The sequence below is a fragment of the Aethalodelphis obliquidens genome, unplaced genomic scaffold (genome assembly GCF_003676395.1).
Source record: "Aethalodelphis obliquidens isolate GAN/ISIS:26980383/991018 unplaced genomic scaffold, ASM367639v1 scaffold75, whole genome shotgun sequence".
NCBI lineage: Eukaryota > Metazoa > Chordata > Mammalia > Artiodactyla > Delphinidae > Aethalodelphis > Aethalodelphis obliquidens.
Genome location: NW_020838019.1, coordinates 911369 through 982994, shown reverse-complemented (window position 1 = coordinate 982994; position 71626 = coordinate 911369). Strand labels below are relative to the sequence as shown.

The 71626-nt window shown below is 47.6% G+C and overlaps 1 protein-coding gene across 2 annotated transcripts; it reads right to left on the bottom strand.

The window, feature by feature from the left end:
• Positions 1 to 15078: 15078 nt before the first annotated feature.
• On the bottom strand, positions 15079 to 50101 carry GPT2 (glutamic--pyruvic transaminase 2). 2 transcript variants are annotated; one of them, XR_003429841.1, is made up of 12 exons: positions 49995 to 50101; positions 49497 to 49760; positions 42046 to 42135; positions 39869 to 39977; positions 35428 to 35561; positions 33050 to 33293; positions 29063 to 29142; positions 26735 to 26871; positions 21997 to 22171; positions 20097 to 20266; positions 18814 to 18926; positions 15079 to 17545 (listed from the first exon to the last, which is right to left on the bottom strand). XR_003429841.1 is itself a non-coding variant. In XM_027092251.1 (12 exons), exons 2-12 carry the CDS (start codon positions 49737 to 49739, stop codon positions 17455 to 17457), a joined length of 1572 nt encoding a protein of 523 aa, XP_026948052.1. In that variant the 5' UTR covers positions 49740 to 49760; positions 49995 to 50101; the 3' UTR covers positions 15079 to 17454. The 2 variants fall into 2 exon arrangements, 1 of the variants encoding a protein (XP_026948052.1); XM_027092251.1 differs by having other exon boundaries at positions 20111 to 20266.
• Between the last annotated feature and the right edge of the window lie 21525 nt (positions 50102 to 71626).

Here is a 71626-nt window from a genome sequence, read left to right as displayed (position 1 = left end):
GCTTATAAAGGGCATTTAAAAAAATTTTAGCTACCTTCATTCAATCCCCTCCCTCTGGGTGCTTATACTCTGGTTTTCCTCTAAAGCCAGGGGTCTGCAAACTATAGCCCATGGGTCAAATCGCCTACCACCTATTTTTGTAAATAAAGTTGTATTGGAACACAGCCATGCTCATTCTTTTACATATTTTCTATGCTGCTCTTGTGCTACAATAGCAGGGTTGAGCACTTACAACAGGGACCATGTGGCCTGTAAAGTCTAAAATATTTACTGTCTTCCCCTTTATAGGTAAAATGTGCTTACTTCTGCTCTAAGGGACAAGTACCTTCCTCACTCTCAGTTCTTGTGAATTAGAGGCAGTTAAAGTTGGGTTTTCTGTCACTTGGCAACCAACTGAGTCCTTCCTGACACAAGGGTGGCCCAGCCCAAATCACTCTGTCTCCTAGAATGGCCTAAATCACATGCCCAGAGCAATGGCGCTGGTCCATCCCCATCATAGATGGACAGGAAGTATGTTCCTCTGACCAGAAGCTGCAATTTGTTTTCTGTCCACAGGATCAAATATTTGAAATTGGGAGTTCCCAGAAAATCCCAGGTGCATGGTCACCATATGATGATGCCTCATTTATATATATATATGTTGACAGTGGAAAAAGACGTATATATCTTTTTTTTTTTTTTTTGCGGTATGCAGGCCTCTCACTGTTGTGGCCTCTCCCGCTGCGGAGCACAGGCTCCGGACGCGCAGGCCCAGCGGCCATGGCTCACAGGCCCAGCCGCTCCGCGACATGTGGGATCTTCCCGGACTGGGGCACGAACCCGTGTCCCCTGCATTGGCAGGCGGACTCTCAACCACTGCGCCACCAGGGAAACCCAGATGTATATATCTTTGATGAGAGGGCAATAGTGTTGTGGACTAAGAGGCTTAGCAGGATGGAAGCTTGCTGTCTTCTTCTATATCTCAGGGTGCGGACAGTGTCATAACAGCCATCCAACAGCATGGAATGACTGACATGTGCCAGGCTCAGGGCTTAGTGTTTTACATATGTTACATCACACAACAACGCTGTAAGGTAGAAATTACTGTCGCTCCAGTTTATAGGTAAGGAAGCCAAATCTCAGAGATATGAAGAAATTTCAGAAAGGTCACGTGGCCAAAAAGTGATGAAGGGAGGAGTCCAATTCAAGTCCAAACTCCAAGGCCCAGCCTCTTTAATACAGTGCTAGACAACCAAGTCAGCAAGCCTGTAGAAGCAGCACCTCTTTTTCCACCCTCCTAGCACAAATCCTGTGTGGGGCGCCCATTGGCCTGGTGTTGGTCATGTGCCATCCTTGAACCAATCACTGGGGTCAGGGGCACCAGGCTGGGTCCCGTGTCCAACTGTGAGCCTGAGGTGAGGCCATTCTCACCTAAATGACATGACCTGGGCAGTGGCAGTGCCAGCATTTTCATATAGAAGTGTTCGGGACTGGAAGGTGAGAGCATTTTGTGTGTTTGAGAAACATCAATTGTCCACATTTGTCAGGGGGTGGGCAGGGAGAGGCCGGGAGTTGGTGTGTTACCTCCACTCCTGGCTGTTGTGCTCTGTCCTTTGTCATCTTTGACCAGCTGGAATGTTCAGAGGTCATCCCTAGAGGACCCTTTCTGACAAAGAGATGTGTATCTACCAGGGAATAGAGCCTGGGGGACAGCACCTGAATTAGTATCTTGACAACGTCTGAGGCAAGTCAGTTGTTAAATATCTTGGTTTCCTTCCCTGCAACCTGGTGAAAGAGTCTGATCTGGCTCTCAAAGCCAGTCAGAGGGTCTAAATAACTACAAGACGGCCTACAAAATGAGAATGTAGCAGAGAGAATCACCTGTAGGCTAAAACCTGCCCAGTGGATGTTCACACCTGACTAGAGTCTGGTGTGCACATCCACCCACCCACCCAGAACCCATCCTGCCTGCCACTGCACAGAATCTCTACATTGACACATGTCCATAATGTCTATATAATCCATTGTTTTCTGTCTTGGTAAGAGTGTTTCAAAGACTGGGGGCTCTGTTAAGTGTTCCTGAGTATCAGGCATTCTTTAGGGGCTGTGTGCCCAGGTGTTTTGCACTTTCATCTCACAAAGCTGAAATATGATACAAGAGATGGGCTCAGCTACTAAGTTCAAGGGCGAGGGTTTGCTTTTAAACACACACACACACACACACACACACACACACACACACACACACACAGAGCCTCTGGGTATCGGATAGGTGACCAGCTCCCCCTGGTGCTTAAACATTTTTTCATCTGGGAATTCCCTTTCTAGTCCTTTATCTTGGGAAAATTATGACTGTGCAACAAGATGCAATACAAGAATGTTTATTGAAAGATTATGATTGTAAGGAAAATTACCTGAACATCCTCCCATTAAACTTTGTTACATCCATTCAATGCATAGTATGTAGTTGTTAAAAAACAATGTTGTAAAGGATGTTTTATGGCATGATGTCAATTATATACTAGAAAATGCATTCAATATGTTGCTGTTTTTAAAATATATGCCTGCATAACTGTTCTGATAGGATGTACGTGAAGTTGAAAATAATGATTTTTCTCTGCATTTGAAGGTTACAGGTGTTTAAAAATGCTTTTTATTATGAAAATATACACAAAAGTCAAATAATAAAATGAACCTCTATAATCTATTGCCCCTATTCATTAATTATCATCAATATTTGGCCACACTTGCTTCACCTATTTTTTTCCAATAAAGAAATCCGTTTAATCTTAAAACTTACACTACTTTTTTGAACAGTAACATTTCACACCTATTTTTAAAAACAGACCTCTCTCTCCTGAAGTATTTTAAAGCAAATATCAGACATCATTGAATGTTATCCCTATATAATTCAACATGCATCTTTGAAAAGGACATTTCTTATGTGTTTACAATGCCATTATCACACCTAACATATTAACAATAAACCCTTCAGTTTCTGCACTACCCAGATTATATTTGCATTTCCATGAGTGATTTTCTCTTATTTTTTCTTATCTGTGTTTGCTAATTTTTTTTACAAATAAACATAACAACTATTATTAAAAAGCCACAGTTTAAACAATTAAAAATCCTTTGAGCAGAAGCAAGAAGAACTACAATCCTGCAGCCTGTGGAATGAAAACCACATTCACAGAAAGACAGCAAGATGAAAAGGCAGAGGAATGAACCAGATGAAGGAACAAGATAAAACCCTAGAAAAACAATTCAATGAAGTAGAGATAGGCAACCTTCCAGAAAAAGAATTCACAATAGTGAGAGTGAAGATGATCCAAGACCTCAGAAAAAGAATGGAGGCAAAGATCGAGAAGATGCAAGAAATGTTTAACAAAGACCTAGAAGAATTAAATAAAAAATGCCTAGAAGAATTAAAGAACAAACAAACAGAGATGAACAGTGCAATAACTGAAATGAAAACTACACTAGAAGGAATCCATAGCAGAATAACTGAGACAGAAGAATAACCTGGAAGACAGAATGGTGGAATTCACTGCCATGGAACAGAATAAAGAAAAAAGAATGAAAAGAAAGGAAAACACCCTAAGAGACCTCTAGGACAACATTAAATGCACCAACATTCACATTATAGGGGTCCCAGAAGGAGAAGAGAGGGAGAAAGGACCCGAGAACATATTTGAAGAGATTATAGTCGAAAACTTCCCTAACATGGGAAAGGAAAGAGCCACCCAAGTCCAGGAAGCACAGAGAGTCCCAGGTAGGATAAACCCAAGGAGAAACATGCCAAGATACATAGTAATCAAACTGACAAAAATTAAAAGCAAAGAAAAATTATTAAAAGCAACAAGGGAAAAATGACAAATAACATACAACGGAACTCCCATAAGGTTAACAGCTGATTTCTCAGCAGAAATCAAGTCAGAAGGGAGTGGCACAATATATTTAAAGTGATGAAATGGAAGAAACTGCAACCAAGATTACTATACCAAGCAAGGATCTCATTCAGATTCGACAGACAAATCAAAAGCTTTACAGACAAGCAAATCTAAGAGAAATCAGCATCACCAAACGAGCTCTACAACAAATGCTAAAGGAACTTTTCTCTACGTGGGAAACACAAGAGAAGAAAAGGACCTACAAAAACAACCTCACACCAGTTAGAATGGGCAGCATCAGGAAATCTACAAACAACAAATGCTAGAGAGGGTGTGGAGAAAAGGGAAGCCTCTTGCACTGTTGGTGGGAATGTAAATTGCTACAGCCACTATGGAGAACAGTATGGAGGTTCCTTAAAAAACCAAAAATAGAATTACCATATGATCCAGCAATCCCACTACTGGGCATATACCCAGAGAAAACCATAATTCAAAAAGACGCATGCACCCCAATGTTCATTGCAGCACTATTTACAATAGCCAGGTCATGGAAGCAACCTAAATGCACATCAACAGACAAACGGATAAAGAAGTTGTGGCACATATATACAATGGAATATTACTCAGCCATAAAAAGCCAATGAAATTGGGTCATTTGTTGAGACGTGGATGGATCTAGGGACTGTCATACAGAGTGAAGTAAATCAGAAAGAGAAAAACAAATATCATATATTAACGCATGTATGTGGAACCTAGAAAAATGGTACAGATGAACTGGTTTGCAGGGCAGAAGTTGAGACACAGATGTAGAGAACAAATGTATGAACACCAATGGAGGGAAAGTGGGGGGGGCAGTGGCAGTGGTGGGATGAATTGGGAGATTGGGATTGACATATATAACTCTAAAATGTATAAAATAGATAACTAATAAGAACTTGCTGTATAAAAAATAAAATAAATAAAATTCAAACAGAAATTTAAAATCCTTTGATAGGGGCTTCCCTGGTGGCGCTGTGGTTGAGAGTCCGCCTGCCGATGCAGGGGACACGGGTTTGTACCCCGATCCGGGAGGATCCCACATGCCGCGGAGCGGCTGGGCCCGTGAGCCATGGCCGCTGAGCCTGCGCGTCCGGAGCCTGTGCTCCGCAGCGGGAGAGGCCACAACAGTGAGAGGCCCGCGTACTGAAAAAAAAAAAAAAAAAAAAAAAATCCTTTGATTTACACATTTTTTTCCCCAGGAACACAGATTACATTAAGCGATTAAATACTAAATCTGATGAATCCAGCAAAGCTCTAAAGACAAGTAAGGGCTTGCAACTTTTTAGCTGCTTAATGTTTCTTAAGAATTCTTCTTAAGGATTTGTCAGCTTAAGTATTTTAAGGCAGAACAACATTATGAGGGAAAATCCTTTGTCTTTAAGAGACAGACAGAGACACAGAGAGTGAAAGAGACAGAGACAGAGCAAGTGAGAGAGACTGATTTCCGTAATCAAATACTAATCAGGAACAGAGCTATCTCAAGGTTACCCAGGAGACCCCCACTCCCCGCTCAAAATCCACATTTCTACCTTTAAACGAAACTAGCCCCAGCCTCACTTATTGCCCTGATAAACCCAGCAACAGCTGTGGATAGCTGTGGTCACACTATTTCCTCCTCCCAGTTCCCTTTATTAAAAATCAAGCTGAGCAGTTTGAGCATCTATAGACCAGATATATACATACATACATATATATATATATATAAAAAACTTTTTTTCCCCTCAATTTTCCTTATGCATATACTAACATACACTTTGTCTGCAGCAACAGGAACTTAACTCTGGCTAACATGGCCAAAAGGAGAATTTATTGGCACTTAGGATCCAATAAATCAGATAACCAAGCCACAGGAACGGCGAAGATGTGGCTGGGAACTTTGAAAACAACTGAAGAAATTCAAGGCAAAACCCGTGAAGGCCTTTGTGCCGTGGACTCTCATCTCTGATCTTCTCTGAATGTCAGTTCTGTTGTCTCATTGAAGACTGCTTTCCTCCATGAGACAAGATCCATGTTTTTCTCTGGGGCTTGAGTTTCATTTTTTAAAAATAATTTAGCCTTTCGAGAATTAGAGTATATTTCAAGTTAGACAATCGTGGGAATGGACTTACTGATCCATCTGCAGTCCAGGGGGTACAGACTCACCTTAGAGTGAGGCAGCTCCTGACGTGGGGGGAGAACATTCCCAGGAGAGGGTGAGTCTGATCAGACAATACTGAGATGTCCACCACTGTACTACGTACGGCAATTGCAATTGCAACTTCAATTTAATAGTGGATCTTGGATGACTTTTCATGTCAGTAGATACAGATGTACTAATCTGGATTAACAGTTGCATGGTATTCATTTGGAGGGATACACCAATCCCTCATTAGTGGATATGTAGGTTTTCCCCCTCTTTTGCTATGGCCAACAATGCTGCCAAGAACATCCTTGAATACTGTCAACGAAAATTCAATTAACTGTCAAGTTAAGAAGAAACAAAGGGCATTTTATTCAAGCCAAACTGAGGATTATAACTCGGGAAGCAGATTCTCAGAAAGCTCTGAGAATGCCTATTAGAAGTTGAAGGCACAGTCATATACATTTTTGAGACAAAAGATCGTACATGAAAATGACATACTGATACGTTACATAAAGTTCACCAAGGTTACATAGTCCAGGTAAGCACGTACAAAGTGAGAAGCAAGTCATCATGACCCCTACAGAGATGGGAAAGAACATTATTCTTCTAAAAATGTACACTGCTAGTGTCCGAAGAAAGAAAAAAAAAGAGATCTTTGTGGTTGAGCAGGCACTCCCATCTTTGAGGAGCTCTGGTTAATGTAATGTAGATGTGCGCTGCACATTAGGGAGGGGGTAAGGCGGCCCAAACAAACACAGAGAGAGAATTTTATCTTTAATTTTTTCTTGTCCTGCCTTAAAATATAAATTTTATTTCATATATATATATATATATATATATATATATATATACACAAACACATCTTTCACAAGTGGGAAAACATTCTAGGATAAATTCCTAGAGGTGAAATTTCTGGATCAAGGGACACATGTATTCCCTTCCCAACCCCAGTAAAGTCTGTTGAGTTATAATTTACTTACAGTGAAATACACAGATCCTAAGTGGACAGTTCTATAATTTTTGACAGATGAATGTAACAGTGTAGCACACAGCCCTATGAAGACATGGAACAGGAAAATTTTGCTCCAGGCTATGATGGAGTAACGGGCACTGGATTTACCCAACCACCTTAAAAAACTAAAAACTGAGTGGAAAAAACACAGGAAACAATATTTTTCAGACAATGGACAACAGGCAACACAAGACAGTGTTCCCTGAGAGATGGGGACCAAATGAAGGGAGCCCTAGGATGGCCCCAGCTTTCTGCCTCATGAGAGATTCCAGGCCACAGTGCAGGGAGGGGTTCCCAAACAGAGCCTTCGCAGACAAGGCCTCTGTGGACATGTGTGGACATTTATTTTTCTTAGGGAAACACCTAGCTAGAAGTGGAATTACTGGGTCACTAAGTAGATGTATGTTTGACTTTGTAAGAAGCCAGCAGTCTTCCAAAGTGATTGCATCACCCCCGAGATTTTGGTTATTCCATGCCTTCAGCATTTGGTATTGTCAATCTTCTTCAGTTTAGTCACTCTAGTGACATCTCAGTGCTTTTAATTCGCATTCCTTTCAGTCACTGATGATGTTGGGCATCTTCCCATGTGCTCATTGGCCATTTGTATATCTTCTTTTGTGAAGTGTCTGTTCAAGTCTTTCCCATTTAAAAACAAATTTTTTTTTTATTGGCGTATAGTTGCTTTACACTGCTGTGTCAGTTTCTGCTGCACAGCAAAGTGAATCAGCCATATGTATACATATATCCCCTCATTTTTGAATTTCCTTCCCATTTATGTCGCCACAGAGCACCAAGTAGAGTTCCCTGTGCTATACAATAGGTTCTCATTAGTTATCTATTTTATACATAATAGTGTATATATGTCAATCTCAATCTCCCAGTTCATCCCACCTCTGTTTTTTAATTGGGTTGTTTGTCTTATTGACTTTTGAAGTTCTTTATATACTCTTGTTACAAGACTTTTATGAGATTTATGTTCTGAAAATGTTTTCTCCCAGCATGTGGTTTGCCTTTTAATTTCCCAATCATGTCCTTTTAGAAGGCAGAAGCTCTTAATTTTTTTTTTTTTTTTTTTTGGCGGTACGCGGGCCTCTCACTGTTGTGGCCTCTCCCGTTGTGGTGCACAGGCTCCGGACGCGCAGGCTCAGCGGCCACGGCTCACAGGCCCAGCCGCTCCGCGGCATGTGGGACCCTCCCGGACCGGGGCACGGACCCGTGTCCCCTGCATCGGCAGGCGGACTCCCAACCACTGCGCCACCAGGGAAGCCCCTGAAGCTCTTAATTTTGATGTGGTTCAATTTATCAATTTTTTTTGTTTTAAGATTTGTGCCTTTTTGTCCTGAGAAATATTTATATCATAAGTCGCAAAGATTTTTCTCTTATGTTTTTCCTCTAGAAGATTTATCATTTTAGCTCTTAAATTTAGGTCTATGATCCACCCCAAATTTTGCACATGTGTGAGGCAGGAGTTGAAGTTCATTTGTTTCCCCATATGAATACCCAGGTGTTGCAGCACCATTTGTTGAAGAGACTTTCCTTTCCTGCTGGATTGCTTTAGCATGCTTGTCAAAAATTATTTTGTCAATACAGATGTGTCAAAGATACGTGTGTGTGTGGTCTCTTTTATGCCAAAGTGATAAATGTATGTGGTTCTATTTCTGGACTCTATTCTGTTCTTTATTTTTGTCTCTCCTTAAAGTAATACCATACTGTCTTGATTACTGTAGTTTTTTTTTTTCTTTTTAAATATTTATTTAGTTGCACCAGGTCTCAGTTGTGGTGGGCAGGCTCCTTAGGTGCGACTCATTGGCTCCTTATTTGTGGCATGTGGGCTCCTTAGTTGTGGCATTGGAACTCTTAGTTGCGGCATACATGTGGGATCTAGTTCCCTGACCAGGGATCGAACCTGGGTCCCTGCACTGGGAGTGTGGAGTCTTATCCACTGCGCCACCAGTGAAGTCCCAAGTTACTGCAGTTTTAAAGTTGGCATGTGTATATTTAATGTTGACCGTGCCAAAATGCTCTCCCAAAAAAATGGTACAGACTTATACTCCTATCAACAGTGTATCACTGTTACTTCTCTCACTCTTATCAGCATAAGCATCATCAACCTTATAAACCATGAGACCACGTCTTACTCACTGCTGGTTCCCCATCACCAAGCACTGTGCCTGACACACAGCTACTCAGCCAGTGCTACATGCGTGACAGACGTTGTTAGCATTTCTATGACTGTTGCCAACACTTATTAGGCTGCCCTGGTAGGTAACAAAGATGAGATGATCAAGCTAAATTCCAGGCAAATGATTCTGAAAGCACAAAAGATTATGTCATTAGGATTAGGGTGGAGTAATAACAACAACAAAAATAATAGCAAAATCTTACACAGTGTTTCTGCACAAGAAACACTTGTTGTCATGTCTCAGTTGTCACCCATGCATTCCAAGCAGTTAGAGGACAGGACAAGGAAGAAAAGGGACACAGGGCAGGTTTCTCCTAAGGAAAGTTCCCAGAAGCTGCCACATGACACTATTTATGATGTCCCATTAAATTTATGGCCACACATAGCCGCAAGGGAGCCTGGGGAATGTAGGTTTGACTTCTCCAGGTCTTCTTGACTTCTCAGATTTGGTTTTCTGTCATGTACAACCAAAAGAATCCTAACATATACACTCTAACTCCTGGAGTGGGGCTCTGTCACTCAAAGTGCACCATGATGCTGACTCAAACTACTGGGAGCATTTTGTTTTAAAGTTTTAAGGTGGAAACGGCAAATAGCAGCTTACTTTAACCATAAAGGGAAAAAGGTCCACAAAGTTCCTTTTGGGAGAGGACACAACTCCATGTAAATACCGGTTCCTAACTGGTCCCAGCACGTCAAGATAGACCTGCACCAAAAACAAATGTCCAGTTTCACTAGAGTTGTAAAAGTGTTGTTTTTTATTGGACCTACCTCATAAGGAGTCTAGTGTAACTGGACCCAATGCATTTTTATTTCAGAAACTGTGACAAAAAAAGTTACCACTGACAGAAAAAATAACCTGTGTACTTTGTCTAGCAGAGTATGTTCAGAAGTATTGGGAAAGAGTCCTCACTTCCTCTACGTGTCATTTTCATATTGTATCTAGCATTCCAAGGGTGTATTTTTCCCTTCAATTTAAACATTTATTGAACATGTATCATATCAGCACTGCTCTAAAGATTAATCAGATTATCACAGAAAATGGTCAACGAATGAAGCTACTTGCATGAGATATGCTAATTCCCCCCCACACACATACATTTTCCTATTCAGTGCTCACAGTTGTTCTATTACCCCATGAATAGGTATGATTAGTCCCATTTTGCAAATGGCAACACTGAGGCTCAGTGACCTCTTAGCTGGTAAGTGCTAGAGCCAAGGTGTGCACAATGATTTGCCCAGCTCTGGCTCTGCCTCAGGGGTGAAGGACCTGGCGGTTCATGGAAAACACCCACTCCTGAGCATGTTCCACAACAAGCCTTAAAACACAAGGGTGAGGGAGGGGAATACCCTCTCTATGTATGGATGTATTAAGTGGCATTATTTTTAAAAACCAGGAACTGTATATAATCTAAATGCTTAAGTGTGCAGTTAGCCAAATGACTATTTATTCATAGCATTGATGAAGTAGCCAACCAAGCTGCTCATCAGGCACTTTTATTAGCATGTTCTAATGTTGAAGGGGGAAAAAAAAAAGGATCTAAACACACACATACGTCTCAACCATATAAAAATACTCTCAGGAAAAGGACAGTAAGGAATGTTAGGGGAATTCCTTGGCGGTCTAGTGGTTAGGACTCCACACTTTCACTGCCAAGGGCCTGGGCTCGATCCCTGGTCAAGGTTGGGGAACTAGGATCCCGCAAACCATGTGGCGCGCCCCCAAAAAAGGAATGTAGGCTTGATTAATTCTGGTTAGAGAATTACAGGGGATTTTAAAATTTCTTCCTTGACTTTTATTTTCTAGTTTTTCCACATGAACATCTTTACTCTGATAATCAGAATACTTTTTGTTTTACACTGTGATTTAATGTACACTTTTGTGCTCTGACATAAGCATCACTAGGATTCTCGATGTTTTTACAGTTTTGAAATTTAATATCTTCAAAAGGACTTCAAGGTTATGCATTCAGAGCAAAGCAGACGAAACTGGGGAGGAGATTAAAAAAAAAAAACGGGGAAGGGTGAGCTGTGACAAAGCGAGAGAGAGGCATGGACATATATACACTACCAAACGTAAGGTAGATAGCTAGTGGGAAGCAGCCGCATAGCACAGGGAGATCAGCTCGGTGCTCTGTGACCACCTGGAAGGGTGGGATAGGGAGGGTGGGAGGGAGGGAGACGCAAGAGTGAAGAGATATGGGAACATATGTATATGTATAACTGATTCAGTTTGTTATAAAGCCGAAACTAACACACCATTGTAAAGCAATTATACCACAATAAAGATGTTAAAAAAAAAAAACCCACAAAAACATGAGAGTCAGCCCTTCATATCTGTGAATTGAACCAACCTCAAATCAAAAAACATTTTTTTCAGAAAATTCCAAAAAGCAAAAGTTGAATTAGCCACACACCAGCCACTATATACATTGTATTTACAACTATTCATGTAGCATTTACATTGTATTCGGTATTATAAGTGATGTAGAGATGATTTAAAGTATATGGAAGAATATGTGTGAGTTATATGCAAATACTGTACCATTTTATATAAGGTATTTGAGCATCCTCAGGTTTTGGTATCCTGGGAGATCCTGGGACCAATCCCCCATGGATACTAAGGGACGACTCTATATCTTCTAATTTTTTTAGTGACAGATTCTTTTTTTAAATTGTAGTTGATTTACAATATTATATTACTTTCAGGCGTACAGCATAGTGGCTCAGTATTTTAATAGATTATACTCCATTAAAAGTTACTGCAAAATAATGACTATAGTTCCCTCTGCTGTACAATATATCCCTGTTGCTTATCTACTTTATATATAGTAGTTTGTATCTTTTAATCCCATACTCCTATCATGTCCTTTCCCCTTTCCCTCTCCCCACTAGTAACCAGTAGTTTGTTTTCTATATGATACTGTTTTGCTATACACATTCATTTTTTAGATTTCACGTATAAGTGATGCAATACACAATTTGTCTTTCTCTGACTTACTTCACTTCGTATGATATTCTCTAGGTCCATCCACATTGCTGCAAATGGCATTATTTCATTCTTTTTTATGGCTGTATTCCATCGTGTGTATGTATGTATATATACAACATCTTCTTAAGCCAATCTTCTGATGATGGGCACTTGGATTGTTTCCATGTCTTGGCTATTGTAAACAGTGCTGCAATGAACATTGGGATGCATGTATCTTTGTGAATGAGTGTTTTCATTTTTTCCAGGTATATACCCAAGAGTGGGATTGTTGGATCATATGGTAGTTCTATTTTTAGTTTTTGAGGAACCTCCATACTGTCTCCATAGTGGCTGTATCAATTTACATTCCCACCAATAGTGTAGCAGGGTTCCCTTTTCCCTGCACCCTCTCCAGAATTTGTTATTTGTAGACTTTTTGATGATAGCCATTCTGACCAGTGTGAGGTGGTATTTTTTTTCTTTCTTTCTCTAATAATTAGCGACATCAAGCATCTTTTCATGTGCCTGTTAGCCATCTGTTACGTCTTCTTTGGAAAAATGTCTATTCAGGTTTTCTGCCCATTTTTTGATTGGCTTTTTTTTTTTTTTTTTTTTAACCTTGAACTGTATGAGCTGATTTTGGATATTAACCCCTTGTCAGTCAGGTCATTTGCAAATATTTTCTCCTAGTCAGTATGTTCTTTTCATTTTGCAAATGGTTTCCTTTGCTGTGCAAAAACTTTGAAGTCTAATTAAGGCCAATTTGTTTATTTTTGCTTTTATTTCTTTGGCCTTGAGAGAGAGATCCAAAGAAATATTGCTACGATTTATGTCAAAGAATGTACTGCCGGGCTTCCCTGGTGGTGCAGTGGTTGAGAGTCCGCCTGCCGATGCAGGGGACACGGGTTCGTGCCCCGGTCCAGGAAGATCCCACATGCCATGGAGCAGCTGGGCCCGTGAGCCATGGCCGCTGGGCCTGCTCGTCCGGAGCCTGTGCTCCGCAACAGGAGAGGCCACAACAGTGAGGCCCGTGTAACGAAAAAAAAAAAAATGTACTGCCTACATTCTCTTCTAGGAGTTTTATGGTTTTGGGTCTTCCATTTAGGTCTTTAATCCATTTTGGGTTTATTTTTGTAGGTGGCGTGAGGGAAGAAATGTTCTAATCACTGTTTTACATGTAGCTGTCCAGTTTTCCCTGCACCACTTATTGAAGTGACTGTCTTCTCTCCATTGTACATTCTTGCCCCTATGCCATAGATTGATTGACCATAGGTGTGTGGGTGCCTCTTATTTTTTCAAGTGGGAGAATGAAATAGGAAACTCTAACTGACATGTCCTCTTAAGGAAGAGAGTTGGGTGGGTGTCTGGCAGTGAGTTTCATCTTTCTTTTTCTTGAGGGGTCTCCTGGCTCGGTGGCAGGATGAAGCCCAAAAGGAAGATATATGGAAGACCTCAGAAGGCATTGTGGAAAGAGTAGAGGTAGGTAGAGGCACTCCCAGCTAGGTAGAGAACAGCATCAGCCCCTCCCTCCTTTGCGTCACCCACATTCTTTTAAGCCCAGCCCTGTTGGGTGGATGGGATTTGAGCACTGAACCATCTGGTGGCCATTCCATCTGTAGGCTTTTTGAGGACAGTGACCACATCTTATTAGCTTCTGATTCCCCATTCCCTAGAAGTCTGTGGCTTATGCTTTCAAATCAAACACTTGAAAGCTTTCTAGGTGTGTTTACAGCAAACACTATACCAAAAATAGTCTAGAATAATTACTGTATTTCCCCATCCTTGTCTATTTAATAAAATCTTTGTAGAATAAACTACACCAAGTTTGCTCCCCAGACAAGGAGATGCACATGTCCCTGTGTGTGTGTGTGTATGTGTGTGTACAGTGTGTGTGTGCAGAGCATCTTCAGTCCCCTTGGTTATCAACCAGTAATGACTTTCAACCTGCCTTGAACACACCGCCTCCTTCCCGAGCCCCTCTCTAAAGAGCCACCTGTGGTTAAATGAGGTTTGTGGGTGTGGCACCACCTCCAGCCCCCATTTCTGTGGGGAGCAGCTTCTCCTCCAATGGCCCTGATGGGTCTGGCCATTCTAGACCCTCCTCTACCACTGCTCATGCACAGGGCCAGCCAAAGGACTCTATTCTCAAGGGCCACAGTGACTGTTCAGAGAAGGGCATGTGGACCAAGGCAGAGCCCCTCCGTGGGATTTTTCGAAGCAGAACTGGACAGATGGACAGGCAGGCTTTGCACTTAACAGTGCACATCAAAACTAAAGTCAGCATCCCTCCAGGATTTCAATAAATTCCTCTTACATGACACAATAAATTCTCTTCTGCTGAAGCTACTTTGAGTAGGTTTCCATGTCTTCCTCCTGAAAGAATCCTATTTTTTAAAAAATATATTTTCCAAATTTTCTATAATAAAGACAGACGTTTCTGTTTTAAGTGAAAAATAAAGTTCTGAATCCGAGAACCACACTTTAACATTGACATGGATCTGGGAAAGGCTAGGGAAATGAATGAAATCGCTTGTATAGGCAGCTCCCCTTTCCCCACTGGCCTCAGGACTGCTTCTCTGGCTCTCCCTGCCTGCCTGCCCTCCCCTGCCCCCTGCGAAGAAGCTGCTAGTTCCTGTTTCACTTCCACTAGAAAATCAAGGTCTGTTTTCATTTGAACAACATTCTAAAGAATCGGTGAAGTTTCCCCACCTCAAGCAATAAAAAGCAGCCCAGCGTCCTTGGAGTTGACACCTAAGAAGAAATGGAAACTGAAAAGCTGTGACTTAGGAACATAAGAATGAACATAAGAGTGAAGATATACAATTAGTGATGTCCGCTTGATATTTAGATTTAAACTACAAAGCAAGTTAAACACAGTCACCATTTTGGACATATATTTTATTGTTCAGAAATTTCCACCAGAGCTTATCACGAAGTACCTTTGTCAGGAGATGCCTACGAGAATCCAGAACGGCAAACAGGGACAGGCAGGCCTGTCAGCTCTTCCTGCAAATCCACAAACATGGGGACAACCAGTCCGGCCTCAAGGTGCAAGGTGATGGACCAACAAGGTATAGCCCAGCATCCCCACAGGCAGATCTAGATGAACAGCAGAAAACTTCACAGGTGTGGATTTAAAGTGCAACCTCAAATGACAAACGACTTACTCTGGTGGTGCCCAAACAAGACATCAGAATCTGCAGAAAATCAAATCTATCATGATCAGCGTTCCTACCTGAATGAAGTTAACCTCCTAAACCAGCTGACCTTATTAAGTTTTTACTCATTTATTTTAAAACCAAACCAAGTGTATATGACATCTTTTTTAAAAAATCATGTAAACATTGCAAAGTTTTTAGGGGTTATTTATAATCTGAAGAGATTTATTAAAAAAACTACTGGACTTGTTAAAACTACAAATACTAACCCTACCCCACCCCCCATGAAAAAAGCAATTGTTACAAAAATATAAAAAATATACTAGCTTCTACTATTTAACCTTTCCACCAGAAATCTCACAACTCTGGGACACATCCTGGTTTTTATACCATCAACAAGCACAAGTGCAATTTTCTCAAATTTTTAAGGAAGAAAAAGTCCCCAAACATTCCCTTTGTTACTTGAGATTGTGGCTACTTTCTTCATAGGGACTGTAATGCTAGTGGTAAGGACAGTTTGAAGTTTCCTATTGCATCCCCTGCATGGACCCGGCATGGGAATTATAGCACAGGAGGCTGCTTTCAAAGCTCACTCCTTTAGTCTTTTCAGATTTCTCTCCAGTCCCTTCAATTCCACTTTGGGACTTGCTGGATCCCCAGACTCCTGAGCTGGCCTTGGCTTCCCTAACTGCCCACCAGGGAAGGCCCACAGTAGGAAAAGAGGGCGTAAGCCTGCTGCCACCCGTAGTGCCCACTTTCTGGGGGCACAGGTTGGGCCCTGCACCCAGGTTTGCTCATACCAGGGAAACTGTGCACTTGGTGGATGATCCCCCAACTCCCCCCCCCCCCCCCGAGAGATGACTGATGCTACAGGACAGTCTGCAGAGTCTGGGAGGGGAGCCAGAAGCAGATGTGGAGGCAAAACACTTTGCATATAAGGTAAAATACTTCTATAAACTTTGAATCGGATCACATGTACACAGCAGCCACGCTACCAGGCACTTTGACCAATTAAGAGCTAGGAAATGGACCAAATTCCGCTTGAAACAACTCAACAAACACTATGGGAAGGGTGTGTGGTTTAACTGTCTTCATGTCCTTAAGGATACCCCTCCCTCACTAGGACATTTTCGGTGTTTCCTTGCCCTACTATCACCTAAAGGCTCACTCAAGCCCTTGGATGAGACTGCTTGTTTGCTGGGTAACAGTGGGATGGATCCACACACCACCAGGTAGAATCCCTCTACGTGACTGGGATATTGCTGGGCTGAACCCTGTGCCCCTGGAGTCCAAGGAGATCCCTGGACGGGCGTCCCAGCCTAAGCGTGCCCAAGAGAACCCTTCACCCAAAGCCCTCGTGTGTGCAGAGTCCTCACTACCTGCTGTGTGCTCCCACGTGGAGGCCCGGTTCAAATCGGAGCCTGGCTCACACCCACTCCTCCCCTGCAGGACCCTCTGACCTTGGCCATAGCCCCCGCTGCCCGCCACCACCTAGTCTGGCATGCGGTCCAGCCCCGTGTGCTGCTGCCCTTACCATTCTTGTCTGAGAGCAGGCTGCCTGCCTCCAGGTCAGAAGGGCGGGCCCTCTCGGAGCCTCCAGTGGACTCTAGGCTCTCCTGTTTGAAGGACTAGATTTTCATACTGCTAAAGGTTTTATTTCACAGATCATGGTGGTGAGTTTGTGATTTCCAGTCCTCACCATGGTTAAGTTATACATTTCCCGACACCTTGTTTCTCCAGATCTGAAACAGCTCACCCAACACACCCTGGTTGTTTCAACCCCAAAAGACTTTTCCAAAAGCAACAACAACAGATTCAGAGAACACCACCATATATGCTGAGCAAGTCCCCTCTACTTTGGTTGCATCAAAAAACAGGGCTTCTGAGACAACCCCAATTCACATTTGCTCAGAAGAGAGGTGCTCCCAACATCAAGGCACAAAGAAAGAAGTCTCCTGGGGCAAAATGACGATGAAAGCGACCAGTGGCCTTCGTAAGGCCTGAGGCGGAGTCGCTGGGGGGGCGAATCCAGTCTGGGCTGGGTGGGCATCAGGAGGAAGGCTGAGGGCCAGGTCTCCCTCTGGGGCCTGAGGAGTCGTCACGCGTACTTCTCCAGGAACTTTATGTGAAAGTCCTTCACCTTCTGTAGAACCGTCTTTAGCTTCTCCACCGGAGGAAGAATGGTCATTCTGTCAGGAAAGAGAACAGCGTCAGTCAGAGACAAGTGGCTCTGGAAAAGGGGAGAGAAGTGAACCTGGCAGGTCACTCCTCCACCTGCAGCTGCAGAGACCAGGTGGTGCGGGCAAGTTGTGTGGGGAGGGACAGGCCTGTCTTGTCCACTGCGATGGCTCCAGGCTCTGGACAGCACCTAGTACTTGTTGAACCACTTTCTCCCACCATTCACACATTTTTTTACCCAACTCGTATATGTGAACAAAAGCAATAAGCTGGTGGCAGCATCTCAGCTCACTAACACATCCACCCATAATCACAGAAGGTCTGCCCAACACTCTGACAGGTGCATAGAACTTTCTCCAGCGCACGACTCTTGGTATTTTCTATGGCTACAGAGCGAGACTCCATTCCTGCTAGACAGGCCTTTTCCATCTCCACCATCAGTCTCACAGTGAGAACCTCCAGTCATAACTTTCCTCCACAGGAATTCCCACATTGCCATGGTAACTAACTCCTCCCTCCAATACGGTCAGCCTGCTTCCCAGCCTTAAGGGCAGCCCTCGAGAAGTAACCACCTCTTGAATGACCTGTGAATTGCCAAGGTGAACCCAACAAGGGTGGAAAGGCCATCCACACCACCCACACATGTTTGTCCACTGCGGGGGGGTGGGGGGTGGGGCCCTACCCACAACCTTCACTGCCTCAAGACTTAGCCCCAGGTGCTAAGCCCATGACATTTCTTTTTTTAGCATCTGCTGCAGGAAACATCTGAGAGTGCTGCGCATGGAGAGGGTGCTGTTTGGAACAGAACTGGCCTCAGCGGAAGACCTGGCTGACCTGCTCCGGCTCGCCCAGCAGAGTCACATGCCTGTGAAAGGAGGCACAGCAATTCCACCATGTCTCAGAGGCAACATCTCAGCAGGCTTTTGGTGCAATGGACAAGCTATTGAGCTCCTGGATGCTGTATGATACCATCACAGAGTTGAAAAGGGACAGGGGAAGGAAAAGAAAACATAGCACGGGAACACTGCAGACGGCATATGATAGATGGGGGCAGTGGAGGGGAGACAGAGCAGTCAAGGAGATGACCTTGGCGTCGCCCACAGTCTTCCTTAGTCCCTGGCGCAGGGTCTCAGCTACCTCTGCAGCAGGACAGAATGGGAGTGGGATGGGGGGACAGGGGCTCCACACATCCCAGTCTCTGTAGGTGCCTTGATGTTAAGAAGCCCAAGTTTCCCAAGACAAACCCGGGACCAGCCCGCCGGTGCAGAGGAAGTGGTACCTGAAGTGGTAGGTGCCTTCCCTCTGCCCAAAGCCACTGCCGGGCACGACACAGATGCCTGTCTCCTCCAGGAGCTTCATGCAGTAGAACATGTCGGGGGCCATCTTATGGGCCTGTGGGAGTGGGACAGAACTTAGGATTCATTCCTGGTTTCGCACTGTACAAACATTACAATCTCAAAGCCAAATACACTTGAGATGGCAGGTTCTTTCCCATGGCAGGGCCCTTCTGCCCTCCCTTCCTGTGAGAACCAAGGCAGGATGCTGGGTGCTGTAAGCAGCTGGGGCCAGGAACAAAGAACCCAAAGGCCACTGTGGGACAGCCATGGGCTGCGGGGCTTCTGCTCTCCAGTGGGGAGTGCCAGCCTGTTGCCTGTGTACCCTACCCCCACGGAGCAGCTCCACAAGCATTGGCTGTGTCCTATACGCCAAGCCAGGGCCCTGAGGTCTCTGCCCAGGGGGCCTCAAGGAACAAGCCTCTCAGGGGCCCTACTGTTGGTGCTTCTCACACTTCGATTTGCACAACCAGGCCACCTGTTAAATAGGTTCTCAGGCTCCAACACCAGAAATTCTGATTCAATCGGCTGAGGGGTGGGGCCAGATTTTGAATGTTTAACAAGGTATCGAGGAGGTAAGCAGGTAGAAGGACACTTTCAGAGATACGGCTCTGGCCCTTGATCCTCAAACCAGGGTCTGTGGCACCACCTGAGAACTTACTAGAAACGCAGAATCTTGGGCCCCTCCAAAGATTTCTTGAACCAGTATCGGCATTTTTAACAGGACCCCAGGTGATCCACGTACACACTCAAGTCTGAGAAGCGCTGCTCTAGGGTACTGTGGCCAGGTGAGAGACTGCTCTTGATGCTTCCCCAGCATCTGTTCAACAGGCAACGGACGCGCAGGCTCAGCGGCCATGGCTCACGGGCCCAGCCGCTCCGCGGCACGTGGGATCTTCCTGAACTGGGGCACGAACCCGTGTTCCCTGAATCGGCAGGCGGACTCTCAACCACTGCGCCACCAGGGAAGCCCTCTGTTCAGTTTTAAATGCATCATATCACATGTGGGCACCTGCCTTCAGCACACCGCTCACCTGGGGCCGGCCTCACACCTGCCGCATCAACACAGCATGCTGCAGGGCTGGGTCTCTGAGAGCCCGTCATCTTTACACACTAAGTACCATCTGACCAACGGATACACAAAGTTCAGAGCCTCTAGGGCCAACACTTTAGCTCCTCATGGCAAGAAGCAGTCCCATGTGAACCCAGTGAGAGAGCCAGCCCTGACCTGGCACCCCTGACCTGAGCTGCCTCCATGGCTTTGGCAGGGATGAAGATTCGAGGAAAGGCGTACATGGCCCCCTGCAAGGGGTTGCAGTGAATTCCTGGGACTTGGTTAAACAGGTCTTCTGTCAGCTTAGCTTTTCTGGCCAGATTACCCAAGACGGACTCTTTCTCCTGATGAGACAGAGAAAGCACAGGAGTTAGCATCTCTGGACATCATGGCTCCAGACCCTGGAAACTATCCCTTCAAACTGGGGCGTCAGGGCAGACTGGTGAAGGTGAGCTTGCGTGTGCATAAGCACAGCAAATGGGGGAGGTGGGCGAAACACACGTCCCTCTGCAGGAACTTCTTCCATAGACGCTCAGCCCATGAGGCTGCCATGTGCCCTGGGGCAGGAGCACACGGGCCACAGGTAGGTCCTAGGTAGCCTGTGTCATGGGTTCTACTCTTTTTTTTTTTTTTTTTTTGCGGTACGCGGGCCTCTCACTATTGTGGCCTCTCCCGTTGCGGAGCACAGGCTCCGGACGCCCAGGCTTAGCGGCCATGGCTCACGGGCTCAGCCGCTCCACGGCATGTGGGATCTTCCCAGACCGGGGCACGAACCCGTGTCCCCTGCATCGGTAGGCGGACTCTCAACCACTGCGCCACCAGGGAAGCCCATGGGTTCTACTCTTGTACCAGGATGTCATTCCTGAAAATGAGAAAAACCAGTCCCTGCCCATTGGTCTGAATGAACTTGGGCCTGGATGGAACACCCTAGAACATGCTTCTAGGAGACAGCCCCACCACTTCATTTTGGGGAGTCACCCTTCCCCCAATCCATGTGGTGTGTTTGGGGCACGTGATCCAGGCAAAGCACATCAGTGACAGGCTCAGAGCTGGACATGTGTCCAAAGCTGGAGCAAGCAGTCCAGCACTTCTGCAAGTACTACTGGAATGTGTGGGTGAAGAGCTGTGGCCTGCGGATGAGCGGATCAGCAAAACGTAGAATGTACACACAGGGGAATGTCACTCAGCCTTAAACAGGAGGCACAGTCCGACACATGCCACAACAGGGATAAACCCTGAGGACATCATGCTAATTGAAATAAAGTCACAAGAAGACAAACGCTGTATATGAGGTACCTAGAGTAGTCATATTCATAGAGAGTAGAGTAGAGGTTACCAGGGGCTGGGGGAGAGGGGGAAATGAGGAGTTATTGTTTAATGGGTACAGAGCTTCAGTCTGGGATGATGAAAAGTTCCTGGAGATGGACGGTGGTAATGGTTGCACAACAATGAGTGTACTTTATGCATTAAACTGTTCAGTTAAAAATGATCCAAATGGTAAATTGCATGTTCTGTGTATCTTACCACAATTTTTAAAAAAGGTTGTGAATCTAGAACAGCTGGGAACTGACTTCTTGGTTATATGACCAATAAATTCCATTTCTGTTTAAACTACTTAGAGTTGGGTTTTTCTCACTTGCAGTTAAAAAGGTTTGACTGCATCACTTCAAGCTGCAAGGACAGCCTGCAGCTGTGGCCCGTGGTCTAGAATCAATGCCATGCTCATCCATCTCCCCCTTTTAGTTTAGTAACAGAATCATTCCCCTCCCACTCCCACCCAGGGTGTTCTCAGGACACAAGGCCATTCCCTCTGGGTGCCTGCCCATCTGTGGTGCTCACAGGCGAGAAACAGGAAGGTGTGCACCCCGCCCCCCCCGACATGCAACAGTCCTCCCACTTCAAATACAGCCCAGCTGCATCCTGAGACTTAACCTCATTGGGGTGAGTCAGGCGCCACGTGGAACCACGAGCACCCCCGGGAGGCCATCTAGACAGAGGCTGGCCATTGAGACAATACATGGTGAACACTGGCCACAGGAGTGATGCAGACAGGCCGTGGGACAAGCTGACTCACCCTGCTGAACTGCTCGAAGGATTCCTCTCCTGGCACCGGGGGGTTCACAACGATGTCCATGGCAGCCTGCCCAGACACTGGCGGGCACAGACGCACCGAGAGCAGCTTTACCAGCTGGCCCTTGATCTCAGGGTGCAGGTTGATCACCTCCATGTAGCCTCCTCTGTAGCCACACCTAAAAGGTTGAAGACAGGGACAGGACCCACCAGTCACAGAGAGACCTCTACTAAGTGCATCCAGCCGGCCAGAATCTTCTGTAAACATCCCCATGCCCAACACTGAGTTTCCAGGTGTGGCTGAGTTCTTGCCAGTGGAAAGTGAAAGGGAGTGATATGTGTAAATTCCACATCACTTCCTTAAAAGCATGCTCTCTCCTTCCTCTCTCCCTTTCCCCACTTCCTGAGGAATGCACACACCAGAGCAGCAGCCTCAGTGCCCCATGTTGAGAAAACAGGGCCAGCCCACCAGCCCATCTCTGAATGACCTCACGGGGCAGAGCCAGTCCTGGACTCCCCCTACCTTTGGGCTGTTATCACAGAGACACACTTCCATCTTGTTTGAGCCACTGTATTTTGGGGCCTTTTGGTTAGAGCAGCTTAGCCTGACTCTTAACTTATATGCTAGCCCTGCTCCAAAGGGGCATGTGATTCAGGCTGGGCACCCCCTGCACAGGTTCAAGGGGTGGGCATGTGAGCAGTAGCCTGAGGATTTGGCTAGAACTTTCTGATGCCTGAAAACAAAGCCAACCCAAAGGAGAGCAAAGCAGGGAATTCCCTGGCGGTCCAGTGGTTAGGACTTGGCACTTCCACCGCCGAGGGCCAGGGTTCAATTCCTGGTAAGGGAACTAAGACCCCACAAGCCAGGCAGTGTGGCCAAAACAAAGGAAAGCAGAGCTGAGAAAGAAAACAAGACAAGGCCACAAAGCAGAAAGAGATCTGGTGACACTTTTAAGCCCCCTGATTAAACTTTACTCTTTGACTTTTTAAATTTTATTTACTTTTTATTTTTTTTTTGGCTGCGTTGGGTGTTTGTTGCTGTGTGCGGGCTTTCTCTAGCTGCGGTGAGCAGGGGCTACTCTTCGTTGCGGTGCGCAGGCTTCTCATTGTGGTGGCTTCTCTTGTTGCAGAGCACGGGTTCTAGGTGTGCGGGCTTCAGTAGTTGTGGCTCGCGAGCTCTAGAGCACATGCTCAGTAGTTGTGGTGCATGGGCTTAGTTGCTCTGCAGCATGTGGGATCTTCCCAGACCAGGGCTCAAACCTGTGTCCCCTGCACTGGCAGGCGGATTCTTAAACACTGCACCACCAGGGAAGTCCACTCCTTGACTTTTTTTTTTTTGCGATACACAGGCCTCTCACTGCTGTGGCCTCTCCCGTTGCGGAGCACAGGCTCCAGATGCGCAGGCTCAGCGGCCATGGCTCACAGGCCCAGCTGCTCTGCAGCATGTGGGATCTTCCCGGACCGGGGCACGAACCCGTGTCCCATGCATCGGCAGGCGGACTCTCAACCACTGCACCACCAGGGAAGCCCTCCTTGACTTTTTACTGATAAAGATTAAAAAAAATTTTTTTTAAGATTTATTATTTACTTATTTATTTAACTTTATTTTTGGCTCCGTCAGGTCTTAGTTGCGGCACGTGGGATATTCGTTGAGGCGTGTGGGATCTTTCATTGCGGCGCATGGGCTTCTCTCTAGTTGTGGCGTGCGGGTTTTCTCTCTAGTTGTGGCGCGTGGGCTCTGTAGTTTGTGGTACGTGGGCTCTAGTTGAGGCGTGCAAACTCAGTAGTTGTGGCGCGTGGGCTTAGTTGCCCCATGGCATGTGGGATCTTAGTTCCCTGGCTAGGAATCAAACCCACGTACCCTGCATTGTAAGGCGGATTCTTTATTTTACTTTATTTTTTAATTTTATTTTTGGCTGTGTTGGGTCTTCATTGCTGCACGCAGGCTTTCTTTAGTTGCGGTGAGGGGGGCTACTCTTTACTGCAGTGTGCGGGCTTCTCATTGTGGTGGCTTCTCTTGTTGTGGAGCACAGGTTCTAGGTGTGCGGGCTTCAGTATTGCAGCTCGAGGGCTCTAGAGCACAGGCTCAGTAGTTGTGGCGTACGGGCTTAGTTGCTCTGCGGCATGTGGGATCTTCCCTGACCAGGGAATCGAACCCACGTCCCCTGCACTGGCATGTGGATTCTTAACCACTGTGCCACCAGGCAAGTCCCTGTAAGGCAGATTCTTTACCACTGGACCACCAGGGAAGTGCCCTGATATGGATTTTTTAAAAAGCCTCTTTGATGTAGGCCAGTTCAACTTGAGTTTCTGTTACGTATTTCCAAAAGCATCCTGACTGATATACAGTCAAATCTCATGAAAATAAGCTGAGATCATACAGTCAAAAACAAAAACAAAAACCTTTCAGAACGAAGTCAGCTCCATCAGCCACACTTTCTGGACTGTGATTGATAACATTCAGACTAATAAGCACAGAAACGCAGGCACCAGCTCCTGCCTTCCTCTGTACGTGTACCACACCCACACAACCTCAGAGCACCTGATACGATGAGACACTCGATAAAACACTTTTGGGATCAGGCTGCAGAATGAACTGGCAGAGACAGATCCCCATGTGATCCCTCAACTCGCTTTTCCAATGCGGGAAGATAAATTCTGGCATCTCGGAAATGTTTCCTGTAACAAAGTTGAAAGAAGAAACTTTCTGCTTTATTCTCTGCTGAAGAGCAGAATATCAAATTGGGCAAATCAGTCTGATCCTAGGTAATCAGGATCTGAGGGCAACAGGATACCACCTCAGGTTACCAACATCCAGGGTATTACCATTAAAACAGTCATCAGTAACACAGATGGAAAGATGGGTGGGTATGTGACAAACACACTTGAGTTTGAAAAATGAGTTCATGGAGAACATATTTGTTTAGGAAAAGAGCTACACAACACATGAAAGCCTAGCAAGGAGACAGCATCACTACTGGGGTAGACCAGAAAGACCAGCATAGATCAACCCCTGCCCACATCAAATATAGCCAAGAACAGTTGGGTGACCATCCCAAGGGGACAGCTCCCTTGACCTGGCTAAAATATTTCTTGAAGCTTCGCAGTTACACTGGCCTGCACACCTCCTCCTGACACCTGGCATAAAGCAGAACTCCCACAACGCTGGGGAATGAATGTCCTTAGCTGTAAATACACTGGCCTTTCCATCTCAGTCTAGTTTGTAGGCTCCTCCTCTCCTCCCCTAACTGCTGAGCAGGGAGGGCCTGGGCCCAGTCCTTGGACCTCTTCTCTATTTGTACTCACCCCTGGTGAGACATCCAGGCTCAGAGATCTGTCTAACAACTCATACATTGACATCTCATAAACTTTAATCTCCAGCTGGATATCAGCCCTGAGCTGCAGACTCACACATCCATCTCCATCTGGACATCCAATAGGCATCTGCAAATTCTACACATCCAAAACCAACTTCTAATTTTACCCCAAAACCTGCTTCACAAACAGCAATCCTCATCTATTGATGGCAACTCTATCCTTCCTGCTGTTTGAACAAAAAACTTGGGAATCATCCGAGACTTCCCTCTCTCACACCCACCTTTTCCATCAAGCAACACCTGTCAACTCTACCTTCAAACATATCCAAGATCAAACATCTTCTCCCCACCTCTACCCTGGCCCATGATATCTCCCCTGGACCATAACAGCCTTTTGACTCGAATGCCCACTTCTGTCCCTACCCTCATCACACAGCAACCAGAGAATCTGGTAAAACATAAGTCAGGAGAAGTCACACCTCTGTGTAAACCCTCCAAGGGTTCCCATCTCACTCTGAGTAAAAGTAAAAAATAACCTAAGTAGCTCGGGTGATCTGGCCTCCTATGACTTTTTTTGGTCGCAACTTCTGCCACTTTCTCTCTCACTCCTTTCTAGTCTCCTTGCCACTCCTCAAACAGCTGCTCCTTCCACCTCAGGGCCTTTGCATGTGCTGTTCCCTCTGTCTGGAATGCTCTTTCCTCAGACATCTGTGTAGCTCCCCACAACCCCTCCCTTGGGTCTTAACTCAAAAGCCAACTCCTCAGTGACCAGACCCCACCTCTCGGCATTCCCATCTCTTCTCTAATTATTTTTGCCCACTTGACATGTGATATTCGTTTGTCTATTGCCTCTCTCTCCTCACTAAAGCATAACTCTGTGAGGGCAGGGATGGCTGTGGTTTGCTCACTGCTATAACCTCAGTGCCGAGATCAGTACTGGACTCATAGCATGTGCTCAATAAATATTAGCTGAATGAATGAATACAGGATTGAAGCTGACTCTGGCCCCAGAGGTCACATAGTGCTGAGGCAGGGTGCATACAGAGCTCCTGCACACAGAGCTTGCCCTACTGGCCTGACAGCATTTGTCCACTCAACCTGCCTTCCCTGGCCCTCAGAGTTCAGTCACTGTCAGAGCAACAGCGACATGGCTGGCAGAAAACACTAGCGTTGGAAGCTGCTGTGAGGTCCTGTTTTCATTTTCATCACAGCCTTATTTTACACGAGCCCTTGCACAAGGTCTGTCCTCACACCACCATGCTCCCTTTGGGGAGGTGTGGTCTGTCTCCTCCTGCTTCTTAGATCAGCAGAGTCGGTGGATAAGGGCAGTTGTCTCTGTCCAGCAGACTGAGGTGGGGCAGAGCGGAGAAGCACAGGGACCAAGCAGGCCCAGGGGCAGCGGGAGGGAGGTGGGGGCCCACATACTCGCCCATGTAGCCCTTGGAGGTGGAGTGGAAGGAGGCGAGTTCCACGTTGCTGGAGTACTCGGGCCCCATCTCGTAAAGCACCTTCTTAAAGGAGTGAAATCTGCAGTCTGGAGAGTACACGTTGTCCTGGTACACCTGCAGGAGGGGACGGGATGGAGACAGTCATCGCAAGTCCCCCAGAAGCCTGAGCCACCTAGGTGCCGGCTGAGGGAGGGCACGGGTGCTCCAGGCCAAACTGCAGCCAGGCAGCCTGCTGTGAAGCCCAGCCTCGGACACCACTGCCAAGCCAGACATGCCTGAGGGAACCTTACAGAAGAGCAAGGAGGGAAGGCCTCGGGATGCATGCCCACTGGATTCTCCCACCCAGTCTCCAGATCTCCTTTCTGCCTCATGTGCCAGTGATGACATCAAGTACCCCACTTGCCCAAGCAGGTTTCCTCCCGGAGTGTGACGCTCACTTCCGTCAATAAGATGAGTGGTGAAAGCAGTTCATGTACCTGTCCTGACCTCCGCACCTGAAGTGCTAACTGTGTACCCTCCGCACGTCACGGCACTCACCCAGCTCTCTGTCCACCATTGCTGTCAGCGCCCACACTGGACCCAGCAGCCCCCACACTGGACCAAACAGCACCCACACTGGACCAAACAGCCCCACACTAGACCAAACAGCCCCACACTGGACCCAGCATCCCCTACACTGGACCAAACAACTCCACACTGGACCAAACAGCACCTACACTGGACCAAACAGCCCCACACTGGACCAAACAGCACCCACACTGGACCCAGCAGCCCCCACACTGGACCAAACAGCCCCCACACTGGACCAAACAGCACCCACGCTGGACCAAACAGCCCCCACACTGGACCCAGCAGCCCCCACAATGGACCAAACAGCGCCCACACTGGACCCAGCAGCCCCCACAATGAACCAAACAGCGCCCACACTGGACCCAGCAGCCCCCACACTGGACCAAACAGCCCCCACACTGGACCCAGCAGTCCCCACACTGGACCCAGCAGCCCCCACAATGGACCAAACAGCGCCCACACTGGACCAAACAGCCCCGACACTGGACCAAACAGCACCCACACTGGACCCAGCAGCCCCCACACTGGAGCGAGCAGCCCCCACACTGGACGGAGCAGCGCCTCCCTGTCCCCACACAGTCTAGCGCGCCGCAGGCAAGCGTCCCATCTGCCCTTGGAGATGAGCGTCCCATACCCAGTTTGGACATCAGGGAAACCGAGGCTCTCTGGAGTGCTGTGGGTCAGCAGGAGGGTCAAGCCAGCTGCACCTTCAACAAGCCAGGCAGAGCTTCCTTCTCCCCCACCCCTCCATTCCCAGACCCCGAGGGAAGAGGTTTGTGCACCAGGTCACTCTGCTGTACGTTCTTTCCTATAGAAATGAACATTTTAGGTCCATCTGCTATTAATCACGGCAACAATTTGGTGGGTAAGCTCTGTGTGTGGGGCGGGGCGGTGCGGGTGCTGAGAAGCAAAGAAATGAAGCTTGTGTGTTAGAAGTTACGACTAACTAGAAATCATGCAGCAATGAAGAAATGAAAACAGGATATGACGGGTCTTTCATTTCTTTCCTTGCAGGAAAAGAATGGGCATGCCTTGTCTCCAGAACTGGGGTTCAAGAAGCAGCAGCTGTGGGGGGTTAATTAAGACTCCCCTCCTCACAGGACATAGCATCAGGCCCACCTAGCACCCACTTTCCCTGCTTGAGAAAGAGGCCCTGAATTTGCCTCAGTGAACACGACCCCCCCTCCCCGCTCTCTGCAGGTTTGGGGGCACCGGGCAGAGACACTGCCCCGTGCCCAGGCCTGGTCAGTTTGCATATTGCAACCACGGGGCCACAGTAATTGGCTCAGCAATGGGTGTTTGACCCAAGCTGCACCAGTGAAGCTCAATTCTGAGACTTTTGCTGGAACCACCAGGAAGAAATGCTCTCTTTCTAGACTGCGAAGATAGCAGGCCCGTGTGTGAGGCCAAGGCAGCAGGATGGAATGAAAGGAGGTGGAAGATGTGGTCTGAGTCCCTGGATCCAGCCCCACTCCTGAGATCCTACCACCTTTTTACTTTTCAAGTTTAAAGTAGTTTGGGTTAGATTTCTGAAACTTATAACCAAGATTCCAAACCAATGTTGGGATGATTTTTGGTCAGTCACACAGGGTGTAACACCGAACATCCTCAACCTTGTTAGAATCTCTCTTCCAACACCTAGAAAATTCTCTCTGGCTATAGAAAAACCAGGCCTGGCTCCCTCTCCCAGAAGAGAAAGCGCACCCTCACCTCTGAGAGCCAAGGCTGCTCTTACCTCATCAGCCAGGAGAAAGAGCTTCTCTTCCCAGGCAAAGTGAATCACTTCTTCTATGCACTTTCTGCTCTGCACCTGACCTAAAAAGTCCCCAAACAAAAGCAGAAGGTAGGTTGTAATGCTGTTTAAGTTGTCCCCAGGTAAGAACCCCAACCAGAATCGCTCAGGTATCTGTATTCCCAAGGACCCTGTGGGACCACGCTCCCTAGCTGCTGTGACTCGGGGGGTTCAGTCAACCTCCAGGGAGCCCCGACGGTCAGCCCCGTCCCTCTGACTCACTTAAGCTGGGTACGTGGAGGGAGCAGTGTTTCACACCCAGCCTTCTTGCTATTCTTATTGGAGGTGTGTGTGTGTGGAGGGGGTATATTTGTATTAATCTGTGCTGGAGGGCAAGAAGGCATGACAACATCATAAAGAGCGGGAAAGTTAAACTGAAGGAGTTTAATCATTCAGCCCCACTCTCCTCCTCACCCCACAGCGGCAACACCAGGAGAACTGCACTGGCTACACCTTCTGCCCACACAAGCTCCGTGAGGCAGGGACAAGGTCTGTGGGCTCAGTGCTGACCCTCAAAGCCAGCACTCAGCAGGGCCCCGGTAAATACTGTGGAATAAGCTCTAAATGAGATGAGCCTGCCTGCTAGCTCTGGCTTCTCCTGTCAGCAGCTACATGGGAGCTGCCCTCTGAGGATGCTTCCGGGTACCCGCAGTGTCCCTGCCAGGGTCTCCCTTCAGGGCTTGACTCAACATTTCATCCATCTTAGAGAAATGAGTGCCAGCCAGCAGCAAAATATTCACCCATCAGTTCACAGGAAATACTGTGGGTTTAGGTGGGGAAAGGAACAAATGCAACAAGGTAGAAACGAACCTTTTCCCAATATTTCCTGAGGCCCACTGTAAGTGTGGCACTGGGTTGTCTGACGTGCTCACATAGCCTCTGGGAAAGCACTAGTCAGGCATGCTGACTTCTCACAAAAGGCTGTTTCTTTACTATACATAAATGTGCATCTATGGATGTTACATATATGTATATATTTATGTGTGTATGTATGGGCACATGTGTCATTTATATATGTATCTATATCTAGATGCAAACCAGTATGTAGAGTATGTTACCTTCTTGTTAAAAATAACTATATTCTTGCCCATGTAAGAATAACAAGAATAAGTCTTAGAAAAAATATATAGATGTATCTTATAAAAGTATGGTATGATTCAGCCAGAATTTCAGACTTAAACTGTCTAAGCAATGAACCAATTCCTTTCCTAAGGGAACAACCTGTCTCCTGCCAAGAAAGGGTCAACCGGGCTTCCTATGAAGCAAGCTCATGGCTCTGGGAATTAGGAAGGGTAGTAGCCCTGGATGCTACAAGGAACCAGCTGCTGTTCCCACAGACAGACAGGAGCTGCCTATCCAGGGGGCTGAGCCTGCCTAAAAATGCTGCTGGTCTTCTCTCCCAGGGCTGCCATCCCACAAAGTGTATCCTGTTAGAATGCAAGCAAAGGTTTGAGCACCAAGAGCATCAAACCATGTGTACATACTGCCAGGGGGAGTGCTGAGAGAACTGAGTAAGGGCCAGGCCTCAGGAAGCCTGTAGCTCGGGAGAGCAAAGGAGACCTGCTGTGCGCAAATAATCCCCGTGATATGAGTGATGCAAACTGTAGGACAAGGACAGAGCTTACTTCTCTCCAGTCTTCGCCTGGGACGAAGGAGTCACTCAGAACATGCCTGCTGAGCCAATGGATGGACAAACACACATGGTGGTACAGGAGGAGAGTCACATAGGCTCTAGAGGGGCAGGGCACAGCTGTGCCCAGCAGGGGGAGACATGAGCCCACTGCACAAAAGAGGTGGCTCTGCTGTAGGCCTCAAAGCTGGGGAGAGGTCTAAGTGCCCCTTCCCAGAGGCCAGGCCAAAGGAATTTCCCACAAACTAATGGGGATACCTGTTGCTTGCACCAGCCCTGCATTCTGCCCTTTTTTGAGCAACAACACTCAGCTGTCCCAGGGAGAACTCCCTCTCTTTAAACTCCAGCAAGGGACATGGGATACAGATCCAGCCAATCAGCCTCAGTGATTTAACTAGGTCAGGCACGGGCAGGTTGGTCAACGTGGGCCAATGAGAGTCTGGCCTGTGGCTTTGGCTGAAACTATAGGCAAGGCTCTCTGTGGAGGACGCTTAGGTGCTGGGCAATGACTGGAACTGCTGAAGGCCACTCCCAGGACAGATGCTTTCTGAGAAGGATTCCAACCCAGAGAAGAGCAGAGCTGGGAAATGGCCTGGGGTTCCTATGACAATGACGCTGATTCAAGTGTGCTGCTTTACCCTGGACGTCACAGATCCACTCCCTTCAAGTCTTAAGATGAGTTTCTGTCTTGAATCCCAAAGAGCCCTGTTAGCCACTTATATCCCAGTCCATTTTGATACCTTTTAGCCAAAGTGGTCACAGTGTGTGGTTCAGGCAAGATACATGGTTATCACAGGTAGGTTTCTATTTTTCCATCCCCCATCTTCCAATAGCTGATTTTCACCCATTAAGACCCCAGAGAGGGAATTCCCTGATGGTCCAATGGTTAGGACTCAGTGATTTCACTCTCAGGGCCCAGGTTCAATCCCTGGTCGGAGAGCTAAGATCCCACAAGCTGTGCAGCATGGCCAAGAAACCCAAAAAAACTGCTTATATTAACATATACTCACATGACTCCCCCACCTTTGACCTAAAACAGGAAAGTCTCTAGTGCAGTTATTTCTCCCAGGACAGCCAGGTGAAGATTTATGTTAGCACCTGGCCAAGAAGTCACCAACCCTATGATATAAACTAGGTATACAGAGTATTTCCTAAGATGTAGGGCCTACTACTCCAAGTTTGGGACCAGTAGCATCAGCATCACCTGGGGGCTTGTTAGAAATGCAAATTGTCAAGCCCCACTCCAGCCTAATTACATCAGAATACCTAGAAGTGGGGCCCAGCAGTTTGTTTTTTTCTTAACAAGCTAAAGTTTTAGAACGATCATCCTAGGGCAGTGTTTCTCATCCTCAGCTGCACAGAATATTGATGCCTGGGCCCCATCCCCAGAGATTCTGAGGTGCAGCCTGGCCTTTAACATTTTTAAAAGCTCCCTTTGTGATTCTAATGTGCAACCAGGATTGAGAACCCAGCTCTGTCATTTTCCTACTGAACCAGGGTTAGACCCTTCATCCCTTCCCCCAAGCAGTTGGCGTAAATAAACCAGGGTGGAGGGCAGCTGCACCCATTTTCTGCGCTCAGGAATTCAAGTGGCGCTTTCAGCTGATTGAAGCATCATTTGATGTTCCCAAGAAACAGATTCCACAATCAACTCCACCACGCTTTGGCCCTGACCCAGTTTATCTCAACAAAGGAGGAGAGAGGAGCCCTTGTTCTCTGCATCCGAATAGCATCGGGGGCACATGAAGCCAGCAGCCTGGAAAGATCAAAACAGGCAGAACTGTGCATTTTTTTTAAAAAAGAAAAATACGCAAAATTAGGAGTGATTTTCAACTTCTGGAATCAGGTTTTTTTGGTTTGTTCGCTTTTGTTTTTAATATGGCATTTCCTTTTCAGGCCTCAAAGTACACAGTAATGCTGTGTCAAAGAAAAACAACGCACACACCAGCAATCTGAAAACTGGTTCAGAAAAACAAGTAGGAGTAAGGGTAAAATGAGGCCTATGATTAATGGTGACGGTTTGTGCGTGACCTCAAAGAGAAGATTCTTTGCAAATGCAAGAACAGGAGAAAAACTGGTCTTAATACAACCCTGCCCAGGAAAATGCCTGCATTTGCTCACCTCCTAAGGTGGTCTGCAGCAAATTTTATGGCTTTAGGTTAGCAAATCTGAAGTTGGATTGGGAACCTGGGAGCAAAGAGGACTTCATCATTTCTTAGATCTTTAGTGTCCAGACATTCAGTACTCCAGCCACCCTGCCCCTGCTCCCCAAGAAACTGGCAAGGTAGTAAAGCACAGACCTGTGGGGTTCCCGGGGTTGATGATGCACAGCACCTTGGGGTCACAGTGCTCTTTGGCCTCCCGCACGGCCCGCCGGAGCTCATTCACGTTTAGGGCCCAGCAGTTGTCCTCATCCAGGTAATAGTTCACCTGGATGGCATCGAGTTCAGAGATGACCGCCGAGTAGAGGGGGTACTGCGGGATGGGTATCATCACACCCGTCCGTGACTTGCCACCCCCGGAGACCAGGATCTTCAGGATCGTCTGCAACCGAGAAGTCATATCTTGCAAGGCCACTGCCACTTCCCACCCGCGGGGGCTGACCAGCAGCAGGCAAGCTGGAAGGCCCCAACCCTGCCTTTCACCAGCCACCCCACTGCCTGCCTCCAGTGCAGCCTCATGGGAGTGGCTGAACTTCCCTGAGCCTCACTTTCCTCATCTGTAAAATGAGGTCTGCTGTGAGAAATAAGCAAAATGTTTTAAAGTTCTCAGTACAGTGCATGGTATGTAGTTTAACACGCAATACTTGTTAGTATTTTTTAAAGAGGTCTTTTAAAGCAGTAGCCCACAAACTGGCCCTGTCTCAGAATTATTCTGACCTCACCCCTGAAACTCATTCTGTATGTCTTGGGTGGAGCCCAGGAATCTGTCTGGTTGGTAGCTATCAGTGCCCAAGGCTGGACAGACCCCTGAACAAGGGATTGTTGAAATGGGATAAAATACCCAGCTATGGCCACCAGGTGGCGCTTCAACCTGGCTGTTTCCAAAGCTGAGCGCGCCCTAGGTTCATAGGATTCCTGAGAAACCAGGCCTGGGGAGTCCTGTGGGGCACTGGTGGAGGTGGCAATAATTCACTGGATTAATAAGCCCAAACTCTTCTGGGCGAGTCCCCACCTTACACAGACTTAGCTTCTTTCTCAGGTTCGGCTCCTTGCTGCAAGAATGCCACTGGATTAAAAACTGCAATGACTTGATTCTTTCACTAAATCTTGAGGACCCCTCCCCCAACCCTCCTCTGGAACCTCTACCTATACCTGGGCTTATCTGGGAATAGAGACGGGCCTTGGCAGAACACGGTGGAAGATGCCATGGTTGGGAGCCTGAGTCCAACACTAGAATCTCAAATGCCACAAGAGGCTGACTTAGAGCAGGCAGACCACCTAAGGTCTCTGGGCCTCAGTTTCCTCCTGGGTTCCAGGAAGAGTTTAATGCATTTGAAAGGCTTTAGGAAAGGACTAAAGCATTTAACAAACAACAAAAACAGGAGCCTTTGGAAGTCAAGAGACACAGACAAAGATAACTCCATTACAGGAAGGGTCAGACAGGACAGGCTCCCTGAGTAGGGAGAACAAAGTGAGTGGATGGCACTCAGCACTGACTGGGCACGGGGGCAGGGTGCTGGAAGGGAAGGGAGGCTGCAGGTTCCTCAGGCCCTGGGTTCAGCCCCTTCTGCTATGGAACACTTGATACCAGCCCCTCGTCACCTCTTCCACGGCTGATCCCCAGCCCAAGCCACCTCTTCTCTTGCCTCCTAAACACTCCCTTACATCTATTATGCCCCCTCCTGCCACACTTAAAGCTTAAGAACCTAAATATAATTATGTCCCTCCGCCTACTTCAAATCCTTCAGTGGCTCCCAGGCTCTCAGGACAACAAGGCCCCACCTGCTTCCCAGCCCACTGCTGGTAACTGGCCCTCACCATGTGTGCTCGTCCCCCCGATGCTGTTTCCAGACACACAGCCTCCTTCCAGCTCAAGGCCTCTACATATGCTGACCTTCTGCTCCGAACCTGTCTCTCCCCTGCCTTCCTGAGTTCACAGGTACGCAGCTTCCAGATCTCTATCTGTTCAGCCTTCCTTGGAGAAACCTTCCTGCCCTCCCCAGCCCCCCAGGTCAGAGTCCCTGCTGCTCCCTCCTGTAACACTTTGTCCTCTTCCAGAAGAGAAACTGAAAGCTTAAGATTTGACATGTATTTATGTGCTATTAATGCCAGTCTTATCCAGCACTGATGTGTAAGCAGAGGCCAAACGTGTTTGTCTCCCCAGCACCTGGCACAGTGCCTCGCAGAGCAGATACACCGTATGTGCTGAGTGAGAGAAAGGCCGATGTCGCCAGGAAGACGGGCACCCTCGAGTGACCCCTGACTCCTCCCAGCTGGACCTGCTGGTGCCACTCTGGAGGGAAACTGAGGCTGCAGGGGTACCCAGGTTCATGAAGACTGAACAAGGTAAGGAGAGCAGGCTACCAGGGTGGGGCAAACAGCAGCGACCAGAGGGAGGCCAACCTCTCCTCCCAGGCTGTCCCCCTGCTAACAGGCTCACACACTCGGCCCTAACATGCAAGGCTGTTCTTCACGTGGGTGAACAGTGGACAACAACAAGCTACCCTCACACGTACGGAAATGCCGTCACTAGCTCCAGTGGTCAGGTAAATGTTGTCCGGGTCTGCAGGTACACCACCATCTCTCCTGGTGACATAGGCAGCCACATCTTCACGGATGCAGTTGACGCCCTGGCTAGCGCTGTAAGATCCTGTTAAGACAGCAAGCAAGACAGTGACTAGAGGCAGGATGTCTGGCTCCATAGCGTCTGTGATATCCATATAATTAACTGGGAGTGGGAAGGAGGGGGAGGTCAGGGAGGGCTCAGTGTGGCCCTATTCTCACTACTCTAGGCTCTGGAACTGTGGCAAGCTGCTTAACTACCTATCTGGGCTTCATCCACCCATCCCGTCATCCATCCATCTACCCATGTAGCTGCCCACTCACTCAACCATCTGTCCATCTGCTATCCATCCATTCATCCATACATCCATTCACCTGCCCACCCACCCACCCACCCACCTGCCCTTCTGTTCATCTGTCCACCCACACACTCATCCATTCATCCCCCCAGTATTTGCTGAGAACCTACTTACACATCAAGCATTATTCCAGGCCCTGGCTTCTAACCAGTTAAATGGTGCCCATACCTGCTTTACCTACCCTACTGGGGTTTACACGTTCTATGACAGTATGTACCATTACAGCTGGGACTGCTATGCTTCCATCACTGTTGCCTACACATGGTTCCACAAAACTTGAGAGAATGGTCACCCCAAAATGGCACCGCCTGCCAGCCCAGGAATCCAGAACCCTCACCAGCACTAACCACAGATCCCCTGGGGCTGTGAGGCATGACCCACCTACCCCCACCCCATGCCAACAGCATGCTCAGGCTGCCAATTTGGATCAAAATCCAAACCACCATTTACATGAAGTTCAAAAACAGTGGTGACCACTTTGGGCTTGGGGGTATTGACTGCAAAGGGGCGCAGAGGAGCCTTTTGTGATGCTGGGAATGGTCAGTGTCGTGATCTGGGCAGGGGTTACACAGGTGTGCACACATAGGTGCTGTACATTAATATTTGTGCTTTTTACTGTTTGCATAAAAACTTTTTCAAAATGTCAAGCCACTACTTATGTTTTTAAAAAGCAACTGAAAATAGGTACCTGCACATGCACAAAATCTCTCTGAAGGAGACTCAAACTGGTGAGGTGAATTCTCTGGGGAAGTGAACCAGGAGGCTTGGGGTCAGAGATGGGAGGCAGATCTTTCACTCTATATCCTTTTATACCATTTGAATTTTATACACATTTAAAGAAAACCAGCTCATTCCTTCTAAGACTACTGCAACAGCACCACCAGGAGGCAGGATGGAGCTCTGGAAAGTGGCCAGCTCTTCTCTGGGTCTCAGTGCACAGCATCCAAGGCCCAGCACCCAGGAGGTGCCGGGTTTCAGGGTCTGTGCAGCACTGGGCTGGCCTTTCCCCCCTGACCAGTTGTAAGTGGGGGTGGGGGAGGGGGGAAGGAGGCTGGACCACTTCTCTAAGGATCAAGTGGCAAACATTAACACGTATCAAACCTGGGTGGTGAGTACAGAGCCTTGTCACATTATTTGGGGTATCGAATGCATCTGAAATATTTTGCAAATAAAAAAGTGGGGAGGTACAGAAGCCGGTGTTAGAGAATCCTTCTTCTACTGGATGTCTTATTTGATATTTCTTGAGCTCCCATGCTCAGAAAGTTTCCTGTGCTCCCTATTTCCCTCTGCCTTCTTTCAGTGCCCTCCCCTCCACTCCATGAGGCCTGGCCATTTCCACACCAGCTAAGCCTCCTCTTCTTCCTGCCTTTAGTTCACCTGCTTCCCTGAATTCCCAGACGTTCCCCCACGGGCAAGCTCCCTGCTCCTGCCAGCCACAGACTTCCACCTTCTGTTATGCTCTGAACCACATTGATCCTTCACAGCTCAGACCTAGTCTCTCTCTAGGAAGCCTGAGATAGGGCCCCACCCCAGCCTTTCTCCCAGTCTGTGATTTCTCCAGTTATCTTATTTTATACAGATGAACCCCTGCCTCCCCATGTTGACTTGAGGGCAGGGACCATCACCTATTTCTTCTGTTCATCGCTGTAGAGCACGTACCCCTGTGTAGGACTCTGCCCTGGGACCCATGGCAACCTGCCTCCCACTGCCCACAAACTGGCACCATCTGCCAAACCCCCAGCGCCATCGCACCCAGACCCTTTCACTCGATCACACTCAGCCTTAAACCTCAAGGCCTTTGCACACACCATTTCCTCTGTCTGGTGTGCATTAACAGAATCTCTTAGTCATCTTCCACATGAATTTGAATGCCAGTTTCTCCTTAAACCCTCCCTCTACATTAGAATCCCTTGTTATAACCCCACAGCTCTCTGCTCTTTCTCTAAGAACTCATGAAAACTGGGGATTATGTTTCTGTGTTAATTCTTTTTAATGTTTGTTTTTCCCAAATCTGACAGTGAGCTTCACAAGCACAGAAACTCCACCTGCCTTGTTCACCAGTGTCCCTCAGGGCCCAGAGCAGCGCCTGGTACACGGCGTGGGCTCAGAGAGGAGCCTGACGAGGGCGTTATCTCCCGGCTCCCACCTCCCCCAGGTGTGTCTAGGTTTCACCTCAATCCTACTTAAGATCCGGGACACAGCCTGAGAACTGGATTACTCATCAAACAAAAAATAAATGGAGCCCCAGTAAGAAATAATTTTAAAGGGCATGATAAAAACACGTCCAGGTGAGCCCTAAGACCTTGTGTACACATTTTATAATCTCTCCGTGGGCCAGGGTAGCCCTGGGCATACTGACATTTTCCATTTCCTTTATTTTTGTGGGCAGGTGCTCAGGCTGCCCAAGCCTTAGTTGACAGAGCACCACCCCCCCATTGTCCCAGTCTTGGCCAGGACACTGCCCCTCCCCCAACAATGGGCAGGAACAGGTAGTGACCTCCAGGGCGGGGCTTCTCCACACCTGACAAGGGGCACAAATGCCAACCTTCCTGCAAGCCCGGGAGGTGGGTACAAAGTATCTCCTAATTCAAGGATGAGGAAAGAGGCTCAGAGAGCACCTACCTCACCTGTCCTCATGAGCTCCCCAGACAGAACTCAATGCAGGTTCCCAAAACCCCAAAGGCCAACAGTCCCGACTCACACGGACATGGCCTCCCAATGCCATTCTCCCAGCCCTGGCTGACACAGAACAAAACTTGTCGATGAGGCTTAGTGCATGGAACAAAATCCCCTCCCCATTCCCCAGACACTGACATCAGATATGCAAGAGCAAACCCCCTCCCTCCACCTCCGGGTTGCAGTTCCTGGAGTCTCAGGCCCACTGCCATGGGTCTTCGAGAAGCGCCTTTGTCCTCTGGGCTGGGCAGAGGGTGCAGGAGGAAAGGAGCCTGGAGGCCAGGCCTCTGGGCTGGCCTCTGCCAGCTTGTGGTTCAGTCCTTGCCACACAAGGTGCTGGCCCACACGCCAAGCAGGCTGGCGGGCAGGGAAGCTGGCCCCTTCCTGAGAGGGACACTGTGAAGGACACAAACTTGGACAGAGGGCTGGTAGGGTGACCACAGCCAGGAAAGTAAGCATAGGGCTCTCCATAAAGGGACAGAGCAGAAAAGGGGGAGGGGAAAGGCAAGGAGGTGACAGAGATGCCAATTGTGGCTGATCCCCTGCTGAACAAGCCACAAGAATCCCCGTCCCATGTTTTGAAACATTCAGGCACTAGTCCTAAAAAAGCCCTAAGGACAACGATTTTCCTCAGGACAAAGGAAGCTAGATTCCCTATGTAGGCACTGGGCAAAGGAATGAAGCAAAAATAAACAGGAAAAAGAACATGAGATGAGAACAAAGAGCCAGAGGCCCAGAGGCTGGAAATCCATCTCAGCAGGGAAGGGAGAGAAGATCATTTTCACATCTACAGGGCCTTCCTCCACGGAGCCCTCTGGTGCTGGGGGCCGAGGCTGGGCCTGGGCTCCCAGCACAAAGGAGCACAGTCCGGTGACGGGAACATAACATACAAGTTGGGGGCGGGTGGGCGGCACCTTCAGAGCAAGGAAACCACCAAAAGGGGGCCACAGGCACCTCACAGCGTGGCCACAGGGCAGTGAGAAGCCGGGCCAGCGGGGCATGTGCCTCCCTCTGGCCTCTGGCTTCGGAGGCTGCCTCGGGCTCAACCTTCTGCTCTGAGGGTGGGCTCAGCATCAAAGCCAGCTCCCAGTGTAAACCCCAAATCCAGCCAAATGCAGGCTCTTGCGCCTGAAGTGCCCCAATCCACCAAAAGATGGCATCGACCCCATAAGCTCAGCAAACAAGAGGCTGACAGAGCACGGACAAGAAGAACATTGTCATTTACTCTGCACGTCAGCCACCACACACATTCACACACTCACTCAACGTGTAACCCTTCATTCTGGGCCGAGGCCCAGGCCCACGCTGAGAACACACGTTCTTTTCACGCCCGCTGGGACCTGGCAAGTCGGGGCCTCACCCAAGCTGTTTCCGCCACAAGCCTGTAGGATCCGCCGGGCTCGTTTCTTAGCATCTTCTGGGAAGCTGGGGCTGTCCAACAGGTTCGGGTAGGTACAGAGTGCCATCACCTGGAGGAACAGAGGCATGGGCTGGGCTCCCAGCACCGCCCACCCCGGAGGGGCACAAAGGACTCTGGGCAGGCGACGGTGTGAGATGACAACTCTGAGGGACAGTGCCCTCACAGGCCTCTCCACAAGGGCCCCAGCCTGTGGGGGCCTGGGGACAGGCGGGGAGGAGGACAGTGGACGCTCTGCAGCGGAAGGGAGATGGTGAGAGGCAAGGTCCATGATGACCTGGGCCTGGGCGGAGGGTGGGCCACCACCCTCCGAGGAGCCAGGGGACAGAAGGAGGCTGCTTACTCTGCCCCACCTCTTCCATAAAGGACAGCAGCTCACATACCCAAGGCCACAAGAACCAGGGGTTCCAGAGCAGGGGGCTGGGGCTGAGGAGGCAGGTGCACCCCAGATGACAGGATTGCACAGACCTCTGCCTACAGCCTGAGCACCCCCCATCACCCCTTTTCCTGGCCAGAACTGAAAACCGATTCAGCTTTTTCACCTCTGTAACACAGAAAATCACCCTAACCTCACAAATTAAGAGGATTAAGCAAGGAAATGTTTGCAAAAGTGCTGGCAAACCCCCGCTCACCAGGCAAGTCTAAGCTGGAAGCTTAAGAGCGATGCCAGGAGCACTGAGGCAGGCTGTGGCTCACGGCTGGGGGACTTTGGGCGGGCGCAGGCTTCTTGGAGCCCGGCTTTTCTTCAAAAAGATTTGTGCAATAGGCAGTGACCCAGCCTGCCCTCCTCCCTGGGGTGCTTGTGAAGGCTGGAGGAGGCCAGCACCAAGCGGGAGAGGCCGGGCCTGCCACAGCCGGCGGCAGGGCTGGATCCGGGAGTGTGCCAGCCAGCCAGAAAAGGCTGAGGCAACAGAAGGCGCCCCAGGCACGTGTGGGGAACCTCTGCAGAGGGAAGCCACCTTGGGCCTCTCCTCTCCTAAGCTGTGTGCTTCCAGGACAAGCTTCCAGGACAACCAGGAGGCTCTGACCTCCTCTTGCTCCACTTCCCTGGCAGAGCCTCTCTGTCTGGTCTGATCCACTTCCTCCCCACGGGCCCAGCTTGGGGCCTCTGACATTCATGGGCTGCTGGCACGCTGCTGAGGTCTGCAACAGTGGCCATGGGAGTCCATGCAGTGGATGTTCCTGAGGTCGTTGCCAGCCTTGGTTCTTCTCCCCCATACCCTGTGTGAATTCCCTGAGGGGCTGAAGGCTGAGGCCCCGGGGCCCCCAACAACCCTCCACCCAGGGAGCAGGGTAGGATCGCCCCTCCTGTGTGCCAGTCCCTGCAGCAGGAAATACGGGCAGGAAAAGACCAGGGCATTCAGCACTCAGCTTTGCTGCCTGCCCCAGCCTGCCAACCTTAGCCACACAAGGACCAAATTTTGCCCCATTCCTTCTCCAGGGAAAAGCTTTCGCTGTAGCTGGTCTCCAACCTCTGTCTAGCAGGCCCTGGAGTACTCTCCCACCTTATCTTTTCCCCTCTAGCCCACCAATCCCACAGTTTTGGCCCATGCAGCATCCTTGCAATTGGCACTCAAACTGAAACACTGCAATGTGCCTCTTGAGGGCCTTCACACTCTCCATCTCATGGAGTCCCCCAGCAGTCCTCCGAGGCAGTGTCTGGTGATCTCCACTTGCCCAAAGCCACCCAGCTGGTAAGCAGCAAAGCCAACACTCAAACCTGGGGATTCTCACTTGGGAAGCCATACCTGGACCCCCACGCACCATCTCCCAGCCCACTGGGCCTCTACCTCTCCCATCTACTCTCTGATGCCCTCACCAACCCAGCTCCAAACTCAGCATCCAGGACCATGCACCTGGGAGCCTTGTATACTAGAGCATCCTCAAAATGGGTTTAGGAATTTCAGACAGCTTTGGAAGGGGAGGAGACTGAGGGAGAGAACCAGTGGGGACATCAGGCACTGGAGGGGCTGCTACTTCAATGGCACCTCCCTGTGGGATCCTGGTGTCTGCTGTGTCCTGAGGGAGCTGGACAGGCAAGGAGGCAGAGGTAATGTAATGGGCCTGGCTGGCTGGTTCCCTGCTGTCCCAGTGGCCTCTGTTCCTGAGGGCCAGCTCACCTGTCGGAGGAAGGTGATTGGCTGCTGGCCCATGGCTTGGGCATCCCCGATGTTGGCACGGATGACCTCAGTGAATGGTTTTTTGATACCCTGAGTAGAGAGAAAGCAACAGGTGTTACTTAGTGACTCTCAGACCCTGGATTCCAGAGGCCAAGCAATGCTCAACAGGATATTAATAAGCAGCCCTATTCTGAGCCTTGCCAGGTGTCAGGCCCAGTGCCCTTGACATGCTTGGTCCCATTTGACCTTCACAACCACCCCTATGAGGAAGGGCCAGTATTGGGTTGGCCCAAAAATTGGTTTCGTTTTTCAGTTTTTCATAAGATGTTATGGAAAAATCCGAATGAACTTTTCGGCCAACCCATATACAACCCTTTTTACAGATTAGGAAATTAAAGCTTCAAAAGGTTACCCATTTTCTGAAAAGGCCAGAAGAGCTTCCTGGGCTGCCAGAGCACCCTGAGGCAGCTGCAGGTCCACGCTGACCCTGGGGCAAATGTGGTGCGAGGGAGGGAGGGGTCTGCAGCAGAAAACATCAGGGAGAGGATCCCACAACTGCCGGCTCCCTCCCCCCACGCGCAGCTCCACCTCCACCCCTAAGTGAATGACTGGGGCACTGCAGCCACCCTCCCCTCCAGAAGACACTGATCAGCAGGGACCTCTTGGGGGTCATTCTCTTGCAACCCTGTCTTTGCAGGATGAAGAATGTGGGCTGATTTTCATATTGAAAAAAAAAAAAGCGTCAGGGATGAAAAGACTGGCTGAAGAGCAAAACTGAGGCCACTGCCTGAGCAATGCGTTTAGCACAGAACAGAGATGGCAGAGAGAGGAGGAACTCGGAAACCCTGGCAACAATGTCACTGGGGAGGTGACTGCAGGACACCCCGGCTGCTGCTAAGGAGAAAATGCATTTTGGATGGAGAACTGTGGGGATCTGGAAATGTGGGAACTCCACGCAGCTCACTGATAAATCCAGAATTAGCCACTGTAAGAGTTAGAATCAACAGCAGGTTCAAGGACCTCCCAGGGCAGCTGAAAGGATTATCTGAGACAAACAGTATGAAAGCACTTGGCAGAGTACAAACATCATCATCTTACAAAGCTGGACCAGGAACAAGGTCACAAGGGTCATGGTGGAGGAAGAAGGCGGTGGGGCAAGGGGTGGCAGTACCAAGGGGGGGTCTGGGTGGAATGCCTGGCCACCTTTCCATATCTCCAGCTGCCCTTTCCCCAAAGGCACCCTAAATACAAATTTTAAAGGTACAGTTCTATGGTTCTGACACTTGCCTTCTCCATTTCACATAATGTGTGCATAAAAGCAACTTTAGAAAACTCTCCCTTTTTTAACTCAGTAATATACCCCTTAAGTAAAGACCAGTGGGCTTAAGGGATGAAAGCAGCTGCCTGCCGAACAAGTCTTCCTGACCCTCATCTGCCACTCCTCAGCCCCTCCCATACAGAAATTCTCCAGCTGCTTCGGGAGCCAGGAGGCATGGGGCGCTGAGGAGGGCACCCCAGAAACAGCACTGGACCGTCATAAACAGGGCCTGATAAGTCTCCAAAAGCTACGTTTGGTGGCGGGTAGCGGGGAGAAAGGGCTTTTAATTCCCTCCTGCTCCTTTTACCAAGTTCTTCAGGGCTGGCCAATATGGAAAGACATCTCAGGGGGCCAAGGCAGGGGGACAGCACCACCCACTGCCCAGGGCTGGGCTGGGGTGAGGGCAGGCACCCTGGAGACAGGCTTCGGGGCATGTGGCCTCAGGGCTCGTCCCACAGGTGCAGCAATCCAGGCCACTGTGTGCAAAGGGGCAGACCTGACCCACTCCTTGGCACTGGCCTGGGCTCCTGGCATGGGACGCTGTCAGCCTGACTCAATTGCCACGGTCCCCCAGGGCTGGCTAGCTGAACTCAGGTGATTTCCATGGTGTGGACACAGCCCATTCTTCGGTAGGGAGTAAATGTGTCACAGTCAAGGGCCAGGAACTACAACACACAGCTGCGGGCCCTCAGCCAGCCCAATGCAGGGAGAGAATAATGCCTGGAACAGATCCCTGGATGTTCCTTTCCTGTGCCCTCACCCTGCACTGCTCAACCAATCTGGGGCCTGCCAACAAGCAGCCTAGGAGCATAGAGCATCTCCTCTCTCGGGTCTGGGTACCTATGGTCTCCAGACACTTCGCTATGATGGACGAGCTGCAGGGTGGGAAACTGGCTCCTCTGAATGGGCAGGGGACCAGCCTGCCCAGCCAAGGGCCACCATACAAAGGAGACTCCTGTATCTAGGCACTTGAGATCTACATGGGTTGGGAAATACCAAGGAGTCAGGGGCAGGCTCCTGCCCACAGTGACTCATCCAGGCCTGCACGCACACCCAATGGCAACCTCACCTCAGCCCCGCCCTCCGGGAGCCTGCCAGGTCAGCACATAGCTTTCTAGTTTCAATTCCCAGCATCCTAGAGCCCACCTGTTTAACTCATCTGCACACATCCTGCCCAGAGCTGCCTCCCTGTGGGGCACTGAGATGAGAGCCAACACAGGGGGGCTCTCTTCCCACAGTTCAGCTCAAGGAGGGCTCAAGGAGAAGGCCCCCAGGCTCTGGGGATGGCATATTTCAGAGGGTGTTAGCAGGGAGAAGGAAAAAGGAGTTAGCATTGTCCTTCCCAGCTCACAGGCCCAGCAAAAGGACAATGGACAATTCTAACAGGCACAAGGCAGTTTCCTCAAGGTAGGGGTGGCTCCTGTCATTTCATGTGACATGCGAGCGGGAAGGTTTGGTAGGACGGTGAGTCCCTAGAGAGCCTCTCTCTCCTTCAACAAACACTTATGAATCATGCTCTGTGACAGAAGGGGGCAACACAGGAGAGGCTACCACCTTCAGAGCCCAGGCTGATGAAGAAGTGGACTCAGAGAAGGGAGAGAGGGCACAGCTGGCTCCAGGCCAGGAAGGCCACGTGAAAAGACCCCAGGGCCATGAGCAAGACTGGGCAGGCAGGAAGTCCAACAGAGAGCTCCAGACGGAAGCCCCAGAGACAAACCCAGCTAGTCCCCAGGGTCCCTGAAAACAGGTGCGCTGCACAGCTGAGGAAACCGAGGCTCAGCACAGGGTCTGGCCCCAACCATTATGACAGGCAAAGCTGAAAGAAACCGAGCCAAACCTATACAGGCCTGTGATTAAGAGATGAGGTGGGGGCTTCCCTGGTGGCGCAGTGGTTGAGAGTCTGCCTGCCGATGCAGGGGACACGGGTTCGTGCCCTGGTCCGGGAGGATTCCACATGCTGCAGAGCGGCTGGGCCCATGAGCCATGGCCGCTGAGCCTGCGCGTCCGGAGCCTGTACTCTGCAGCAGGAGAGGCCACAACAGTGAGAGGCCCGCGTACCGCAAAAAAAAAAAAAAAAAAGAGATGAGGTGGGAGCTCCAAGGGCTGAGTTTCCTAACCATGGAAGCAGGGAAGGCTGGACGTAGGTTCCTGAAGTCTAGGGGCCTGTGGGAGGGTCAACCGTAGAAGCTGAGGTTTGCAGGGATGAAAGCTGAATGAGCTCCAAACAGGATAATTCAAGATAGCAAGGTTAAGGCCCAGGCAGGAGAGCAAACCCCACATTCCTAGACCCAGAGACTCAAGGGGAAGGCAAGGAAAGAGTGACCCCTGGCACTCTCCCCAAGCAACTCTCATTATCTTGAAAATGAAGACTCTTAAGAGTTCTGACTGGGGAATTCCCTGGCGGTCCAGTGGTTAGGGCTCCACACTTTCACTGCTGAGGGCATAAGTTCAATCCCTGGTCGGGGAACTAATAAGATCCCAAAAGCCATTTAGTGCGGACCAAAAAAAAAAAAAAAAAGAGTTCTGACTGGTTTCTAGCTGTTCAAAGCATCATCACTAAACATCTCCAACTAGTCTTTAGGAGAAATAAATTGGGCTCATTTTGCAGAGGAATAACTGAGGCCAAGGTGCTCTGAGTAACTTGTCTGAGGCCCACAGCACATAAAGGCAAAGCCCAGGATGCAGGTCCTTGGTGACTTGGGCAGGGTGGGTGGGTGGAGGGTTCCAGATGGAAGCCTACACTACAAATTTCTTTATTTTAAGATAGCATCTAAGCTCTAAAGAAAATGACCGATGAGATTTCACCTCTTGTGCTTGGCACATCCAGAGTTTCCAGACTTAGTTCTTAGCTAACGATAAGGAGGTGCTACAGCATTCTCCACTTTTACTGTTTAGATGCAGCACACACTGATGTTAACAGTATTCAGTTTTTCCCTTCGTAAATGTTTTGCCCTGACTCTGTGTACTTTTACAAACAGAAGCCTTCCTGTCTCCACTTATGCCAACCTCCTCCCTTCCCCCAATAAAACAAGGGAAAAAGAAGTAGGTTGAGGAGGAACAGACAGATCTTTTCAAAACTCCTACTAATGGCAGCTTATTTTTAAATGCTGCTCCCAATGAACACCAGGATCTGAAAAGCTGATAGGTTCTCCCACTTAGAGCTGCTGTCAGGGAGAAACAGGGCCTCCCTGAGAGCACACAGCCCAGGCTGGAGGAGAATGGTCCCTTTCACACACCCACTTAGTCAAGTGCCCCTCCTCCTTCAGGCTCTCCTGAACATTCTCGTCCACTCCTACCACCAAGCAAGATAGACGAGACTTGCCTGGCAAGCCACCCCACAGTCAAAAACCAGAGCCACATTGACATATATACACTACTAAATGTAAAATAGCTAGTGGGAAGCAGCCGCATAGCACAGGGAGATCAGCTCAGTGCTTTGTGACCACCTAGAGGGGTGGGATAGGGAGGGTGGGAGGGAGACGCAAGAGGGAGGGGATATGGGGATATACATATGCGTATAGTTGGTTCACTCTGTTATACAGCAGAAACTAACACACCATTGTAAAGCAATTATACTTCAATAAAGATGTTAAAAAAAAAAAACCAGAGCCACGTGTCCAGCCAATCAGCCGGTACTATTTACAGAGCACCTGGTGAAATGATTCCATAAGGCAGCTTAAAGGTCTTCAGATGGACAAAAAGGCACAAAAGTCAGGACCTGGGGGAAAACCCTGGGCCCACCCGACCTTCCTTTTATGGACTAGGGAAACCAAAGCCCAGAAAGGATTGAAGATTTACCCCAAGTCACTCAACTCTCTACAAATCCCATCTCTAACCAAATCGAACCCTTTAAAATAACATCAGTCCGGTTTTGATCATTAGAGTTCAAAATGGAGGTAGAAAAAAACGAAGCTGTGCAAAGCCAACGCAAGCCAAGCCAAGCCAAAAAAAAAAAAAGACTGGGAAAATATGGCTCTCTCAGAAGGGGCACTGTCTAAGCTAGCAGAATGCAGAGGCTGTCTCTAGAGAATGAAAGGTTTAAGCAAGGCTATGCTGGCTTGGCTGGGGCTATTATCTCCAGCACCAAGAATCAGGCAACTGAGATTCGACCAAGTGAGAAGAGAATAAGAAGGGATGAATTTGAACGAAAGCACCGGAGAATGTAGGTGGACAGAAAGAATGTCTCAACTTACTCAGGGGTAGAACATGGCAGTGGGGCCATCTGTCCTAGAAATCACAGGGTGTTTCCAGCCCAAATGACCAAGAAATTTCTCCACCTCAATGATGGAGCCATACCCTGTTGGAACACCATCCTGGTTCCCCATTGCACACTAAACTTTGCACCATAAAGTCCTGAGCCCAGCACACAAGACTCCAGTCCCCCTTTTCCATCTTATTCATCTACCATATCTCTCTGCCAGACAGTGCTCTCCAAATAGCACCAATTCCCTTCCCCAAATGCCCAGAACTTCCCAACCTTCTGTCTTTGCTCACAGCCCTCCTTCCACCTGGAATGCTCTCACATTTTCTGTGCCTGCTAAAAAAATCTCACCAATCCTTAAAGAATTGGGGGAAGAGAAGCTCAGGTCCAGAGGACAATATGGCAATCAGATCCCTGAAGGCAAAGACAGTGTCCCCTTCTGCCTTAATCATCCTTGTACTTCATGGAGCCCACACGCAAGCTGCTATTTAACAACAGGCAGAGATAATCCGTGGAACCCCTACAAGTTCTGGAACCAGAAAAATCAGTTGTAAAGTGATAAACCGGAAACAATTTAATCTCAGCCTTATCAAGGAGACTGTTGTCTTAAGGAGGGCCAGCTAGAGTCTGCCAGGTATCAGCAAGGAGCAGAGCAGCAAAAGCCCGTTTTCTCTGCCTGTGGCCCACCTTCGGGACAGGGAGGCACAGAAACCGAGCCAGCCTTCTGTGGGCCAAGCTTTAAACTTAGCCCTGCAAGGAGTCAGAGGGAGACACTGGACTCTGACTTGTCCAACTCACTGTTTTGAGTCAGCAGAACTGAGTGTCCCAACAAGGTCTTAGCGAGCCATGAGCTCATCAACCCCCCGAAGTCCCCACGTTAATGTAACGGTCCCACCACGGCTTCCTCCCATGCATTCAAAGAACATTAAGTGGCCAACTCACCCCCAAGACATCCAGTTCTGGTGCCTGTGAGAGCGAGATCAAGGAACCCTCCCCCCTTCTGGGTTAGAACTATCTTAGGCAAGCAGCTGGGTGACTGCTGTCATCAGTTCTTACAAATCTTAGGAGTGTTTACTTTTTTTTACATTACCCTCTTGACTCCGCCTCCTGAATTCCACCTGGGTTAGAACTCTGGTATCCTACAGGGGCATCTCTTACACCCACCCCAGCCGCCCTGGTTGCAAGGAGGCAGAAATCACTACTGGGTGTGTGGTCACTTTACACACAGCTATGAACTCAAGTTAAGGTCCCAGCCAGCCGGCCACCAGGAGGAAGAACGTCCCAGGGCCACCCTACCAAGGCCCAAAAGGCCCAAGCCTCTGCTACCCACTGGGAGAACAAGATATGGCTGTCAGTCAGGGTTCCAAAGGGGGCCTAAGGGAAGGAATTGTGCAGGACACTCTGCAACAACTCCACTTTTGTCAGGGAATCATTACTGGCAAAATGACCCAAAAGGTCTCAGACAGAGAAAGAAAATCTTCGTGAGCAAACCTAAGTCTCCTCAGAGCCTTCCTCCCTCCCCTGGTACCTAATGTGATCTCTGAAATTCTGGTTTCTTTCTTTACTGCCTGTTGTCGTCCTCACCCCCACCCCCACCCCCCCATGGATCTTGGTTCCACGCGGGTAGGACGGCCACAGTGCCTGGCACTAAGGGCAGCTCAATTATAACTGATGAATTCAATTCAACAAGTGAACCGTATCTGAGGGCCTTTCTTTGTGCCAGGTGCCAGGCACTGGCGGGTAAAGGGATGGGGGGAGGGCATTCTATCGTTTTAGCCAAGGTGGGCCGAATGAAAGAGCTGGCCACGCGGGTGGGAGGAAGTCCAGCGGGCGAACCCCAGCAGGGGACAGCTGCTACTCTTCCCCCCCCCACCAGTGCCCCCTAGCCTCCCAGGGCCCTCCCGCCCCACGAACGCTGGAGCCAGCGCTCACCCTCTGCAGCTCGAGCTCGATCTCGCCGGCCTTGAGCACGATGGGTCCCCGCACCGCGTACTCCACCGCCTTCACCTGCGGGTTCATGGACTCGAGCGTAAGGATGCGGTCGCGCCGGCTCCGCTCGGGCCGCACCTTGAGCACCGCCGAGGCCTCGGCGGCCGCGCTGCTCTGACCACGGCCCCAGGGGCCGAGGGTCCGGGGGTAGCAGCCCCGCCGGACCAGCGCCGCCGCCCGCTGCATCGCGCGCCCGCCCAGAGAAACCTTGGGACAAAAAGGAGAAGAGAACACACACGTCACGCACAGCCCAAGGCGGGCACGCCGACACCCGTCCCCAAGCCCAGCCAAGGGCTCTTTCAGCTAGCGGTGCCAGCCTGGCTTCTGGGACGGGTGCCCATCCCCCGTCGACTCGGACCCTGCACCTCGCCGCTGCAGAGCCAAAGCACCGCACGACAGGGGTTTTGCAAAGTCTGCTCCCAATGCATGCATGCAACGTGCCTGTCGCCACCTGGCCACCCCCTCTTCTAGTCCGGCTAGACCGCGCGCCTGGAGCTGCTCCTCGGCTCTGGCGCCCGCAGCCGCATCCCAGCTCCCGCACTACACGGCTCCTGCGCTCGCACACCCACCGCCGGCGAGTCCGCCCGGGACTGCCAGCTGGCTCCTGGGCCTTGTAGTTCCCTAGTCTGTTTTCGTAGCAGGTGTGGAGAGCTGGTAGAACTACAAGTCCCATAGTGCCCCGCGCTGGCCTGATCGGGGGCCGGGCAAGAGGCGGGAGCGGTGGTCTGGCTCTGCTGTAGGCTGGGCGGGCTCTTTTGTCTGGCAGAGGGGATGCGGTGCCGGGACGGGTCCTGGCGGGGTCTGCCCTTCTCAAACTTCTGCGAATTTAGAGCTATTTGCAGCTTCTCCCTGGAAGCGCATCCTGCATTCCCCCCTACATCCCTTCCCCCAACACCTGCAAGGACACAGGCTGAGAGATGGTGCAGTCCTCGCCCCGGGTTTCATCATCCAGGGCCCGACGGTGGCAGTGGCCGCTCTACGGGGGCTGGTAAGAAGGGGGCTGGTAAGAAGTGGGGCTTAGGAGTTTTGGACTTGACTGCCACTCTTACCCGTCTCAGCGCCGGTTTCCTTGTCGTCAAAACGGAGATCAGGTCACAGCCTCTGAGGAATGTCGTGAAAATTAAAGGACTAAGCAGCTGGTATATACCAGGTGGTCAGGCTTCCTGACAGCTCCATTTGAAACGCTACCACACCTCCGTTACCTGTGTTAATTTCCTTTCTACCCCCATTAACCATGAAAGCTCTAGAGGGCAGGGGCAGCGTTTTTCTTGTTCATCATATTCACAACACCTCTGAGTGTTCGCAGTACATAGTAAGCACCCAGTAAACGTTTGCTGATGAATGCTCAGCGCATGGTAACTATTATTTTGGCTGAGGTACCTGCAGGAAAAGGCATCCTGGCTTACCCAGAGTGAGTGCAGGGCAGGAGTAGGAATGGAAGACAACTGTTCTGAGACAACAAAATCTACAGAGAGGATGTGGGAGAAGTCACTTCCTGTCTCTGGGCCTCAGATTCTCTATCTGCAAAATAAGTTGGATTAAATGACCTCTGAGGTCCCTCCTGGGCTTGGAATTTCTGTGTCTAGGTGTTTTCAGGCAGATAAACAGTCCAGAGCTTCCTCACCCCAACAAATACACACACATTAGATTCGTGAAAGTGGGGGGCAAGAGGAACTTAAAAAACACAGCAGTGTAAGGGAGAAGGTACTAGAAAATCTGGGTTTGAATATAGGTGCATATAGCCACTTACCACTTGGCTGACTTTGAACATGTTATTTAGCCTTTGTAAGCCTAGTTTCCCCATCTGTGAAAAGGGGTAACACACCTACCTAGTGGGACTCTGGGGAAAGTTCAGTGAGGTAACTGTAAAAGTCAAGAGTTTGGAACCTAGTGCTGTGGATCACTCTTGTTCATCCTTATCAAGGGAATGCCATATACTTTGATTAAATAAATTGATTACCAATGAAGGGGAAAGGGGGATGGGGAGAGCAACAGAAACCAAAGATCGCGCTGAGAATTCCTATGTTAGCAAACTGTCTTGGCCTGCCGAGGTCCCTGGAAAGTTATTTGGGCTTCTCATCACTGGTCCCATCCCCAGCACCTGTGTCTGCACTAGCTCCTTCCTAGTCTCTGTCTCAATGGCTAGGTATTCAGTCTCCAGGTTAAAGATTCTCCCCTGGGGAGCTTAGCTTCTCTAAGGACTCCACTGCCTTTAATGTCATATTCTTACTCGCTCTGCCCACTTCGGGAGCCACACACCCACATGCTCCTTTCTACCTCCAAAACACGCTTAACCTTGACCTGTGTATGCTGTAAACACAGTCCCTTCCTGCTGTCTCCACCCCTGATCAGAAGGGACAGTGGACTGGGAGGTAGGGCGGGCTTAGGTGAGCACAAATCCATCTGCGTAACTGAGAAAAACAACACCCAGCACATAGCCCATCTACGCCCAGCACATAGTCCATGTACGTGGGCTCCCACGTCACCATTGTAGAAAACTAGTGTCCCAAATATGTCCTTTGCCAACCTGTCATGATTGCATGAGAAGAAAGCTCCCTTACTTTCCTGTGAACCACACTTCACAATTTGCAAAGCACTTTCTTGCCTATCATGGAGTTTGAACCTGATAGACATCAATGAAAGAGAAAGGGCAGACATTATCCCTATTTTACAGTTGAAGCTCAGAGAGATTGACTTGTTACTTAATCTTTTCAGGTGGCACAGTTAAGTGTAGAGCAGGAAGTGTGATTCCTAACCCAGTGCTGCAGCCCATACATGCAGAGACCAGACTTGTGTAGCTCTCTGGGTTTGGAAATTGGAGCTGCCCATTGCAATGCACTGAGCCCTTAAAAGGCTTTTGGGTGGTAGTCGTGGTGATGATGATGGTGGTGGTAATAGTGTGAACTCTGCCTTTATTTTGCCTCTAGACCAGGTCAAGATAGGGCAGGAGGCAGGCTCCTAAATATCAGAGATAAAACCTGATTGAAATAATCATAAATGCCCTCCCTGTGAGCTAGCTGAGAGATCCAAATACACAGCAAGCTCTTGAGGACCCACACAGTTGTGAAAGTCATATGTGTGCAAGACATGGTACCAATCTTTATTTCTTTCCTCAGCAGGTTTTTACTGGGTACCTACCAGGGGCCAGGTGCTGGCTGAACTCTGGGTCTATAATGAGTCTCACAGACCTTCCTTGCCTACACAGAACATATAGTTTCTTAGGGAAGGCAGACATTGATTGCACACACAAACATGATTACAAACTATGATAACTGCTGAGGAGTTTTATGAGCACTTATAGCCCAAAGGTCTGAGCAAAGCTTTCCCAGAGGAAGTGGCCCGCAAGCTGGAGCTGCCTGGCAGCCTGGCTGGATGATGAGGGATAGCAGTACTGGCAGGTGTGGTAGACACAGAGATGTGCCCTCTCACCTGTCAAGGGAGAACTTGCCTTTACCCAAGGGGTGCGGTCAGCAGACAGCCTTGCACAGCACCTGCACAGAACCGCCTTGTGAGATCACCATCACACCCTAACTGGAGAAGGCTGTGGGACATGCTGGAGCAGTATTTGCTCCAGGCCTTCCCCAGGAGGTTGGCCAAAGCTTTGGCAGGCCTGCATCATGGTTTTTCTTTCTCTGCCTGATACTGCTTCCTCCCACTTCCTCTTACAGGAGTGGATTCCTAGTATCCATCTTGTACCTCACACTCCATCTCAGTGTCAGTGGTGAGGTGGACAGCATCCCAGGCCAGGGATCGCTGAAGGCTGAGAGGTCTGAAGACCTCCAAGAAGGCTAGGGTGACTGCAGGTCAGACAGTGAGGGAGGGGCAGGGCTGAAAGACAGGGGTCAGAGGTGAGCAGTGGTAGGACAGGCAGGCCAGGTCCTGAATGTAAGAATTTTGGTTTTCATCCTAAGAACAATTAGAAGCCCCTGGAAGGCCTAAAAAACTAGGGAGTGACATGATCATATTTATGTTTAAAATTCTGCTGTATGGAGGATGAATTGGAGGGGGGCAATAGAGGGTGCAGGAGGATGAACTGTGGCACAAATAAGGTCCAGGGTTGGCCTGGACTAGGGTGTGGGGTGATGGGAAATGGACAGGCTCCTCTGCATCCCTAGAACCTGGAATGATACCTGGCACACAGAGGTTCTCAGTAAATTTTTGTTGAATGAATGAGGAAGTCAATTCTACAAGGTCCATGCTCTCAAGGTGTTTGCAGTCCAGCAGGAGATGGGCAGCACGTGAGTGCTGAATAGAGACATTTCACAAAAGCAGTATTTGCAGTTCAGTATTGAATTGATAACACTTCGAAACAGATGCAGACACGTTGTGGTCTTAGCAGCTGACTCAACAAAATCCACGTATTGGAGAACAGGGAGAGGGAAGAGTAGAGGAGCGAAAGAGAAAGAACAGTTGTATAAGCTTCAGAAGCAAATGCAACCTCCTTTATTCAGAGTGTGTCTGTTGTTCCACATTCCTTGATTTCTTGCTCCCTGGTCTTGCCGGGATATGAGGACTCTTTGACTTTACTTCTTCCATGGAGGACATTTGGGAAAGGTTTCAGAAACAGTCCAAGGGATTAATATAAAGAGAATTTTAGCAGCAAACTCAATGACCTCAGCTATTCAGTGCCCAAAACAGACAAAATATTAAGCAATGGCTCAAATCAATACTTCCAACTGGTTTACCCTCTGAGTTTTCCCAGATATTTTCTTCATGAAGCCACAGAATCTTTCACCTAGAGAAGATTGCAAAATAGTTTTGGGACTTAGGAACTTAAGAGAAAAAAATATTTGTGCAATACCATAAGCCCTTGTCATTTGTTGTTCTCATTTACTCCTTTAGTTTTTGGAGTTTTGGATTCTAATTCTTTTAATTATTATTATTATTATTTTGTGTGTGTGGGGAAGGAAAACGCAGCATTTATTGTAAAGGCGTCAATACAAGGAGGATGGGTGACTAGTGCTCTAAAAACCCTGAACTCCTGGATTCTAGTTCTTAAAGAAAGGGAATCTGTTTCCTATTTTATGCCTGGGGAAACAGGCACAGATTATCTGTGATTTAGGTTTAGTATCAGGGTGGCCTGGCCCAAAGCTTTCTTTATTAGTAATAATATTATTAAAATTATAGCTAGTAGTTATTAAGCATTTTTAATGTGTCAGATACTGTGCTTAGTGCTTTACTGCATCATTTCATACAAGCCTCAGAGCAACCCTAACATATTTACTACTATGATCCTTATTACACAGATAGCAAAACTGATGTTCAGAGAGATTGGGCTGCTTATCAAGATCACACAGCTAATAAATGGCAGAGCTGAGACCTGAACTTAGGATCTCAAAGGTTAAAGGTTCAGTCCCATAAGACTGCCCCCACTTGTGACACTAGCCACAAATGGAGTCCCCAGGCTACCTGCCCTTGTGCCCGACAACTACAAACTCAAGGGATCCCACAACTCCTTGATCAGATTCAGTAATTCTCTAGGATGACTCACAGAACTCAGGGAAGTTCTATACTTATTATAACAATTTTATTATAAAGGATATAACTCAGGAGCAGCCAAATGGAAGAGATGTGTAGGGCAGGTATGGGGAGGAGAGCAGTGGCACGAGAAGTGGAGGAGGGCATACCATCCTCCCAGCACATGGGTGTGTTTGTTACCTTACCAAACTTGAGTCCACTTGCTGATGCACTGCAAAGCCAATCTACTGACACCAAGCTGTGGGAAGGAAAGTACAGCGTTTACTGTAGGGCATCAAAGCAAAGGAGTGGGGAGACAAGCCTCAGACCCATTCCTACTTGGTCTTTGAGTTCAGGGTTTTTTTAAAGGGGAAGAAAAAAGAGGCTGGGATTAATCATCGTCTTGCGACATTTCTTGATCATAGTTTCAGGAGTCAGGATGTCTCTGGTCAGGTGGTCCATGGCCTGGGGGGGCTCATCCTGCCCTGGAGAAACAACCTGAGTTTGTCGTTAATGATGAGATCTACAACCGATTTTTGTACATTAACAATGTTATCTTAATGATGTTACCTACAGCAGCAATTTTAGTCATCTGACTCTGGTTGATTAGTGTTCAGTTAGCACAGAATTGAGGTCAGAGGGAAGAAAAGAAATAATGTTTTGGATAGAGAGATTAATCATAAACTCGGTAAGGGATCTTGGTTTTAGGGGGACTTGGTTTCGCGTTCACCAACCTATGAGCTCCCCAAGGCTCCCTGTTCAAGAGTTTTTAATCAAGGCTTCATTACATAGGCATGATTGATTACATCATTGACCACTGGTGATTAAACTTAACCTCTAGACTCACGCACCTCTCTGGAGTTTGGGAGGTGGGGCTGACATTTCCAACCCTCTAATCAAGTGCATGGCCTACTCCTCTCTTGAAAATATCTAAGGGCTCACTTTGAGCCACCCTGTTAGCGAAAAACTCCGATTCCCAATTCTCCCATATACACAGCACCTTTTAAATGTTTTAATTTCCCTAAGTGTCTCACCCTGCTTTTTAAAGGGATCTAGGTGGTATATTGTATTCTTCAATCAGTAATCTTCTGCCCCAGGCATATGTGGGTCTGTATTCCCCCTGTGGCTTTCATGAGCCATGCCCACTGCTGCCCACAGGTTTTCCCAGCCTGAGATCTGAGCTGTGCCATGTTTGGCCATCTGAGCTCCAAGTTAGGCGACACAGGCACCAATCAGACAGCTTCCACACAGGTTAAAATGTTGAAAATTAGGTCCACTCTGCCTTCTCTGGTTCATGGAGGAAAACTGGGGATTGGATTGCCACTTCCCCTAAACCACTGTGTGCCACGCTGAGGAGAGTGTGGGGCAGGGGCAAGTAAAAACACCACAAAACTTCTTGCATTTTGAATGTGGCTTTTACTTAAACTGGGCATTTGCTTGGTTGCTATAGGTCTTTGACTGATTTGCAGAGCTCCTCTTAAGTTAGTTTAGCCAATCTCTAGTTGTTGATTTAATGTTTCCATGGGGGAACATTCCAAGGGCCTAGTGCTTCCTAGTCCACCATCTTGCTGATGTCACTCTAAGCACCTTTTAAATAATATGTGACCATAGTAAATTCCCTGTGGTCTCCACCAGGTAGGTAACAGGTGAAGTGGGACAAGCCAGGGCCTGGTAAAAACACCAGGAAGCTGGTGTCTTTATTTCCTCCATGCTGAGCGTCTCATTGGCTCCATGAGGATAGGGGCCAGTGGGGGCTATGACTGCTGCCCACCCATCAGCCAATTGAGATCTGAGGTGAAGTGTGTGGATGAAAAATATTGCCTGCCAGATCAGTAAGCAAAGGATGTTGCAGCCATCAAGCCGGCAGCCACTGCAGCCAACCCTCACTGTGCACCCTGAGGGGACTCAGGATGGAGAAAACAGGACACTGGCCCTAGATAGTTAAGATGCACATCAAAGGAATGATTTCAATGAGCCCAGACTCTCGCATCTTCCCAAACATAGAAAATCATTAAATTCATTAACTTGAGATGTCTGGTTTTCTTTAATTAACGGTAATCTTTTGGGACTTCCCTGGTGGTCCAGTGCATAAGACTCTGCGCTCCTAATGCAGGGGGCCCAGGTTTGATCCCTGGTCGGGGAACTAGATCCCACATGCATGCGGCAACTAAGAAGCCCGCATGCTGCACAACTGAGTCCGCTTGCTGCAACTAAGAGGCCTGCGTGCTGCAACTAAGAGTCCACATGCCACAACTAAGAAGTCCGCGTGCCGCAACTAAGAAGCCCGCATGCTGCAACTAAGACCTGGCACAGCCGAAATAAATAAATTTAAAAAAAAAAAAAAAAGAGACTTCCCTGGTGGCACAGTGGTTAAGTATCCACCTGCCAATGCAGGGGACACGGGTTTGAGCCCTGGTCTGGGAAGATCCCACATGCCATGGAGCAACTAAGCCTGTGCGCCACAACTACTGAGCCCACGCTCTAGAGCCCATTAGCCACCACTACCGAAGCCCCCGCGCCTAGAGCCCGTGCTCTGCAACAAAGACAAGGCACCACAATGAGAAGCCCTCACACCGCAATGAAGAGTAGCCCCTGCTCGCCGCAGCTAGAGAAAAGCTCACGCACAGCAACAAAGACCTAGCACAGCCAAAAATAAATAAATAAAATAAATAAATTTTAAAAACCCAGTAATTTTTTAATGTTCCAACCACCTGAGTTTTGTTGCAAAAACTCTTATATATCCTGGCTCCTCACTTACTTCTTCAGAGCAGTCCCTCAGAGCTATCTGAGAGTCTGTCTTCCGGGCTTAAGTCCTCAGTTTTGTCCCCCAAATAAAGCATAATTCTCAACTTTTAGGTTGTGCTTTTTTTTTCAGCTGACAAATATTTCTCTCACCCTTCCCCCCCAAAAGTTAACTGCCCACATTGAAAGTAGTTTTACAGTTTGCTAAGTGCTTTCCCTTTCGTCCTCTTAATTTTCAGCCACCCTGAGCGGTGGGTGCTATTAGCCTGTCCTACAAATGAGGAAACTGGGAATGGAAGAGCTTGAGGTTTCTTCTGGGCCACATGGGTTATCTAATGGCAAAGTCTGAACTTCCCATTGGAAACCTACGTCTGTGCCATGATGTGGTCAGCTGTAATTCTGCCTGTGGCTGAAGTGACATATGCAGTGTGGAGTCACCTTCTCTGCCTCCATGGACAAAGGGCAGGCTGCCTCTTCCTAAAGGTGACAGGGTAAGGGACTGGGGAAGCCAGATTCCAGGATAGGAAAGGAGTTCAGACCTTTTAGGACCATTTCTGCTGGATGGTACAGCAGTGATGCAAGTCCCAGATGATGAGGATAGGGCCTGCTGGCCACTGCCACCTTCCCTATAAGTGCAAAGAAAAGTGTCAGCTTTCACGCCAGAAGCACCACTCACAAGGAGCAACTGGAAGTGTTTCTCTACTTAGAGGACCAGCACCTTGGCCTTCCAGCTGCAAGGCCCTGGTTCTGGGCCTCCAGCTTTTCTTTCTTGCCATAGATTTGGATTAGATGCTTGATTAGACACTTTGGTCATAAGTGCAGAGCTCCCCTTTCTCACTGCCTTGGGACACAGAGGACAGAGGCTCTTGGCTTTTGAAAAGTTTGGGGAGATAGAGGGAAGAAAACTAATATATGTGAGAAAAAAGCAAATCTTACAAAGACTGATAATCATGTGCTACTCTGTCTAGAGTGTCCAGGTCCCTACTATAATCAGGGCCTCGCAGAGGACAAGAAGGGCTCCAGCCAATTCCGTTATTTAAGCATCACTTTAATTAACGGGGAAAAAAGGTATAACAATTGTGGTATCCTTTTATTTACTTCTGTATTCAGTAAACTTTCTTATATAAAACTTTTCAAACTCACAGAAAAGTAGGACACCCATGTAACACCAACTAGATTCAACAACTGTTAACATTTTCACCATATTTGCTTCATCTGTATATATATAATACACTTCATCAAATAGAAGGTGACATTGACTGTAAGACATTCCATTATTTTATAAAACAGTAAAAATGAGGAAACACTGCCATTTAATTGTTAAGACACCACCAATTTCTAAGATACATTCCAATTTCAGGGATATTAAAAATGTTAAAAAAAAAGTGTGTCTAAGGAGTATATATTACATAATTCCATTAGATGAAGTTCTAGATCAGGTAAAACTAATCTATGGTGAAAGAGATTATCAGAACAGTGGTTCCCTTAATGGGGGCAGGAGAGGGGATTCATTAGGAAGAGCCAGGAGAAAATTTTCTGGGGAAAATATTCTGTATTTTGATAGAGTAATGGCATTTGTCAAAACTCATGTAACTGTACCACTTAAGATCTTTATATAATACATAATGTCTTATAAAACTTAAAGTAACAAAATATTACTCAGAATCAATTTTGTTTTGCTAGAGCATTTTAAAGTAAATTACAGTAAATTTTTCAACATGCATCTCCAAAAAAATAAGAACGTTCTACTACATAACTACAATACAATTATATCATACCTAAAATTTAACAATAGTTCCCTGATATCATCCTTAGTTTATGTTCAAATCTCTCTAAGTGTAATTGTCTATTTTATTTTATTTTTGTTGTTTTTAAACTTATTATAAAATAAAACACATTTACAGAAAACTATACCAAACATACATATAGATCAGTGAATTATTGTAAGGTGAATACTCTTAAAACCACCACTCAGGAAAAGAGATAAAACATTGTCAGCCATCTCAGAAGCCATCCATATGCCTCATCTCAATCACAAACACTCCTTTTTCAAAGTGACCACAGACCGAAGCAAGATTCCCCGAGGGACTTCCCTGGTGGTCTAGTAGTAAAGAATCTGCCTTAAATGCTGGAAACGCGGGTGTGATCCCTGGTCAGAGAATTAAGATCCCACATGCCACGGGGGCAACTAAGCCTGCGCACCACAACTACTGAACTCACACGCCTCAACTAGAGCCCGCATGCCGCAAACACTGCAAACTTCAGAGCCCACACGCTCTGGAGCCCGTGCCACAACTAGAGAGAGAAAACCTGCGTGCCACAACTAGAGAGAAGCCAGTGCACTGCAATTAGACAGAAACCCAAGCAGACCGTGCGCTGTAATGAAAAGATTCTGCATGCCTCAACGAAGATCCCGCCTGCAGCAACTAAGACCTGACTCAGCTGAAAATAAATAAAATAATAAATAAATCTTAAAAAGAAAAAAAAGATTCCCTGAGTTTTTGCATGTTGATAATGTGTTATTTGTTTCTGTGCCCTTTTACCCTGTTGGATACTCAGTTCAATTGGATACAAAACCCTTGGCTCATATTTTCTCTCCTTGATTATCTTATATATGACTCTATTTTCTTCCAGCATAAAGCATTGCTGTTGAAAGGTTAATGAAAATCTAATTTTCTTTCCATCATAATTCACTTGGCCTTTTTGCCTTGATGCAAAAAAGGGCCAATTTAATTCTTTTCCTTTAAAGTCTAGAGTATTTCTTGGTGTTGGTCATTCTGGGTCAATATTTTCAGGTGTAGGTGTGCCTTTTCAGTATGTAATTTCAAATCTTATTTTTTAAAATAAATTTATTTATTTGTTTCTAATTTATTTTATTTTTGGCTATGTTGGGTTTTCATTGCTGCACATGGGCTTTCTCTTGTTGTGGTGAGCAGGGGCTACTCTTTGTTGCAGTGCGCGGGCTTCTCATTGCGGTGGCTTCTCTTGTTGCGGAACATGACCTGTAGGTGCACAGGCTTCAGTTGTTGTAGCTCACGGGCTCTAGAGCGCAGGCTCAGTAGTTGTGGCGCACAGGCCTAGTTGCTCCACAGCATGTGGGATCTTCCCGGACCAGGGTTTGAACCCGTGTCCCCTGCATTGGTGGGCAGATTCTTAACCACTGCACCACCAGGAAAGCCCCTCAAATCTTACTTCAAGAAAGTTTTGTGGAATTATAATTTTTAGTACTTGTCATATTGTTCCCTTGGTTTGATTTTCTTTCAGTTACTCCTATTATAATATGTTGAATCTTATTTACATGGCTTCAGTATTTGTCACTTTCTCTTGAATCCTTTTTCTTTCTTCATTCTTTTTAATTTTAAAACTTTTTTCACCTTCTATTTCTCATAAGGCAATATCTATAATGTGTATTCACTCTTGCTTTCTTTTTGATTTAGTTTCATTCCTGAAATAACTTTTATTTATTCCTAATTTTTCCTGAGATTTATCACTTAATTCCATAATTTTCTAGTTCTGATTTATGTTAATCTTTGATATCTTGTATCTTTTGAAATCAGAGATGCCTTGTACTCATCTGATATTGGAGCAGGCCAAACCCTTGTCACTTCAACCGCTTCGCTCAAATCAGTCCACTCTGCCTTCCTATGAATACCCTTTTGCTGGCCCATCAGATGCCCGGGTTTCTTCCCTCTGGTTTCTCCTGCATAAATGTGAATATCCTTTAGATCTTATAGTGTTGGTAGTGGTTGTCCTCCCTTTCCTGTATTTTGGACTTTTGGCAGGCACATCTTATCACCTGGTTTTGTTGTAGATGTTGTCCATAGTTTTTGGTTTTACTATCTAGTTGCTCTGTCTGCTTTTCTTTTCTTTTCTTTTCTTTTGATGGAGAGAAGATCAGGGAGATTAAAAAACTATGCTGCTGCTTTGTCTTTCCAGTATTGTTAGGGAGGAAAAAAGAGCCAGGAGAGCTCAGGAAGCAAATTATTGTATTTGCTCCCATGGCCAGACCAGGACCAAGTACTGTGTACCTGAATCACAGGTGTTAATAGGAGAAGGTGTTTCCCAAAAAGCAAGCTATTACATTTTAAAATTCTATACCAAAGAAGGAGAAACACAACAGATGTTCACTATGGTGATTCATATAATGTTTCATTTGACAGGTTCCATTATTTAAAAAAAAAAAGTAAACATTCATCAAAGATAATGCAATTACATGACTTGTCCTTTAACCCTATCTGTTTTAAAGTTAATTTTTATTTAATAACAAATAATTTACAAATACATTCCTTTATAAGATATCAACACATACATAAGGCTAAAGTCCTCTTTGGACACTCCTCACCAGCCCAGGTTCCCTGGCTATTTTTTGACGCCTGGCTGACTTTGCCCCTTCAACAGACTGCTGGTCCATGACCCTCTGCCTTGCTGAAAGAGCATTTAAAGTCATTTTAACATTAACCAGAGTTAAATGTAATTAGGAAAGTGAATCCATTCACAGCCATTTTGGAGGATTATCTGAGCTGCTGTTGTCCTCCATTTGTACAAAAATGTAAAACTTGAGAACAGTTGAGAATTTTAGGAACTTGGCCCTTTCTCTGTTCTTTAGCATGGTGAGAAACTTGAGGCATGATTCATCTCTGATCAGCAAGCCTACTGTTCTATCATAGCATTGGTAACTAATGGGCTTTTTGGCCCAGTCTTCACAAGGTTTATTGAGATTGTTTTGATTAAGCTGCATTCTGATTCAAGTTGCAGAAAACCCTACTCGTATTGGCTTTTAAAAAGGTATGTATTGACTCATGGAACCAAAGAGTGTGGAGGTCCTTGGCACTTCAAGAGTCACTGGATTCAGAGCGCAAATCAGGTCGTGGCAATATGCCTGGCCCAACTCCAGGGGGCCTCGTTATATTGTGTGGCATGAGCCCAACACTATGTACTCTTGGCAATGCCCTTGGAGTTCTATGCTGTGGGTCTCTCTTTTTGTTCTGTTTTCTCGGTTTGTTGACTCCCCCTCGCTGGCCTCCCTTCAAAGCAATAAAAGTGCTGTAGTAGCGCCTCTTCCCCACCTCCTCCCATCCACCAAAACCAGGAAGGAACGGAGGACTTCTTTCTCCCAGAAGCCCCAGGAAAAGTCTGGTCATGACTCACTGGCTCTGACTGGGTCACAAGCCCAGCTCTGAGCCAATCACTGAGGCAGGGAAAATGGATGATTGGCTCATGCCTGGTCAAGGTTAGCAGCTTCTTCCGAATCCCTTGAATGAAGAGGGAAGGAGGAGGGAATCAGGCATGGTTAGTAGAGTGGGGCTGTGACAGGGATAGCTCAGCCCTGCTTAGGTGGCACCCCTCATATGAGGCATCACAGTGGTTGAGAATGTGTGCTGTGGAGACACATGGCTTTGGTTCTAATATTGGCTTTACCATTTGAGGGCTGTATGACCTTGGGCAAGTTAACAAACCTCTGGCCTCAGCTTTCTCATCTGAAAAGTGGAGGATGATAGCATGTCCCCCCTAAGATTGCTGTGACATCAAATTAATTAAATATGCATATAACACTTAAAACAGTGACTGGCTTGGGACAAGATCTAGAGAAGCCTTTGCTATTATTGAGAGAGATTTAATGATCTGGAGGGGAGAATAAGGAAATTTCTCTGTACATTAAGTATTGAATAAAGAAGACAGGTTTCCTTTCGCCTAAGGCTGTGAGATACAGTGACGGGAAGAGACCCCTTTCAAAAGCTCACCCATCTTAGTTTGGAATGAAGAGCTTCCAGGTTCAATGAATTTGCATACTTGGGGGTGGTTCACACAGAGGAAATCTGGGGGTGAGGGCATAACTGCTGATTGCCCTTTGTGAGAGTTGATTCACAAACATTGTTCTAGAACTTTAGACTCTGAATCATGATTTTGCTGGCAGCCTGGGGAGCAGCAACTGCTTCAATTTGCAACAAAACACACTGATTTTATTTATAACTCTCCTCTCCACTTAACACAGCTGTTCCACAAATGACTCAGGTTGCAACTGTAAGCAGATAGGGGGTCCCTGGAGAAAGAGAACCAGGCATGGCTTTCTTGACATAAGGGAAGCCATTTTTGGCCTAAGCCATTTTATGATTTAATCCTGGCCACAGTGCTTGCCCTTGAACAGGTCTCAGTAATTAATGATCTTAAAGGAACAAAAGAATACAGAAACAACTGTTATCTGGCAAGAGAAGTAACAATAGCAAAGATAATATATCAGTTGCAAAGACTCCCAGTTCTGTTTCAATGGTAAAGATTAGCCTGAGGTGCTCTCAACTAAAGCTTGGACTCTGTCAACTGCCCAAGCGCCTTCATGAATATGCATGTACGCTTAGCTTAAAACTTCCCCAATTTTGCCAATTCCTGGCGTTCTCCTTACTTGCTGCAAGTAATAGTAAATCCTTCCTTCTCCCGATGTTTGGCTTTGTTGTGTCTTTTGGCTCGACACCCACCAGTTTTCGAGTAATACAACTTGAGGGGAAATTGGGGACTGTGACTGAACTTTCTTTATAATGAAGTGGAAACTGCCATTTTGAATAGTACTTCCTTCATAAATCCCAGGTCTCAAACATGGCAGTTAAGAGAAGGCTGAGAAACAAAAGAGGCTTGTGTTCCAGGGCTTCTTTTCAAACCCCCAAATGTTGAATTCTCTGTGCCTGTGTCTTGGCCTTGTACATGATTCCCCCCAACAGCCTCCTCCCACCCCTTTCTCAGCACAATCTCAGATCCTGGCAGCAAGTGGCATGTGAAACTGGGCACATTTTTATTCCACGCAGATAGGGTTATATAAATCTCGTTTTACAGTAATGTCTTTTGCCTTTTATTTTGTGTAACTTTAGGGGTCTGCTTGGATTCTTAATGGGCCATATCCCAGGTTGGCTTTGTTTTCTGTTTTAAGCAAAACATATTGATTCCAATGACTTTCATCCACGCACTCACACATTTATTGAGGGCCTAATATGTGGCAGTTGCCCTGCCAGGTGCTACTGTAATCAGAGGGCTTCTCCATATCCTTTTAAGCTAGTTTTTTGCCCGCAAATTTTTTTTTTTTTTTTGGCGGTACGCGGGCCTCTCACTGCTGCGGCCTCTCCCGTTGCGGAGCACAGGCTCCGGACGCGCAGGCTCAGTGGCCATGGCTCACGGGCCCAGCCGCTCCGTGGCATGTGGGATCTTCCCGGACCGGGGCACAAACCCGTGTCCCCTGCATTGGCAGGTGGACTCTCAACCACTGCGCCACCAGGGAAGCCCCAAAATTGTTTTTTGATGCCGTCCCCTTTTATTTTCTTTTTTCACAAAAAGTTACTGGCTTAGCTAAAAGACATAATTCTTATGTGGTTACCCCCTGTCCCAGAGGGTCAATGCACTGAGACTGAGACTACATCAGGCTACGTCCCATTTCCTTGTTTTCCAATGTGCTTCTGAGGGCATCCTCCTCTCCTTCATCTTGCTGCATATGCCTTCTCATTTTTCTAAAGTTAGACCAACATCATGACTCTGAAGGGAAACTTCCTGGACCATTCTGATTTAGATATTCCTCTCCCAGGCTCCCTTGAGTCCACCACTCTTGTAGAAAGCATTGCATTTGGACTGTGAGCATTGCTTTACTTGTCTGTCTCCATCACTAGGATAGAAGCCGGGTGGGGGCCATGTCTGGTTGGACTTACTATACCTGGGGGTCTAATAGATAAGCATAAAATCAATGAATAAACACATGTTTACTGAGTATCTGCTATGTGCCAGTCACTGTGCGAGGCTCTAGGGGCACCAAAATCTAGAGGAAAGATGTATATCAGATTAATAATCACACATGTCACTACATAATCTTGAACTGATCAGTGCTTTGAAGGAAAAGAACAGGATGTTAGAAGACTGTGTGATAGGAGTCCTTGAATAAGCAGGACTTTTACCTCAGCAGGAATGGAGAGCGAGAGCTGGCAGGAGCCCCTGGGTGTACTGGATGAGTCAATAGATAAGTGAGTGTAATAAGGGGAAAGGGAACTACATAGCTGCCTGGTCGTCATGGGCATCTGCTGACATGGCTTGTCCTGTGTCCCTTGTTCAGGTGAGAGTACCTTGATTTTTTTCTTGGAAATCCAAGGCTCCCTCATTCTCATCCTGACCTATGCCTCTTTCTAGCATTGGGCACTTGACCTAACCAAATTGGGTATGTCATCTCCCAGGCCCCCTTCCATGTGATTAGTCTAGGGATCTTGGCAGAACTACGAAGAAAAACATTTATTTCTTTCAGCACTTGGGAGTTTGCGCTCAAGAGAGAAGAGAAGAGATGGATGGAGACAAATGGATTACTGATCTTTTTTTTTTTCCAGACATGCCTGAAGCTCATGTGGATACAGTTGTGACTAAATTCACATATGTATGGCTCTTAACGCTATTGACTAAACAATTATTCTATCTTTTTATTGGCTTAAGCTCATTTTCATAGGGCTTCAGTTACTTGCAACTTAAAGTGTCTCTTTTTTTTTTTTTTGGCTGTGCCACGCAGCTTGCGGGATCTTAGTTCCCCGACCAGGGATCGAACCCGCGTCCTCTGCATTGGAAGGGGGATTCTTAACCACTGGACCACCAGGGAAGTCCCTATAATGATTTTAACTAATGTCACTCATTTGCTAAATTCAAAGGTGGTAGGGGAGGCCCACTAAAGCAATTGTGGAGGTCATTGAGCAAGGAAGAGTGGCAGCCCAAACACACCAATATTTCCTGCACCAGGAGGGATTCCCCCTAAGCATCTATGTTCTACAGCCTCTTCCCCATAGACCCAGTGGGTCTGTGGGTCTGCATCAGTGTTTGAGTGTCTAGCAACAGAGGTACTGTGGGAGGGCCAATAGAAGGAGATACAAATAGGAACCTTCCCAGGCCCTGGCCCAAGATGCTGGAAAACCACAAGCTGCTGGAAAACCCACAAGCTGCTTCTATGTTGGAGGAATGTGGAACAACCCTGATTTAAGAGTAGAGAGCTGGCAGGCAAACTGGCTTTTGCAGGGCCAGGCAAGCTGGGACTGTCAGTGGCTTCTGTGAGCAGGAGCACCAGTGGGCATGACTGCCATCTAGTGCCAGATGTCACCTTCTGCAAGCTGTTTACTGGCTGTTTCCAGCTGGAAGGCTTTTTGAGAGCTGAATGGAGTTAGGAGATCGTTACCTCTGCCCTCGCATCAGGAAGAACCTTAAAATCAGACTCTTGATATTATCTCTAATTTAGCTTATTATATTACATACAGTCAGTCCCACAGCCAAACTGACTGGATGGGATAAAAGGGCAATCATTCCTCAGTGTAAAATTTGTGTCTCTTTCCAAACCTCTAGGTTACTATGAATTTCATAGATAGATAGATACATAGATAGACAGATAGGTAATTTTAAAAAAAAGTAAATTTATTTATTTTTGGCTGCATTGGGTCTTCACTGCTGCGTGCATCCTTTCTCTAGTTGCGTCGGGTGGGGGCTACTCTTCGTTGAGGTGCGCGGGCTTCTCATTGCGGTGGCTTCTCTTGTTTCGGAGAACAGCCTCTAGGAGTGCGGGCTTCAGTAGTTGTGGCTCATGGGCTCTAGAGAGCAGGCTCAGTAGTTGTGGTGCACAGGCTTAGTTGCTCTGTGGCATGTGGGATCTTCCTGGACCAGGGCTCGAACCCGTGTCCCCTGCATTGGCAGGCAGATTCTTAACCACTGCGCCACCAGGAAAGTCCCTAGATAGGTAATTAAAAAAAAAAATCCTGGAATGATCACATTTATCATTCAGGGTTCTGGCAGGAAACAGGCAGCACACTTCAAAGGGGTGACTGTGGAGAGTTTAATGAAAGGGCTACTCAAAAAGGATGGGAAGGGACCCAGGGAAACAATCAAGGACCAGGAAAGCGCTGTAGAGTTAGTGACAGTAGGAAGCAGCTAGCACCCATAGGCCAGATGGAGCAAAAAGCTGGAGAGGACCCAGAAGGACTGTTCCATAGGAGAGAGCCACTTGACAGGTGCTGTGGCCCCAGCTGTGGTTCTTGGTTGGGTTCCTGAGAAGCACACCCTTAGAGAAGGATTCACATGTAAGTGATTTAGTAAGGAAGTATGCCCAGACAGATGGGAGGTGGAGGGGGAGAAGCAGGGCGGAGAAGGTGAGAAGGCCAGGCAAAGTGATTTCTGGCGGAGTCCTGTGGAAGGTAGCTTTACCCTGACCCCTCCAAGGAACTTTGTGGGGCTGGTTATTTCTTACAAGGTCTGCCTGGAGGCAAAGAGGCTTGGCATTGAGACTCTTAACCTGCCAGTCATTCATCAGGTGGGCAAGGAGGAGAGGAAGCAGGGGATGATGTAGGTCCTGGACCATCTGAATGTTCATTTAGGGTGAAGCGCTAACTCCAGGGCACAGCTGAAGGTGCTGGGTGTTAGAAGAGCACACTGAAAATCAGTACAAAGTTATCCAAAGGGATCTGTGTGAAGCAAGAACATCTGCTTCTAGTGGCGAGTAAGCCAGTGAGATGTGATGATTCAGTTAACCCCTGAAGGAGGAAGCTACTGAGATGGAGTTTGGGGCACAAGAGGTTTATTTAGGGGAGAGGGTAATGTCTGATAAAGGAGGAGCCTCAGAACACTATCTGCTCTGACTTTCTCAGCCAATCCCACGGGAACTCTGACGCATTAGAAGAGTCCTGTATTGGGCAGAAGTGACCAGGCCCTTGCCATGTCCAGGCATTGGCTGGTAGTAGACCAGGAAGGTCATGGATCCTGAAGCTGGTACAGCTGGAGGCTGTCAGCTAAAGGTGCTCCTTCAGCTGAATGGCAAGTTCTTTAAGAAGGGAGATCCAAATGGAGCACCCCTTCAGCTGCCACACTTAATCAAATGTAGTGTCTTTGTTGTCTCAGCCACCCCCCCAATACCAGGAAGGAAGAGCTTGCCTGCACGGAGTATAGAAACAAGAGGCCGAGAGAGAAATGTGGTCTTGGTGGCGGTATTGGTGGCTCACTTGACTACGTAGATCCAGCTATGCCTGAAGCCCATCATATGCTTGGCTTTTTTGGTTCTCTGAGCCAATGAACAGTCTTTCTGCTTAAGCCATTTTGAATTCGAGTTTTCCATTTCAGTAAAAGAAAGCTTCTTGATTAATATGATCTCTGAGCTTTACTTTCTGTAACTGTAAAATGTGACAGGGTTTCAGAAGGATGAAGGTCAATAAATGTAAAGCACAGGCACAGAGAAGATGTCCCAAAATAGTATTTAATAGTATGAGAGGAAAAAACAAAGTAGGGAAAGCAAGGCATGGGGCACCTCTGGAGGCCCCTCTGTTTCCAGGGCAGGCCAGTGGGGGTACATGTCTTGCACTGTCCAGAGGTACCCAGCTGTAAAGGACGGCTGGCGTCTTGAGTTGCTTTGAGCCTGTGGCTTTCCTGCAACAAGTGCTCCCTGATCCAGTGTGTTATTGGCCTCATAGGAAGGAAGGAAAAGCTCTCTTTCAGGACAAAGATGAGGGAGGCTTCTTCACCCTCTTTCTCTTTACATGGACAGTTCTTTGTATTTACTTTTGTTATTATTGTTGTTTGTAGACTATTCTTTTGTGGAAATATGTAAAGTTTATAACAAAATAAAAAGAGTAAACATGAAATGACCAGGACTTCCCTGGTGGTCCAGTGGGTAAGACTCCACACTCCCAATGCAGGGGGCACAGTTTCCATCCCTGGTTGGGGAACTAAATCCCACATGCATGCTGCAACTAAGAGTCCGCATACCACAACTATGAAGTCTACATGCTGCAACTAAAGCTCCTGCATGCCGCAGCTAGACATGCCGCAGCGAAGATCACGAGTGCTGCAACTAAGACCCGGTGCAGCCAAAATAAATAAATAAATATTAAAAAAAATGAAATGACCACCTTTGCAGTGTTGTGATGATGCCAAACCTTTTGGGGGGAAAACAATAAAGAACAAAGACCTCTAATTTGTAACTCAGGAGTTATTTCTGGTTTTCCAAGAGGAATGGGAAATTTTATATTTTAAGAATCTGCTGAGCTTCTCACTGCTCTTCGTCTCCTCTCCCACCAAAAATATAGAAGCTTTAAAAGGCTCCTCAGTAGAGATTTTGTGTTCTGAATGTGAAAACACTGACAGGAGTAGAGGTGGGGGCTGTTACCTCATTTCTCCCAACCCCCCTGAGGAAGCGCACATCCGAATTACAAGAGAGAACAAAAAGCGGCTTTAAATAGCCATTTTGGTTCATCAAGTACTTAATACCTGTTATTAAAGAAGCTCCTGCCTGGCCTAATGGCATATTGTGAGACTAGAGTACCTACAGGCATTTTAGCAGCACACATGAGAGATCTTGAGCAAAGTTAGAAATAGCATCAAAAGCCAGTGGAAAGTAGACTCCCCTGGCATCTGTCCTGGTTCTTTCTTACTTTCTGTCTTCAAGTCAGGGATAGACTAGATGACCTTTACTGATCCTTCAGATTTTTCTCAGAGTCTGTGGGATCCAAAGGTGGGATCCAAAAAGCCCATCTCTATGTCATTCCTTTGTGGACCCCACCCCAGAATGCCCTGGCAGAATTAGTTATTATTTCCTGTGGGTACATGTGGTTGCCAGCATCCAGGATGGCTCCCAGTCATTCCTGGTTCCTGAGATACATGTCCTCATTTAGTCTCTTGCCACCCTGAATAAGGCTGACCTGTGTAACCAATAGGATACTGCAGAAATGACAGAGTGTAACTTCTTAAGTTAGACCATAAAAGATATTGTGAATTCCTTATTGTTCTCTCTTGGGTCACCTACTTCCACAGTGGAAGCCCTGCTGCCATGTAATAAGGACACTCAAGCAGTCCAATGGAGAAGCCCACATGGTGAGGACCTGAGGCTTCTTGCCATCAGCCAGTGTGGTGGTTTTAAAAGATGTCCACAAATTCTTTAATACGTCTCTCTTAAGAGGAAGAGCTTAATTCTCTTCTTGAGTATGGACTGGACTTGTTAACTCACTTCTCTTTTGTTTTCTTTTTATAATTATTTACATTCCTGTACTGTTTTTGCTCATTTCAAGCATATTTTTTGGTATCTTAAATGAATGGAAATGGAACTTTTATGTTCACTACAGTAGTTTAGGGAAGGTAAGAACTATGACTCTTTTTTTTGGACGTGCTGCTCAGTACACGGGATCCTAGTTCCGTGACCAGGGACTGAACCTGTGCCCCTAGCAGTGGCAGCATGGAATCTTAATGACTGGACAGCCAGGGAAGTCCCAACTCACTTCTAGTAAACAGAATATAGTAGACAGGATGGTTTGTGACTTCTGAGACTTGGTAGTGAACGAAATCACAACTTTACCCTAGCTCTCTCTTTTAGGTCACTTGATCTGGAGGGAGTCTGCTGACATGCCATGAGGACACTCAAATATCCCTGTGGATAAGCCCATGGGGTGAGGAACCGGGGCCTCCTGCCAACAGCCACATGTGAGTCACGTTGGAAGCATATCCTCCAGCTCTAGTCAGTCAGATGGCTGTAGCCCCGCTGACAGCTTGATTGCCACCTCCTTGTAAGAGATTCTGTGCCAGAACCACGTGGTTAAGCTGCTCCCAAATTTATAATCGTTTAAATTTTTATAGATAATTAAGTCTTAAAAGAAATATATATCTAGCTTAAAATTATTAGCTAAATTAGAGAAGGAAAATTTATTTTTCACCCCAATATGGCAAAACAAACTTTATTGTTTCTGTTTTTTTGCCAATAAAAGCCAAAATTAACAGTCAAGAGCTAAGATTGTGGTGTATTATTCATGGAAGTATACTGACAAATGAAACAATGAAACTGTCAAAACTTAAATAACATATACAAACAAAACACAAAGAAATAAATTAAAAATCAAAATAATCTTTTG

Coding starts and splice junctions, on each gene's coding strand:
- GPT2 (XM_027092251.1), bottom strand. CDS start 49,739: ATGCAGCGGGCGGCGGCGCTGGTCCGGCGGGGCTGCTACCCCCGGACC. Junction 42,136..49,496: donor TCGAGCTCGAGCTGCAGAGG/GTGAGCGCTGGC, acceptor CTCTCTACTCAG/GGTATCAAAAAACCATTCAC. Junction 20,267..21,996: donor CCTTCGAGCAGTTCAGCAGG/GTGAGTCAGCTT, acceptor CTGTCTCATCAG/GAGAAAGAGTCCGTCTTGGG.